Source organism: Passer montanus, unplaced genomic scaffold, assembly GCF_014805655.1.
Source record: "Passer montanus isolate IOZ18808 unplaced genomic scaffold, ASM1480565v1 scaffold16, whole genome shotgun sequence".
NCBI classification, from domain to species: Eukaryota; Metazoa; Chordata; class Aves; order Passeriformes; family Passeridae; genus Passer; species Passer montanus.
Window position 1 is genome coordinate 3172448 of NW_024363160.1, and position 72089 is coordinate 3244536.

Sequence of the window (72089 nt, forward strand, 5' to 3'; positions counted from 1 at the left end):
CGAAGTCACTGTTATGAAAAATGGAGCTCTGCTTTCCTGAATGGTTGTGGAGTCTCCTTCACTGGAGATGTTCAAGAACCATCCTGTGCCATGTGCTCTAGGATGATTGTGCTAGAGCAGGGAGGTCAGACCAGATGACCCAGTGAGGTCCACCTGGCCTATCCTGTGACTCTTGACTTCAAAAGATTGATGTTTGATTCCATAGCTTTACGTCTGTACAGCAGGAAAATGGCATTATTTCAGAGGAGAGTTCCTTACAAGGCATCACAACATGGGCCTCTGTGAAAAAGCTATTAGCATCTATGGATACTAGGACACTAGCTTAGGAGAAGAAGAAGATTAAAAAAATCAGAAAATATGTTCTGCTGCAAGAAGCAGGGAAAAAGTTATGCAATAAAATCAGCAAGGTTCAATAAAATTATCATCCACAGAGCATGAGTAACAAGCTGTAAAGATGACACAAAAGAGATGCTGTTTGAGGGCGAATTGATAACCCAGTCATGAGAGAGGGGAATTATCTGGCTCAAAAGATGTATGGGCCACCATAAACCTCTGGAAAACACCTGAGGAAGAGATAAAGATAAAAGAATGATAAAAGCATAATGATAAAAAAGAAATTAAAATACCTTTTATGGAGGAATAAAAAACTAAGAAGAGCCAACTAAGTGGAAAACTTACGCATGTATCAATTACTGCAGACCAAAAGTGTTAAAACACTTTCTTGTCACAGAAAAGTAATAAATGGATAGAAATAGAAGGAAATGCATGTATCAATTACTGCAGACCACAGTTAAAACACTTTCTTGTCACAGAAAAGTAATAAATGGATAGAAATAGAAGGAAAGATAATTATAAAGATTTAACTTCCTTTTCCCCTGAAACATTCCTCACATTTTTTTTCAGATGCCCTACAAGTATTAGAAGATGAGCGAATATTCAGGTTGAGTTTATTCTCACAAAAGAGTAGAGGATTACATGCCTGGGTGACTAAATGATGGCAATTATAGAAACTTCAATAAAAGCTGAGTAAATAATGTTTTTATTTTTCATTAGAAGTATGTCACCCTGTTGGTTTTATGAAGAAAGTTCATGCTCTAGAAAAAAAAGAACTTAAGCAGGTAAGGAATTTGACACTTTCAAGAGGGGAGGACCTTTCACTGCTGGCATTCTCCAGCCAGGCTGTTCCATCAATAAAAGCTTCCCACCTGACTCCTGAGCTGCCACAGGAATTACATTTAGACCTTTAGCTGGAGCTTTGTCATGCAAACAAAGCTACTTCAGTGTGATGGTTTCATGATATGGCTTATGGAAAAACAGTGAAACAGACTCTGGAGATGGAAATATCACAATGTCATCATGAAGTCCAGCTCTGGGGCCCATGAAAATAAATGTGTTGTAGGGCTTCCAAAGACATCTTCTGTTCCTGAGCCCCCCTTGGCGCATTCCTTGCCCTCAGCTCACTGATCTATACTGTTCCCAGGCATTAGATTTTGGTATATAGCTCCAAGTGACTACATTGGGGTTAGAATAATGGATAAAACAGATACAATCACTTAAAACCAGTGTGCTTATTTTGCTTTTGGACATACCCAAAATAATCAAACAGATATGTAGAAGAGGAATATTTTCCACTACCTGTGAGGACCCTTGGCACATTCCTGATCACTGATCTATACTGTTCCCAGGCATTAGATTTTGGTATATAGCTCCAAGTGACTACATTGGGGTTAGAATAATGGATAAAACAGATACAATCACTTAAAACCAGTGTGCTTATTTTGCTTTTGGACATACCCAAAATAATCAAACAGATATGTAGAAGAGGAATATTTTCCACTACCTGTGAGGGGAAAAATCCTTCAGGAGATGGCTAATGACAAACATTTTTCCATGACTGATATATCAGCAGGATTCTGGCACTGCCCATAGGAAAAAACCCCACATGTCTGTGCACATTCAACACACCCATAGGAAGACACTTTTTCTGCAGATTGCCATTGCAGTTATGTTTGGCACATATGTTTTTCATTGGAAAATAGAAAATGTTGGTGGTATACAGCACACTAAACAGTACATATTCTACTGGGAGGAGAATGAGATGAGAATGCCTACAAGATCATGCAGCTATGGAAAAAGCTGGAGATTTTGGGTAAACTTAAACAAGTAAAAACCACTTCTGTGTAATGAAAATAGCAAATATGGGGAGAAGTTTACATGGCAAGATTTGCAGGTAGATCACAGTAAGTATGAAGAATTTATCAACACATCTGATCCTGTAAACGAGGTAATTCATAGACTCTTTGAGGAATGATGCAGAAAAAATGAGGACAAAATAAACCCACCTTAAAGCCACCAGCCAAGGGTCCTACAGTGCCTAAAGAGATGTAAAGATATTAAAATTTTACAGAACATGGAATGTTACTTAAATAATGAAGATTATTTATTCACCCTCTACATGTATATATGCACATGCCTCTCTGTGTTCTGTTCTATGTTTTAGTACAACAGTATGAGCAAGTATAGACTCAGCTGCCACGGCTGCTAAAGAAAGTGAATTTTAATTACATTCACTTAAAGAGGAGACTTCAGATGTTACCTGGGTGAAAAAAATCTCCTGTCATTATTCAAGGTCTTTGTTGGCTGAAAATACCATCACCTCAGAGTTGCCAATTCTACAAAATGCTGTAAAACAACACTCCAAGGCTGTAGCTGCAGATGTATGGACTGCAAATTGGCCAAAACCTCAGAGAATTTTGGGCTTACAGACACACTTTCAAACTTTTTTGACAAAAAAGTGCAGTGGAGCAAGTCCAGTGCTAGATTTCACAGACAAAATCAAATAAACTTGTCCCACCTCAGATGAAAAGAGGATTCAAAATGATGGAGTTAGAGCTCAGGATGAAATACCACAGAAAATAAAAAAAGCCGTAAGGACTGCCAAGTTGAGAAAACACACTCTCAGTTGCTATTATCTGTTAAGAACTCTTTATGTTGCTTTCCATTACATGTTTTCATTATGTTTCTGTAAAGGCCTGTCATATGTTTAAGGAATGCAACTACTACAACAGTTTCCCAGTGAAACACAAGTCAATATGTTAAAGATATAGGAAAAACTCATCTGGATGAATAAACAATTTTCAGGTTATTGTTACTTATATGAAAAAAACCAAAACAAACAAAAAAAAAAACTGAACAGGAAAAAAAGCACCAAATTAGAATAAATTAATATCTCTGATGTCAAAGGGGATTTGGAGAATTAGAGATGAAGGAAAAACTTGTTTTAACTGGGTTCTCAGGTGCTGCATGTTTGCACGAGAAGGAAGTAATCTGTCTCTTTCCTAGGTTGTAAATGGCTATGACTGCCCATTGACTATCTGTAGATATGTGGTTATTACCCTGTGGACACATACTCTGTTGGCATGAAAGACTCTTTCTGAAAAAAACAAGGAAAACAGAATTTCCTAGTTTACATGAGAGGTTCTCAGCCTGGCCATAACCACTGTGCAATGACATAAAGGTACACCTAACCATGGCACCACAATTAAATGTGGACTTGATGCCTCCTGGCAAGAGTGATGTAATTTTTCCTGCTGTAATCACAGCTTAGAATACCTCATTAAATCTGAACTGTGGATTCCATAACTGCTTTCAAACTCCCACACTCCATCTTCATCTACTTTCCATATTGGTGTGTGAACTACATACACATCAGCTTCTCCATGTTTTGGTTCCTCTTGGAGAAAAATCAAGGTGTGAAGGTGAGCTGGAAACCATGATTAGAAAACTGGAAGACTGAGACATGGCACTAAGTAGAAAACTTCAATTATCAGTTCTGTTTCATTCTCAGATCTAGATAAAAGGACAGCACTGAGAAAATGAAAAATACTCTGGAGGACTGATGTGTCTTAGCACTGTCTTTCCAAAAACTGTAGACAACTCATAGCTCATGAGAAAGAAGGGAGAGAGGCAAGATAGAAAGAGAGAAAAATAAACAATTCTGTTGAGAAATAAGAAATTAGGCAAAATCACATTCTTTTTGTCATGGTCCAAACAATACTGGGCTCAGACAAGGGAAAGACTAGCAAGAACACTGAATATTGTTGCTCAGATACTGACATTTGACATAATCCCATTACAATTGCCCAGAGACTGCCAACAGCTTGTGCTGTATTTATTCAGTTGTTCATAATATTAATCCCAAATTTCTTTAAACTTCTACATCAGAAACAGGTGTGATGACAATAAAAAAATGTCATTACACAAAAAAATAGTATACTAGGGAAAGTGCATGGTGGCATTCTGAAAGAATCTGATCTTCCTTCTATCTGTTCCTATATTCTCTAAGATTGTGTCCTTCTGGATGAATGTCTAAATGATACATAAAATAATTTAGTGTCATGCTGAATTTTAAGAAAAGTAGGTTTTTTGTGTCCAGCTTGTGATGGATCAACCAAAGAGAAGCAAGGATTTACATAAAGAGTTTGAATAGCTTTTGTGATGCTAAGGCTAAGCATTTTAAAAATGCCTTTTCTTCCTCCCTCTGTTCTCCCTTGTCCTCATGACATAGGTTCCTTCTTATTTAAAATTTTCTGGGTTTTGCTTTCAAATGTAGCTATTACATCTTTGGTACAGCATTGGGAGGAAGAATAATCATTCAGAAACAAAGAACTACTCTTTTTCTGACTGTAGCATTGTTCATTCCATGGAAAAAAAAAACTTGGCCAATTGGCTATCATTCCTCTGTGATTTTCTGTGGATATCTCCTTTGGTCACAGTCCAGATTTTTCTTCTTAGCCAGAGGCACATAAGAAAATGTACCCTGCACACTAATTCTGATGAAGAGTTCCACCTCTCAACACCAAAAGACAGACTCCTATCCATATGGGCGGATACATCAAGACAGATTTCATAATGGAGCACCAGTGTAAAGCACATGCACTTATATAAATATATTAAAATTGAATTAAAATTCAATTTAGATCTGTCCTTTACTGTCTCCCTGAAAACTTCTCTTCTTCGGGTACAAATGGGAAAAAGAAACAACAAAAGATGTCTCAAAAAAAGTCAATTGTAAATATTGATAATTTTACTTATTTATTTAAATGCATAAATGTTACAAAATAGATCAAAATGATGTACAGTTTCCTAGCATTAGAAGTTGAAACAGGGATACAAATTTATATCTCCGGTATAGCATATATATATAGTGTCATATGACAACATGAAAGAAATTATACAATGGTAAATTCACTGCAACATGTGTTAGACAACAAGGTTTCCTCTCCAAAAACCAGACACAACCCCACCCACACAGTTATCAAAAAAACCTGAACAAGAAAAATGAAAATACATAATGAGAGGGGGGAAAGAGCATTTTACTCTACAAACACTGAACATTTTTTTTACATGGGTTCAGATTAAAAAGCATAGAAATATACTTAATTTCCAATCCCCAACATCTTTAAGCCTCAGAAAAATCTCTCCTTGTTGCATATGGAAAAAAAAATCTATAGGTGGTTTGCTTCTTAAATGAACCCTGCCTTTAAGCACCATTTTAATCACATTAGAGCATCCTACATGAAACAAAGCTGTTTAACTCCTATGAGCTATTGATTCCAACATTACCATTCACTCTTAAGCAACATTTTTATTACTTTAAACGTCACATCTAAGATACTTCCTGTCTTACAGGATGGTCTATTGAAGCTGTAGTGAGTTAGCAGCATGATGAACAGCCAGTGATCTGAATGACAATTGCTGTTTTGAGCTAAACATATAACCTGAGAGATACTCCCTCTCTTTCCTGCCGGCCAAAATAATCCTAAGTATAATTTACATGCACTTTCAGTATGAAAGTGCATGTAAATTTTAAAGAATTTATTAAAGGATTTTAAAGAATTTACAATCTTATTTTTCAATGATAACATACCAAAATCTTTTTCCACTCTGAATTTTTTCTTTTGGCAGGAGATAATGAATTACAACCATTTCAGTCTGGATTTCTCAAGATCACAATCAAGGGAACTCAACAGAATGTGGATAACAATCAAAGCTTGCTATCTGCTCCACTGACTTGCATGAATTTAAAAATGCATTGCCTTTTAATTATTTTCTAACAGAAGTTAACTCTACCCTGAGGGTGAGTTGGGAAATGAAGACTAAGCAGAAAGAAAGTATTGAAATTACCAATAGCAACCAATTTCATTCATCATTTCTTGAATCAACCAGATAGGCTGTTGTCCATCTGTAATTCAGATGGATAATTGCTATTTTTTCTTATTTTTTCAACTACTTCCTATTGAAAGAAAGCATTGGAGAAGGTTATTGCTATTTCAGGCTTCTATTGATAGAATTTCAACATTCTTCTTGCAAATTTAAACAAGAAGGTTTGTGCATTTTGAGACCACCAGACCAATTACATATGATCTGAGAACTATAGCATACAAATTTTCAATTTTGCAACTTTAAAAAGCACCACAAAAATTTTTTGTGCTTGGATTCCAAGATCATCTCATTCTAGAATAGGAATCAAGAGTTTGGTCTTGAAAACTTAGAAATAATGGGCAGATTGCAACAGTAATTTGGGCCTTTAAAATTTTACTAGAGATCATCACATCATAGTTTAGTATCTGAGTAATGAGGCTTCCCGCACCCTGGTTTTCAAGAACTACTTCTGACTTAACACTTCTAAAAATTCTTCTGACATCTGAATAACTCTGTTTTACCTCATACTTATAAAACTCTGTATGTTAGATAGTCATCAGCTAATAAAACTGTAATTGAATTATGTACTTACAAATCATGTAAAACTAAGAAATGGAGGAGTTGTGCACTGCACCTCTTTTCTCTAAGGAAACAGACAAAATCACGTGTCTAAAATCAAGGCTGGAAACTTTAGATTTGCATTTGTTTTCAAAAAATCCTAAAACTTCTTGGATTCCTACGGAATGAGTAGTGGTATTCTCAACCACACGAGGGCATCCCTGCTTGCAAGCTGATCCTCAGGGAGGATGTGTGAACACATATAACTATCACCTATCACACACCTATCCACCTACCCACAGATATATTTCTTCCATGCAGCCACAGTACTTTTCCTCTGTGAGGTTTCCTCTTTCCAAGCCCCATGGTATCTCCTGGTATTAATAAGGGATGGCATACAAAGTCTAATTTTGCTGTTCACAAAACTCTGATGGAGTCAAATTATTCATTTCTGCATAAGTTATATTAAAATCCCTCTGGTTTTCACTGAGATATGATCAAACTCACCCCAAATTCAGAGGGAAAAAAACTGATCTCAAAGAATAGATCCCAAGAATAAGTGTGCAAGGTCAAGCCCAGATTTTCTGAAGTCATTTATTTTTCAGAGAGATGATCTGGAATCACTAAGACTTGCTCAGCATCAATCTGAAGTCATGACTCTCAGAGGTCTTACTCTCCCCATAATTTGTTCCACAGGCACTTGCCTGTTGTGAGGAGGGGAGGGTACTGTTTGTTTTGGTTTTGAACTGGAATACATTTTCCTCTCTGATGCACATAAAACTCTTATTAGAGCCTGAAACAACCATTAAAAGGAGCTCTGAAAGCAAATCTGACTAGTGGCAAGTTATATGTTTAGCTGAAAAAGATCTCACAAACACTGGAGTGTATATGGCAATACTTCCACAAAAAATAATCTGTAACTTCAGCACCAGAACACAGAGATTAGCACCAAAAGGTTTCAATGGCTACCCATCACCTTAGACGTTTAAATGAGGCAAAAAGTCACAAGAAGATATTAATATAAACAGCTGCACTCAATAATTAATTATATCAATTTTGTTATATCATTTTTTACTCTTATGCCTCTCACAGTATTTTGACAAAAATATTTTTTGCCTTATTTTAGCTTGTGCATACTTTTACAATTTTATATTTAGAACAGAAGTCTGAGCTAATTTCTCTGTCTTTAAAGGCACACCCCTCTGCTGAGAAGAAATTAGTACTTCAAGGCCATCAGAATAGCAACTGCAGGTGGCTTGCCTCAGCATGGCCTTGAACTCATCAAGCTCCACATGCATTAGAGCTGCCAAAGACATCTGAAGTCTTCTGAATATTTCAGTGCTTTTTCTGTAGCAGCACTTGGTGTCAGGTAGTCAGTCAGGAAACACTGGCACCGGCAATCAAAATAGAGCTTTACTGGCATTGTCATTACCTGGCCCAAGAGCAAAAAGATACTAGAAATTGGGGCAATTCAAATAGGCAATACAGAAAGGCCTTCCACTTTAAAGTGGAAATTTCATGCAGTAATCAAATATCTGATGATCTGTAATCCTCTCTGTTAAATGAAAAATATTCAGCTAATGCTTGAGTGCTTGTGGCTGGTTTTATCAGGAGCTGCTCGTATGAAATAGCTTATTTCCAGATCATATTTTGCTGCTGTCAATTACAGTGTGATTACAATAGTTAATCCCTAGCACCATTATGGGATGTTGTGAAAAAACCTGCATACCTGTTTGTCAAAAGCAAAGTTTTCTATATTCACAGAAAACAAAATATTCCACAAAATCAAGGTATTTGTAGCAACTTAAAAAGTAACAGATATGATAACATATATACCCGTGATAATAATTTCAGCTGAATTACAGAATTATAAATTAATTTACAATGTCTAGTCCTGTTTGGAAAGTGTACCATACAACATACAAGTTGCAAGTTTCAAAGTGCATAGTCATTTATTGTTAGACCTACTGTTGTAGGCTTCATGGCTTAACCTGAACCTTTTCTTATTCTCTGCTTTCTATTTGTACTTCAAAAATAAAAATACTGAAAATGGCTAGATGCATTGCTTTAACTGTTCTGTCTTTACCTCTATAAAAGATTTCTTATGCAGAAGAAAAATGCATTTTTCACCTGCATCTTTGTCAAAAAACTGTGCTGGCTGAGGGGCTAGTCACCCACCAAGTAGTTTTGTCTCATTTACTTCAGTGTGTACACAGATCATGCAAAGAGGTTGTCTTTCACTCCCAAAACAGGACTGGCTTCTACTCTGCCAAAGTATTTGACTGATTGAGTACTGTTCAAGTCCAACCTCCTTTGAACACAAAAGGAAAAATGTTTGTATTGTACCTGTTAGGATAAAAGTTGGTAGACTATTAAAGAGAGTTATTCTTTTACAACATGGACACATCTAAAGGCAATATGCCTGTCTAGTTCTTGTCCTGTCGGATACAAAAATGTCACTAACTAGAAATATCTGAAGAGCCATAGATCAGCTGCTGATGTTCTCTGAGAGATCAGAGTACAGACAGAGAGGGGCTGCTACATTTCAAACCCTACACAGCCTGTCTCAGATATCTTACTGGAGAAAAAGAATAACCAATGTGAAGAATTCAAATTCTCATCTTTCTTTTTATATCATCAGCACGTTACTTCATAGTCTGGTGACAGACTATCTCAAATACCCTAAAAACACTGAATTAGTGACTTAAAGATCCATACATATGTAGCTCTAGTGAAAATATCTTCTGTTGTTCCACTTGCTCTATTCAGTACTGCTTTGCAAAGTTCATAAATTTCAGAGGTCTAAATGTAACAGTGCAAGCAGACTAAACACTTATATTTAAAGTGGAGTACATTCTGCCCTGTAACATAAAGCCAAAATTCAAGGCTATTTCAATGACCTAGTAACAGTGGCAGACATTTGATCTCTTCCATTTAATAATCTGCATTTCAAGAAAAGTACCTGTATAAGATTTTGGTTTTAATGTCTGTATTAGGCACCCATAAGGCATTCAGATTTTGGCAGAAAGTTTTTGGCAGAAAGTTTTTGGCAGACATGGTTTTTAATAATGCACACACATATTTTCAGGAAACAGTGCAATATATTTTTAATGGACACTGGCAATTGCTTTAGAAATTTGGAATTTTTGCAACAAATCTATATGAATTTTAAAGATTCCTAAGGTCTTTTATTTAGAAATCTTCCTACCTGTTTTTAGGTCTGATCTCCCCTGATTCTCAACTGAATTTCAGTCAGAGGGATAACATATATACTGGTAAACCTATAGTGTAAAAATCACTATGGATGTCATATATTGATGTATATTGCTTTGTAGCAATATATTTCTTCCTGTAAAAAAATGAATATACTCCTGCAAAGCACCATTATAGAACTATGACTGTGTTCAGAAATACAGGAAGGTAGAGTCAAGCTGTGCTGTTATACCAGTATTTTTACAGTGATGTAGCCTTCTATCTAGCTAAGACTGTAGGCACGTGAGTTAACAGCCACTGCATCTTAGTCAGTGTGGTTCCTCATTCTCTTTAATATTCCTGTCTGCACACAGACACGCGATAGCAGCAGCCATGTGCTGAACTCTTGAAACACCATAAATGAATTGATGCTGTGCATGAGGTAGGTAATATCCTGCAGTTTCTCTTGCACATATGTTTTCCTCTGCTCAGTGTCCCACTGACATTGCAGGTGAAAGCACAGGTGTAAACAGGAGGAACCATTGGGAGTGTGAGGACAATTTGTTCCTTTGCATGTCACACTCCATTTTAAAGCACAGTATTAAGCAATGACCCTTCTCTTTCTAGAGCTATTATTTTTAAAAGGAAGTAATATTCTATCTTTTCTATGTGCTTTTAATATAGTCTAATGTTCAGGAAGCTACACTTGCTAAGATTAAAATGAGTTTGCTGTCCTTTAACAAAATGTTAATATCAAAGGGATAATGTGAGTCTTAAATCCCAAAGTGTTAAAACCAAATTACACTGTACTTTGAAAGCTAATTATACAAAAGCATACAAAAAGAAAATATCAGAGTATTATTACAATATCTCTCTATATATAATATGTGCAAAATTCAATACACAAGATTCTTGTTACTCATCTGTGAGTTTTCTTTAAAATAATGTTAACTTATTTAAACCAGTATAAGTAGTTTGATGTTACTCCTGGGAAACAAAGATTGTCGATACAAGAACCTCCATAGCTTGGAGGACAAGCTGAACATGGGACTCCAACTTTATATGGTGCTTCTCCAATCCAATTCCCCCTGAAAATAAAAAATGAAAAAGAATGCTTAATAATTTCAGAGTGGAAGAAAAAGAAATCATCAACCATATTTGTTTTGAGTGATTAATGTCTCCACTGATATACCATAAGTGCTCTGTTACAAAAAACATGACATTAATTTATTTCTGCATTTTACTGATAAACATGGATCTAGCAATTCCCAACAAAGAGCAGAAAAGTGATCATGTGAATCCAGGCTAGTAATATCCATTCCACATCCTTTAGTCTCAGTGGTGAAGTCCCACTCTTCTTGCTTTTGCTACAGCCAAGTGATTTTTGGTTCTATGATCCCATGACAGAGTATTTTTTACTGGAGGTCTATAATTACGAAAAGTAGCAAAATAAGCAATGCTGCAAGGTTTTCCTTGAGCACATTTTTCTCTGGCAGTTATCTTAAAAGCTTGTGCTTTGAAGATGGAAAAACAAACTGAGTGAAATCTTACTCTCAGGTTGCACCAGCCTAGGTTCACATTGTGAAGCTCTGAGGCTGAATTCATTAGAGAAAAAGGAAGATAAAAAACTATTAAAAGGAGCAGGATTGGGGCATTTCCAGAGGTCTCACAGATGCAAACGAGAGAAGTAGGGTGTTTGGTGAATAGAGGTGTGCGATAGACCCTAGGGATAAAGGGGTACAAAGTCTGGAGAGTGATCACATGAAAAGAGGTAACACTGAAACATCTAGGAACATCTGAAAAACACATCCAGACTTTTAGGGGTTTATGTAAACCACAGACTTTTGGAGAATCATGCAACACTCATGATGTAGGCAGAAAGTTAAAATTAGATTTTTATTTAAATGTTATGTCTTGCAGAGCAAAGAACTTTCCTTTCGTTTGCATGTGACGTGGAATAGCAGTGAGTAATGCAATTATTTATGAAACATTTTGTCATTCCCCACCTCCCAGCCAGTAACACTGGATCAAAAGCCCTGGTCTGGGTTGTGCCTTGGAAGAAAGTAGGAATCTCAAATAATTTGCTCATTCCTACTTCTCTTCCAAATGAGTACAGCAGACTAAGTGCTCAGGAAATATATTTAGTCTGATAACAGATATGGAAATTCAGAGTTTGCTGAAAACTGCTTTCTGCTTCCTTTTCTATGCAACACATGGCAGACTTGAAACCACTAGATAATCTGGGGCCTTTCTAAACTGAAATTATTCTCCTTAACTTTAGAGGGTTTGCACTCATTTCAGAATCATAAATATTTTTCTGTGTTACAGGATGGCATCAGTGAAAATTACTGGAGTTCTAAATCCTAAATCTTTGCCAAATTCCAATATTAATAACTCAGATTGGCGCTGCAATATTCACTCCCTTCCTCTTTAGAGGAGTTTCTGATGTGCTGGTTACTCAGAAGGACACAGACTTCACTGAGTGGCAAAGAGAATTCTGAGTGTGTGCCCAAGGACCCTAAGCCAAATGTTCTTAACTCAATTAAATCTAGAAATACAAAATTAATCCAGGGAAGATGACTCAATATAATTTTTGTGACCCTGCAAGAAGTAGATGTGAAAATCATTATTCCACTTCCTGTGACTGAAAGGGCTGCTCAATATCTTACACAGAGAAAGAGCTTTCAACTTCAAGCTTTGGTTAGCTGTTCAAGAAGCTGTGGGACTTTTAGATTCAGAAAATATAAAATGTCATTAATTCATTGCTAGATGATACACACTAAATTAGTTTCCAAAAATGCCTAATGTATAAATCCATTTTATTCCTATATAGGAAAATGAGACAAGTATTCCAGAAAGTTTATAATTTATTTTTTTTTAATTAGGATACATAAAAAAATTATCTTAGAATCATTGATTTCATGTTATCTGTACTGTGGAACTATAAGTCAGATAGAGTCTTTGCTGTGTAATCTTTGCTCCCTCACATACATTTCTTACCATCTTTTTCCAGTAAATATTAAAGACAAAAGGACAGAAAAATCTCCTTGATTTCCAAAGGTGGTTTTTTCTCCAAGTAAATTTTCTTGCGAAATCCTATCTCTTTTTCAGTTGCAAAACCTTTAAAAATTCTTTTTACTCATGTAACAGTTAGAATAATGACATATTCTTGCATATTCTTTACCACAAATGGACCCGTGCCACCAAGAGTTTATGGAAAACATGCTCAGTTAATTATACTCAGGTTCCTATATAGAACTGTGTCTTTGCCCAATACACAGTCAGAGCAAGCAGCCACTTACACTGTCTGTGCAGCTTTTGCAACAGTGGTGCAAACCAGACCGCAAATTGAAGCTCTTCCAGAGCCACACTTTACTGACTCATTCTGCACCCAAAGGAAAGCTTGGGATGATGTCTAGGAAATGCTGGCAGAAAATTCATTTCTGCATTTCAACCTAACACTGACCTCTGCACGTTATGGGATATAGGACCACCTATAGGTGTCTGTGAGCTGTATTTTAACAGACCCTAATATGGAAGGCAAGATGTGATAGATTTGCACACATGGAACTTAGGCTGATGGACTTTATATGGAAGCAATGCTACGGATTATGTAGCATGGTCATAAGCAAAGGTATCCTGTGGGCAACATGTATCAAAGAATGAATCACAGAGTGGTTTGGGTTGGAACAAACCTGTAAGACAATCTAATTCCACCCCATTGCGACAGGCAGAGAACGTCTCACTAGACCAGGCTACTCAGAACCCCATCCTGTCTGGTCTTGAATACCTCCAGGGATGGAGAGTCCACAACCTCTCTGGGTAAATTGTTCCAGTGCCTCACCACCCTCACAGTAAATGTCCAAATGTCAAATCTAAACCTACCCATCTTAAGCTAAGGCCATTCCCTCTTGTCCTATCACTACATGCCCTTGTGAAAAGTCCCTCTCCAGCTTCCTTGTAAGACCCCCTTTAGGTACTGGTAGGTTGATACAAGATCTCTCTGGAGCCTTCTCCTTTCCAGGCCGAACAGCCCCAACTCTCTCAGCCTGCCTTCATAAATGAGGTATTCTAGCCCTGATCAACTTGGTTTCCCACCTCTGGACCTGCTCTAACAGGTCCACATCTTTCTTGTGCTAAGGACCCCAGGACTGGATGCAGTTCTCCAGATGCAGAGCAAAGTAGAGGAGGAGAATCACCTGCTGGGCACATCTCTTTTGATGTCCAGGATATGTCTGGCTTTCTGGGCTGCAAGCATGCCCTGATAAGTCATAGTGAGCTTTTCATCTACAAACATCCCACAAGTCCTTCTCCTCAGAGCTGTTATCATTTAATTCTCTATCCAGCCTGTACCTGTGCTTGGATTAACCCATTCCAGGGTTAATCCAAGCACAGGTAGCATTTTGCCTTACTGAATTTCATAAAGTTTGCACAGGCCCACCTGTAAGTATATCAAGAGACTGACCTACAGCAGGATTTCTTACCTGAGGAAGTCTAGTCCACCATGCCTATCTATACAAGAGTGAAGAAATAAGGAATTCCAAGTAAAGTGATGTCAGCACAAAGAAGGAAGAAAATAATAATAGCAATAACAGAAAACCAGTTTTTTGTTTTGTTCCACACACATCAAGTTGATTTCTTTCCCTCCTTGTACACTGAAGTCATACATTTCCATATGTTCAGTTTGAAAGCTTGAACAAAGGAGCAGCCCACAGAAAAAGCACAAAGAGAGGTCATGCTGCCGAAAAAGGAGTAAGCAGTCCTATGAGAGGACCAAAACATGCACAAAGTATAAAAATAAACAAAAATAAAAGAGAGCAACTCACTTTGGGGCATAGTTGCATACCAAGTAAACAGCTCGCCGCCAAACAGATCCCCAGACGTTCATATTCTGGCATGTGTGGATTGCGCAGCCTATACGATTGGAAGTGGCCCAAACCATCTGAATAAATATTTATTATTGGTGAAGTCCAAATTGAAAAGGAATATATAAATACATATATTTATAGATATAGACATACATTTATTTGAGAGAGAGGGGTATAAATACATCACAGGAAAGTTTAGCTTTGGACATGAGATTTTGAATAGAGGAAATTTATATAACCTGTGTGTAATGGGTGCACATGGGTCCATAACATCGCATCGGGCACCTAGGGTTGCAGTCTTGAGGATAAGGGAATGCATAATCCTTCACCTCATCATACCATGGCTTTACCAGCTGGAGAATAGACCGATACCTGGAAAGAAATGAAAGAAAAACATGTCATTTTAGATTTCTCTTCACATCACCAGGGTCACAGTATTAAGCAATAATATTCTTGAGCCAAACAAACACTGGCAGATATAGATATATTCTACAGATATAGACACAGAATACTGAATGACACTTTCATTCATCCAAGATATGGATCTTAAAGGCTGTTCAAAGGCTGACTAAATAGTTGCTTTGTAGGGTAACCTCTTACCTTCCTGTTCTTACAGACAGGTTCTGGCCCAAAAATCTCAGAAGATAGGAAGGACCATGGTCCCAAATGCAGGTAGCAGCCCAAGCCTCAGCAGATTTGGCAAGAGTTTCATCCCAAACCTGACAAAATAAAGTATCCTTAGCAGTAGAACAGAAAAAAGCAAATTATCATAACGCTAGAACAAAAGAAACAAGTACCTTAACTCACAAATATATTATTGTGATACATCAGATCGGGAACTAAGAAGAGAACTGTGGAGCAGCATGTATGGAATCTAGAGGGATTTGCCCTATTGCTGGACAGAATTCCTTCCCATATCATTAGAGGAAGCCAAATATTCCGAACTCTCCCTTTTTTTCTGGAAAAGCCCTTCACCAAACAAGCATTCTCCTACCATTTTCCCTTCTGTGCTGATGAGATCCATGTGTGGAGAGGAGTGAAATGTTGGCTGGGACTCAGATAAAAAGTGAAGGAGAGGAACACAGGAAGAACAATTCAGCATAGGTATTACATACCCCACAAAACCCAAACATATTAGAAATAGGACCTCAGGAGTATCTATAGCCAGAGCCAATGTGTGTGGCAGCTCTTCGTATTTGAGGTCACAAGGTCAAGAAAGGGATTTCACAAAGGCAAAGACTATGGATAGTTTCCAGGTACAGTATAGATTTCACTACTTTATTCTGCACAGGAACTGGCATTGCTCACTGCCTGATATAAAAACGATAACAGCTCTGTAAGAACAGACAATTTGACTTCAGTTCTCCAATGTTTGGAACATGACAAGTGAACTTAAACACTGTCTCCTTTATATGCTTTGCCTGCTCAGTTACATGATTGATTTGTAACTCTCCTGTTTTCTCCACAGCAAAACAGGTTTGTCTCAGAAATAATGGAGATATTGGCAACAGAACCTACTGCACCACTGGAACTCCTGATAAAGAATATCTCACTGTTACATTACAAGTGCACACGAATCCTAGTATATCTTAGTGTTTAAGGGATACCCAAGTAGGCTGTAGATTCTGAAATTACGTGTATATTTGGAATACCCTTCTTGGAGTGTTTAAGAGCAGAATAGTTGTAGTGAATTGCAAGTAGAAAGGCAGAACAGAATGTGGTAAAATTGTTTATGCAGACCATCAGTACCTTTTAAACACAAACACAAACTCATATATCTTGAGTGGTTATGAAATAAAGAGTAAGCTCTCTGAGGCATGAAACAAGAGGCAAAGTCAGAAATTAACTTATCAAAGGATAAAGTGGCCCACATCACAAATATTTTCTGTACTATGAGCTAATAATAATTTCTAACACTGAATTAAATTTTAATTTCACCAACCTGAAGAGTGAAAAGACGGGTCATAATGAAAAGACTAGGACAATAATTCATGACCTGACTCTAGTACTTTGTGAAATTTCTCTTAGTGAGAGGACAAAATTTAGTAAATGCTATGAAATTGCTAGACCATTGAACCAAGCTTTTGCAAATATGGAGTGGATAAGGTACCTTCTTGATTAAAGATGAAGCACAATAGAGATCAGTAAGACTCCTTAACACCAATCATTTTCCACTCAAGTGGAACCACCTTAGGGATGGTAAAATGGGTTGTGCTTAAAGAGAAGGTTTATTTTACACCTGTTCAGAAAATTTTCCAGGACAAAGTCAAAGCAAATTGCTAGTACAAGGACAAAAGACAGAAGTCTTAAGAAGAAGCATGCTACAAAGGAATACTCTTCAAGCAAGGGAACACTTAGACTTCAGCCCTGAAAAATTATGGGAGTTTCTTGGAGGAGCTGGAGATAAAAAATCCAAAACCCAGGATATGCTCTAGGGCCCAAGTCAAAGAAAATTGTGCATAGACCTTTCTTTTGCTTTGTGTCTCTGCTATTAAGTTTACTAGCTGCATGTGGCCAGTGTATAAAAACCCCTTTATAATCCCAGCAGTGGTCCCAAAAAGAGGGATTAAAGAGTAGGTACAAACATAAAAGAGTGCCTGGGGAGTGTGCCTGAGAGGCTGGGGCCACAGCCAGTGTTTGGAGCCTGCCCAGGGGAGCAGAGGACCTCACGGATCCAGCGCGTGGGTCCAAACCCAGCTGCCTGGTGTGCATCCATAAGGGCTGCTCTGCCAGGACTGTGACACCCCATAAACACCCTCCTTTGCCGGGATTAATCATGCTTCTGGCACGAGTGCTCCTGCCAGGAGGCTGAACATGAGGTTTGTGTGCTTGCTCCCAAGTGACCTGTCTGCACTCCCGCAGTAATGTAAACGTGCACTGGATTCGCACAAAGAGTGCCAACATCCTGCCTTCCACCCAGCACATTTCTGTGTACTGAACTCGCAAAGTAGCATGTTAGGTGTTTCAAAGAAATGTGAAGAATGGACTAGGTTTTCACTATTAACACTCTCTAAGCAAGGCACAGTGCCTGCCTTGGACAGCAAGGGCATTTCTAGTTCACTTTTTCTTCTCCTCAGCTTCATTTCTGGTTATCAGGAATCAACTGCAGCACTGAATTGGTAAAGTTTTGAGGTGTTGTTTCTAACTCACTTTAAAATGTTGTGAGTTTGTCATGTATAGTGCACTCTGCTTTCCATTATCTACTCACTCTTGATCCCTCTCTGGACAGATAAAATTTTTGGCAAACATAAAAAAAATAGAAACAAATAGAAGGAAAATAGCTACTGACTAAGGGATAAGGGGAAGGGGTGCATATGCATAATCTTTAAATTTCCTGTATTCCTTCATTAGCAGGCTAGTGAAAACCCTCCACAGTCCCCTACTGCTATGTAAATGACTTGTGTTTCATGGGAGAAGTTCATTGCCTCACCTTCCTTATTTACGTCATCTTTTCAGAAAAAAAGGTGCTCACAGTCCTTCTAGGACTATCTCTAGATGATCACCAGAAGAAGAGAATACATGAGAGAGACCTTATAGAGTCTTTCAGCACCTGAAGTGAACCTGTGAAATAGCTGGAAACTTTTTTCACTGGGATCAAGTGATAGGACAAGAGAGAATGGCTTAAAGCTGAAGGTTTTCCTAGCTGGAGGCTAGGTTTAGATTGGATATTAGGAAGAAATTCTTTGTTGTTAGGCTGGTGAGGCAATTAAACAGGTTGCCTAGAGAAGTTGTGGATGCCCCATCCCTGGATGTGTTCAAGACTGGAAGGAGCTGTGAGCAAACTGGTCTAGTTCCTGCCCATGGCAGGAGGGTTGGAACTGGATGATCTTTAAGATTCTGTCCAACCCAAACCATTCTATGCTTCTATAGAAAGGCAAACAATTTATATAGGCTGAAAGTGAAAAATATTATCTCATAATGACCCAAAATATCGTAAGAGACTGTGACATTAGTTCACCCTTTCAAAAAAAGTCTGATTCTGAGTCCACAGTTGTACTAACTGAGTTCAGACCCCTGTTTTGGGTATGTAAGAGAACAGAGCAAAGACATTTGGATTTTAAAGCCATATGGCTTCATTATGCGTACATAGATAAATAGCATACCAAGAAATGCAAATATATCCTAGAAAGAGAAACTGAAGTAACTTGTAAGTTCTGTATAAGGAGAAATTAAAAAGCTCAAGCTAATTAGCAAAGAATTTAAAAGAAACAGAGCAATAAACAAAATTACAAACTGAAATATAGGCAATGCAGTGTTCCTATAAAACACATCCAATAAAGCTGCCTGACATGAACACAAAATTGTAAAAGAGAAAAAGTAAAAAGATTTCCGTACTCAATGGGTTAAGATCTAAGAAGGTGACTCATCCTGAAATGCTGATCATGCAAACTCCCAGTGCCAAAATATGATCATCCACTCCCTGGGGACAGCTAATCTTCATTTGCTAGATTGCAAGTAGTTGAGGAAGAAGTCACCTTCTATCCAGTAGAAAGATACCCCCGAAACTCCGGATCATTGATTTGGTCCAGCATGGAAACCTTCCCACTTCTCAACAGGGTCTAACTGAGCCACAATAGAGTTAAAGCCTGTCACCACACTTCCAGTGACAATTGAAATGAACATCCTTTGGCCAATTTATTTTTCTTTCTTGAGCCAAAGATTATTTTCCTAGAAAGCTCTCTGACTGTGCTTTCTGTACTACTCCCTGCAAAACAACACTTCCAAACTACATCTCACTTGAAAATTGTCAAGAGGTCTGAACACAAGGAACAGGACAGTGTTTCCACATGGAAAGTTTCAACATCTGAGACCACTTCATGAGGCAGCTCTGGGGTGTTCTTTGCACTCACACAGCATGTGCTTGCTGAGAGTTAGCGGTAAAATCTCAGCATTAATAAAGTCAGCAGGAATTTGGCCAGTGAGCCAGAATTTCATCCTAGATTTTGTTTCCCTCTGCAAACAAATAGTAAAATATTTAATCCCCAAAATGTGTAATAAGCAATAGAGTGTAAAACAAAATCTCTTTCATGTTGAGTGAAATTTCTTGAAGCACCAGAAGTGGGCTTCCTTCACCAAGGAAAGCCTTTTAATATTGTGGGTCACAGATCGCACATACATTTCCTTTTTATAGCTGTTTCTATAGCTGTCTGTCAGTTGTTCTTAGATAATTTCCATGTAAAAAGGATGAAGTTGTCATTTTGTGGTGGGTTGGAACAGGAGGTCCTGGTCACAACTATGCTCTTAGGTATTAAAACAATGGTGAAGCTGAGTAAACATACTGATGATGAAAAAGAAAAGAAACAACTACAATATTACAATGATCTGTCCACAACATTTGTTGAAAAATAACTGGCTGTTCCCTTCCTACTTTGATACCTATGTTTAAATTTGATGAATTGCATACATAACAATTTTTAAAAGAACTTAGAAACATGGTTCTGCTCATTGTCATTGCAGGCAGAATTGTAGTCCTCAGTCACTTAAATGGAGCTGCTTTTTCTTGACACTCTGCTCAATAAATGTCTTAGGAGACAAACCAAATCACTCAAATGACAATGACCTCTCCTCTCTGCAAGTGCTCTGAAATTATTATTGATGGCAACAGATAACAAGAATTTGTGATCTAAATGCAAAAGGAACAGAATACACAGCCATACACTGTATTCTTTATTTTCCCATTCTGTGTGGATATCTATGGTAAACCAGATGTTTTTAGAAGCACTTAAATTTACAGCCCTCATTGTCACAAAGAAAATATGAATAAAAATGTAAGTAGGAGTGCTCCTTCCCTGACAACAGATTGTGAGATAGAAGATGTGGACTAATTGTGGAGTTCATAAAGAAATGTTTTTATCTGGTAGCCTAAGGACTGTGCTAATGATCATTGTAAAAACACTCAAGCAATCCAAGCCTGTGTTTTCATTCTTCTTTTGCCATTATGATTTTTACTCCTTCCCAGCTCATTTTTATTGCCAGTAACTAGGAAGCTCTCCTAACTTGCAAAAGAGCACAAGAGAACCCCAGCAGAACATTGCTCTGGATATTAAATACCAGCAGCAGCCCCCAGTGCTTCACTGTTCGTGTTTGGTCTGTTTGTTGTGTTGTTGTTTTTAAATGACATATCAGCTAAAATATTACTGTGCATATTTCCCAATGGTAAAATAAGTACTTTAGGCAAAACATACATACCCTGGCCACTCACTACCTTGCTAGGAATTCCCTGAGTCAGGGCTGCTGCCCATTGTGCCAGGACAGCTGTGGTGTGACCAGACCCTCGGCTGGCTGCCACCAACTATACAGCTAAAGTGACAAACACTGGGTAGAGATGTGAACACAAATTCAGAGCAAACAGGTGAAGTTCAGTAACCACTCCCTTCTGCAACTCCCTTCTTTACAGAAGTGCATATGAAGAGATGGCAAATGCAATACTGGGACACACAATTTGAAGAGAGTTGCATGGCAACACTGCTACCTTTTGAAGCAATAAAGAGTGGAACATTTTTTCCAGTCTTGGCATCTTGTTTTTCATCTATATATGTTTACTTTGGACTCATATTAGTGATATTCTGATTGTTATTTCACACAAACAGATCATTCACACAAACAGTGATTCTTAGGCATCTCAGAAAGATGGCCAGTACAACCTTCTTTTAGCAATGATCAGTTAAAAAATTAGCCTTGCCACCTCAAACATATAATTTTACTCCCCAGTAGCTCCCTGCTTCTCTTTGTTTGCCTAGTTGAAGATGAAAAGCTCTTGCTTCCAGAATGACAAGTGAGAAAGAAGAAAACCTTGACTCAAGCAATTTCTTCCTGTGATAAAACACTGCGAAGCCAAGGGATGAAATCCAACATGTCCAGTCCATCTGTGCAGCTGCATTCCACAGCTGCTCGTGCAAGTCCCAGAGTGGATTAGCAGATGTAGGCTGCTACCCTCCAACACACAGGTCCTGTCCTCACGGGTCACTCAGCCTTGCACCGCTCGCACTTGCGCGTGCGGCGGCTGTCTCAAATCCCACAGCAGCGTGCAGGGCACACAGGAGTCCTTTGCTCCCCTTCTCTTTCATACAGTCAGACATGTAGCACTGTCAAGTTTAGAAAATTTCTGTAGGACCTCCCACCACGTCCACTACCCCAAATCTGGCAGAAAGCTTAATAAAACAACCCAACAGCCCTTCTGCCTGCATGCTTTACGGCAGAATGACTGACAGAGCCAAATCTTTTTGCTCCCACTTTTTTCAATACATACTGTGTGATGAAAACATATGATCTCATTGGAACTTAGAGAGAGATGTGGCAAACTTTATGTATTTATTTAGGCTCTGAGATAATTTGGACTTTAGACTCTCTCTCTCTAAGAATATGTTTTTGGTTTTTTTATCTCAACAGCCACCTGTTAGAAATTCTTGTATGTATATTGTAATTCGTGCCTACCGCACATGCAGGTACTTTCTCACATGCATTAGGTAATAATTAGAAAGTTTACACAGAAAATTTCCAGTCTACCCTCTAGAGAAAAATATCTCGATGGGAATCACAGCTCTGTATGTCATTCTTCTGCAAATAAACGGAGGGTTAATATATCAAGCTGCTTGTCCAACAATCCATTGCAACTCAAAGTAAAACTGTGCAATGTTTTATAGTAAATTTACTCTCATATATCCAAACCTCCAAACATCTGAGTCACACTTCTGAAGGGCTCAGTATGAGAAGGTCTGGCTTAATCCAGGCATCACCAGACATATTCCCAAGAAACCTCACTACCAGAAATACTTTTCTTATGAAAATTCAAGTCTGTGTTTTACATAGAAGCTTATATTCCTGGGTGTCTACATGGTGCAAACACAAAGTGCTATCATTTGAAGCTTTACCGCTGTTAGTAGTCAATTTTTTTCTTCTAAACATTGTCTGAACTTCCTTTCATGTTTGGCATCAGGCTTTCAGACAATAAGAAATAAAGAAAATTGGTATGCTGTCAGATTTAATAACAATAAGCTTCTCTGATATGCTATTATTTGTTTAGCTTTTGGAAAAGTTAAATATCACAGCTATATATCTTAAAATATTCAGTGCTTTTCTAATCTCCTGCAAGCATATTTTAATTGGCAACAGTTTATCTTAGAAGTGGTAACAAAAAGGACCAAATTTTAGCTCCATGTCACCCTGACAATTGGTCAGAAGTCTGAAAAGGAGTGTTTGACCTCTCATTTTAAATATGATCAGAACAAATTGTATTTTCTTAGAAACACAAAATGTGAATGAAAATGTATTTGTTTGTGGTGTTTCATTTTTCTTACATACAGAAAAAAATATACATTCTGCTTTTCTTTGTTATTAACCACTGAAGCTTTCAATCAAAAGGAAAAATGTTCTTAATTTCTTTAAAAGTTCCCAAAGAAAATACTTACTATTTTCTAAATAGCTCTAGCTGAAAGATATGACAGCATGACTTAAAAGAAAACACATAGAAGCTTCCTCTTTCTGCAGAATAAAGAGTAATAGTTCTTTATTCTCAGAAAGAGAAAGCTCAATTTAAGATTCTTTCTCTTGATACAGATTAACAGATATCAGTGACAGATAGATAGATGTGCAAAACCAGTTAATTCTCAGTTTCATTTAAACAGACCTCAAACTCCATCCCAGGGCACCTGCAGATGCATTCATACATGGAGGAGCCTGAGCTGAAGATTCTGTGCACAAAAAGCAAACAAGGGGTATCCTGGGGCTTCCATCTTTTGCTGCCTTTAGGATACACATTTTCACAGACCTGCAATAGACTATTTATCTTTTCAGGTGGAGAAAGAGAACAAAAACGTTGAGGGGTTTAAAGTTACTATCATTTCCATTCATGTATGAAACAAAGTATTGTGTACTTTGGATCAAGATTCTTGTGAAAAATGCCCTGTCTCTGTTTTTAGCCAAGAAGTTCAAGAGGTGCTACATTTAATAATAAAGGAATGTCTAATTCTGAGGCCTCTGGGCAGGCTGCTTTCTATCTGAGACTTTACTAAGGTTTTTTTTTTGTTTGTTTAAACTCCTAGAAGGCATTCTGCTAATACTAAATTTAAATAATGTAAATATTCTTTTCTAAAACACCATCAAGATGGATGTTTTAAAATTGTTATGCATAAAACATTGGAATAGAGCTCTAGTACCAAAGCAAGTTTAACACAGTCATTCTTTTCCACAAAATTTTATCAACAACAGCATTTTTGGGGAAGTCCTTCAGATTTTTCAAGGAGTGCTTTCCAGGAAGGGTCTTTTCCATTCAACTCTTGAACAGGTCTTCTGCCATTCACTCTGAACATAACAGATGGCTTTTGTACTTCTTATCAGTAACATCCACTTGGATTTGACCCTAAATGAACACCAGTTACTGAGACTGAACAGGCTTTCCTAGCTTTCTGTCAATGAAACTGCAGGAAAAATGGGCAACACCCTACATGTCAGTGATAGCCAAGTAGCTCAGTGCTGCGTTATTGACACTAGTGCACTAGGAAATATGTAAGTAGCTAAACTCACCTGTGAGGCAAAAGAGAGCTAGGTAAGTCTATTATGCCAAAATCAGCAGAAAGTAAGCTCCATTTATTCCTGCTTTCTCTCTGTCAGTGTCCATATTGTGCCTCCCCTGCAGAAAAAGGCTGAGTATGCTGTGAAACAACTGCTTCCTTTCCAGGCTGTGATGCAGACAGACACCATTAACTGTAACCATGTGAACCACATCAGTTCCCTCCATATTATTTTAATTTTCTGAGAGGATCACTATTCTAGAATTCATCTGCCCATGATCTTCAGACATTCCTGGTGCTGCATTGTGGTACTAGGCAGAAGGGACATTAATTGGCTAAACAGAAAATCAAGTGGTAGGAGGCAGAAACTGGAACCAGTGAACACATTCCACTATAATGCACCTTCTCATTTGTTCTTACCTCACTTGTGGATTCCCAGCATAGAGCAAGCTAAAAGCCAAGGCAGTTCTCCAGTATGGGACAGGAGGCCCATACTGGAGAACCTCCAAGCGTAAGACTGAGGTGGATTACACTTGCATTTATTTTGTATCTAGCATGATGAAAAGCATATCAAGAAATTTGCACCCTGACTCATCATCTGGTTACTTTATTTCAAACTTCACTATGTATACAGGATTTAAGGGAAAAGGGCTACTGAATGGAAAAAGTAGGCTGCCAGTAACTTCTACAGTAAATTCTTTGTTGCATTATGGCAGTTAGACATGCACAGTTAAAATGATGGGCCTAACCTTCTTTGACATCTAAGGGTCTTGTTCACGAATTTAACTAAGGAACTGTAAATGGAGTGCAACCGTAATTTGATCCAATATGCAGAAGTATTGTAATGACACGCACATGCAAATTGAGGAAAGATAATATGCACCTTAATGCCAAGAAAACTGTCAGTAAATATGTAAAGGGTAATTTTTTGAAATTAAAAACGACAGAAATTGTATTGGCAGTTTAAAAATGCATATAAAGATTAATTATCTGAGCTTTAGAGGGAAATATTTAGGTTAGACATTTGGAAATAATTTATATTCCTAAGGTAAAATATTTGCCAAGAGATGTGACTGAGACAGCATCACTATATGCTGTGTTCAAGAGTAGACAAGATGAAAACCATATGTATGTAATGCAGATGGAAGTCCTGCAACATGCCAGGGATAAAGTACATGAATTAAGAGACTCTATCCAACTCATTAGACATAAATCTTGAAGGAACTAGCCCTGCAATCCTTACTCACAGACATGTATGATTTCAGTGGGACCATGTAAATAAGCCAGGGCAAATGACTCAAGAACAAAATGTCCTTAAAGGTTTAGAATGGTCTGTAAGAAACCACACTGAAAACAGTAAAAAAAAATGGTAAACAGGTTGAAAAGTTTATTTATCAGAAATGCTATTGAATTGGAGAGAAAACCTAACTCACTCTTTCCAGGTCCATACAAAAGGCTTTCAGTATTAAGAAGAACTTTGGAAAACCTGAAGTAGGTTTGCTGGGGTTTTTCTGACTTTGTCTTACCCATCACTTACTGCATATCCCCAGAATATTTTTAAGATCACCTTGACAGCAAAAGAATTTTATCAAGACTTTCAAACTTCAAAGTGAAATAATAAGGAAGCTATTTGCATTTGTGAGCACTAACTGGGTTATACGTTACTTCTCTGACCTGACTTTGGAAGTTACCTGCAAATTTTCTGGGACAGGAAGTATCCACATACACCACCTTGGCAACGAGAGTCATTCTTGGGCCACAAAGAGTGTACATAATTGCAGCATGACACACGTGGACTCCTTCACAGGACTACAGGAACTTCTTTTTGAACACAACTACTTTTCTTTTACAACAATAGGTCGTTTCCTTTGTTTAGTCTATTATGGTCTTTTATGTGGATTTACTAGAAATTAATATGCTGAAATTCTCCATTCTCTTCCAGTTCCTGTGCCATCAGCTCATGAGAAACACAAAATAACTCCTGGGTAGCTAAACTAACTCATTTCAGGCTAGTCTGGAAATTTTTTACTACTTTGAGTTCTACAAAGTGAGTCAAAGTGACAAAATTCAATCAGGGGCAGATTTTCCCAAATATAAAAGTGCAGTTACTGAACAAAAAAGAATTGAAATTGTGTCTAAACATCTATGATATATCAGCAGGCTTGAGTTTATCTAAAGCACTTTTTGCACTTAAAATCTTCAGCTAGTGTTCCACAAACATGTATTTGAGTATGCAATCCTGCCCCCTCTATTATACTTCAGACATGCTACTGCCAGTCAACAATAATTATGTTGATCCATACTAGACTCAGGACACATCCTTGCAGAGCCAGCAGTGAAACTACTCATGGCTTGCCTTTGCTATGGCTCTTCAACAAGTCATTCAGATCACCTTAGAGAACTCTTAAATAAAACAGATATTCCCATTTTGCATAGGAATGCCATGGAGGATGGTGTTCACTGTGCATCAAGGCCCACTTATATCAGCTACTGCTTCTGCATGCAAAGCTTTAAAGAGCATGTCTGCACATAAGCACCTGCTTGACCAGCTTTTGCACAAAGACAGTGATGTGGGATACAACAAAGACCATACAGACTTTGAAGAAACTGGCCTCGAGTGGGGATGACTGTAGGAAAGGTAAAAATAACTTCTGATCCTCATAGGAACAGATATTTCATGAATGAATGTTTTGGAAACCTAAAGATAGTACCAATGCACATTAAAAGATATTTTATGAGACTCAAATTTCAGTTGGCAATATCTTGCAAATATTTATTGGCCTACCAAGTAGCTGAGATGTCCCAGAAAGGCAACACAGGTCTCTATAGTACGGAATTAGCATTCAGAAAAAGGGATTTCTTTGTTCACATGCTTCCACTGGACCTACAGATGCACATAATTTTCACTCTAGTCAGCTGCTGGCAAATCTACACCTCACTTTTTCTGAGTCATGAATTTTATGGAATCTTTCTGCTTTCTCCACAAAAAATATACAAAGGCAAATAGATGATTTTCACCCTTTGTCAGGCCAGAAGTATGGTGTCATCTTTCTTTCTGCAGGTATGCCCTCAGCTTTCAAAGCACAAGCAAAGACTTTTTTAGGATGAGGAAGAAAAAGGTACAAATTTTAAAAAAGACTCACTAATTCTGCATTACAGGCCCGGGAGTTCTTGTTTTCTTTAATTTTCCTTCACATACACACTGACAAGACTTGCATCTGCAGAAAAACTTCCAGGCATCAGTACCTCCAGAACCAGAATCAAAAGGAGGGCTACTTTAAAATCTAACACACTGGGTGCCAACGTCCCAACAGAAAGACTTGCCAAAGTGTAACTGGCACAAGACAAACCAGCTTCTTTCACTGGGGACTGATACAATGCCTCCCACCATGTTTGACTCCCCATCTGCCTGCTTTCATGGGGGGCAAGCATGTTGCATGTTGCATCATGCAACAACAATCTGGGGCAGCACTCAGAGCCACCTCTCCCAAAGAGAATTAGAACACTTCCCAGCTCTGCTTATGTGAACTTTTCTTGCCCAACCCATGTGCATTCAAAGCTGTTCTTCCAGACCTCTCATCCAAAGTCCTACAGTACATAAACCTTCTACACAGTAAGGGCAGAGAAAATAACGCCCAAGGAGTGTGAAGTATCTGTAACTGCATGGAACATGTGAGAAGCAGACTGTACCAGAGAGAGGAACAGAATGTGTCAAGTAGAAATGCCCCAAAACAGGCTGGGTGTGGGGAACTGGAATCACAAGAACCAAACCATACAACCAAACCCTGAAGGGGTTTTATTCCCACCAGGGAGGTGGAAATAAAAGCAAGTGGAACTGCACAGAAGTGAGGATGTGATACAGTAATTAATGAGAAGAACAGCTCCTAAAAGAATTAGGAAAAAAACAACAAAACACAATTTACTATGACAGTGAACATAGAAAAGATGAAAAAATATTTTTTTCTAGTGCTTCAAAACTGCTTAGTTTTTCTCTGTTTCAACACACTTCAAAAGATTTCCACAATCTACTGCATCTGTAAGCAATTCCAGCTCTCTAACATGTGACATCCGTTTTAGTCATTGTTAGGGAAAATGGGATAGGCCATTTTCTTCACTACCCCAGAACTTTTCCATAGTATTCAGGAAAGGAACACACACTCTGTAAGGTTCTTTCAAGCACAAATGCATGCTGTCTGTTGTTGATGACAATGTGTTTGTTGTCTTATTTATGAAAATAAGTAGTGAGAAATGTAAGATCTTTTTTATATAGCAGCAGCAACTTCATGTCCCTGTAGGACACAACAGATGCGGTTGTGCCACACATTGAAATTCAGAGACCAAAGAATGGACAAAGCAAACTCAGTTACTGATAATGGCGTTTCCAGTCTCAGTATGGCTTGCAGCACCATGTCATCTGTCATCTTCCAGGCCTCCCTACCAAAATCCTTCTGTAGTCAGAGAGGTAAGAAGTTCCACAGATGGTGGCACGACCACAAGGCAGATGGCAGAGCACACCACATGTGATGTTGCTCACTGAGCATTTTTGCATCTGTAGTTACATGGGACACACACAGACTTAGACAATTTTAAAAGAGAATTGGTGGCAGAGGGTTGGCTGCCACTTGGGGATTCAAGCTCAAGTTGAACCTCCACTGTAGGTTCATTACCTACATAGCTTGAGGTGCTGATCTGAATTCTGCAGCATGAAGTCACAAAGTACTTTCAGACTGGAAAACCAAGTGTAAAAGAAACCTTTCAGTCCTTGCACTTGAGACTACTGTTGGGGCTGATGCTGCCAGGAACACAGGTACATCCTATGGCTGGTTGCTGCTGGCAAAAGCAACAGTAAGAAAGGCAAGGAAAAGAACAGCATGCCAGCTGTAAAGAGCATGACTTCAATCTTGATTTTGTGTCTATGTTGCAGCAAAGCTGCAGCAGAATACGCACCAATATAGATACAATCTTGGCATTTTATGTATGAGTTCAATAAAACTTGCTTTCTATCTACAACTATTTTGTAGTTGTACATGTAGCTTTCTATTTACAACTATTTATTTCTATTTTACTTTACTGAACAGGCTAAGAACACTGCATTCACAAAACCCTTGGGAATAGGACAGGGTGCTGGCTTCACTTAAGCAAAGTGCAAGAGCACATTTCTGAAACACACAAGCCAAGGAAGGGTATGGTAGGCTGCCATTGCCTCAGACATTACAACAAAGTTTATTTATACAGAATCAAAGGAAACATCAGTGGAGAGCACAGCAATGAAAATGATGACTGAGCTTGACTTCTGACTGCTCTGGCTTTTCTGTCTCTGACCTTTCCACTTAACCAGACTTCAAACTCAGCCTATGGTCTCCATCCTGCCATATTCTGAGAGCACTCAGCATTCTGAGGTGCTGCTGGGATATGCTGAACAGATTATACTATGAAATCCAGATTTAGGTGATAGAAACATGTCCAAATTTTTAGTCATTAGCTCCTACAAAGGAGGAGCTGTTACTACTGATATCCCCTTTTTATGTCAAGCTGATGGTGTCATGTTTCTCAAACCTATTAACTCTCTGCTGTCATAACTGTCTGCTGAGAAACTGTCTTTAAGCATTTATTATGATGCTGACACAACTTGTCTGTACTTTCAAAACAGTGTGAATACCTTAATTACAACGTAAAAAAAATGTTGGACAACCTATGTTTAATATTAGAGGCCCACATTATGCATGTATGCAAAGTTGGAACATAAAGTAGCAAACACTGCTTTAGCCAGTACTATGAGATCACAGTGAATGTGCAACTTCTACCATACCTGCAGGAACAGATACTTCCTATAAGTATTTTCCAACGAGGAGAAAATGTGCCTGCCACATACTCTTTTTGAGCACATTGAAATCCTACATACTAGAGAAACATGGAAAAGCATCATTGCATTTGATGGAAAGATAAAGGTATTAGGTGTACACAAACAACATGCAATAAGAAAAACACACGAACAGGAGACAAACAGTGCATCAGATTAATTACTTTGCAAACAGTTTTACCATACTGCTTCCATAAATAATATGTGTGGAATAAATTAGAAAGGTTCATTGGGTGTCTTTTTGCCCACATCAGGGCAATCCACATCAGTGTACTCCACAAAAACTATGGAGCTGGTGATCAGCACTTTAAACACTTTGGTTTTCATGTGATCACATACTACTCCTCGGGCCAACAAGCAGTTAACTCACCACTTCACTTATTTCATTGGGACTACACATGGAAATGAAAAAGTAAGAGGTTCAGAGTTCAGTATTTAGCTTTTGTTTGCTGAAGTTAATGCAGCTCGGAAAATGTAAGGACAGAACATTTTAGTAAGCAATAATACATAAAAACGTTATTTAGTTAACTAAAACATTACAATTTGTTTAAGAAAATCAATCACTGCTTTACAGTTTGTTTTATTCTGAAATCAACAGTTCACTTACCATATATTCCATGTTGGAAGCAGGTGGGAAGACTTTGCCTCTGACTTGATTATGATAATCAAGAATGGCAATCATGTCATTCTGTGAAATGTAGCGCTTCCGCCTGGCTTTGGGAATTTTTGCAGAGTCCAGATGAGCTGCCAAAGCCGTCTTGATGTCAGTGAAATTATTGTCTGACAGGAATAGGTCAGTGGAGTTGGGTAACACTAATGCACTTGTTTCACAGAGAATGGAAAATAAGAGAGAACAACTGATTGCAGCAATTACTGTCATTTTGGGGCCAAAGGAGATAGATAGGCCACAGAGGTACTCTGCTTTAAGTCAGGGCAGCAGAAAGCAAATCTGTAGAAGAGAAAATACCAAATGTGATTCTGTACATCTGTGTAGCAAGACAAAGTGAAAAAGCAGGCTGTGATCAGAAAAATCATTCTGTCTGTCAGCTCAATCATAAAAACAAACCAGGCAGAACACATGTTGCTGAGCAATTTTCAATATCTGTATTAAGAGATGATGGTCTTACTACAACACACCATTATGAAGTACATGGTCACAGCTGGTAGTATTCCTGAAATAGTGACAGTGCTATCACACCCAATTAGTCAATAAACCACATTACAGATCTTAAATAGGGAGACTGCAAGAAACCTCACAGCATGTTTTCCACTGAAAATTAAAAATACATCCTAGGCTATGCCTACCCCATAGGCATGGAGTGTTTCGACACAATGTGGCAGAGATACATCAGTAGGCAAAAGAAAACATATAGAGCATGAAAGCAGGACATCTTAGAAATAGCATTCAAACCTTAAGTACACCAAATGTGATGAGCATTGATAAAACTGCATGCAAAGCAAACTTATGGAACTGTATGGCTTACCTCTGGATAATACCAAGAAAAAAAGAACAGAGTCTATTATTCTCCCAGTATATATAGCACTCTCCTATGTGATGATATGAACCTTTGTGGAGAAGTGTCTCTTATTACAACCCCCCAAAGAACAAAACGGTGCTGGTTGTGAAGCTTCTGGCCAGAGGAGCTGCTGACAGCCTTTATATGTCAGAGCCGGAGCGAGCCAGCCGGGGCAGTGTCCCGGCGGGTCCCGCTCAGCCGGGCGGGCGGGAGGGGCCGCGCCGCGCACACGGCAGCCATTGGGTGCCACCCCGGAGGGTGGGTGCTGTGGGGACTCGGTCACACCCCCGGCCGGTCCTGCACAAAGAGCCAGCGTGCACCACTCTCGGTTAGGCATTTCCTACCTTTTTTTTTTTCCCTCCGTGACTGTTTTTTTTCCTCATTTCCCGAGCATCGTGCTGGCTCGGGGAGCGCTGTTTCACGCAGCCCCACGAGCCGCCACGGCGCAGCGTGGAGCGCAGAGTTTGCAAACGTGAGTTGGTTGTGCCGGCCACGGGAAGCGGAGCCCGGGCACCGCCGTGCCCCGGCCCGAGCCGTGCCAGCGGCGCGGTGTTCCCGGGCCCCGCCGGGCGAGCGGCTCCGCTCCGTCCATCGCCGGCGCGGCCCGAGGGCCGCTCCCCCTCCGCTCGCCCCCTTCGCCTCGCCCTCTGCCCTCCGGAGCACCGGCAGAGCTCCGGGCGGCCGTGGCTGTCCCGAAGCAGCTACCTGAACGTCTGCCAGTGGGAAGCTACGGGAGCGGCAGGACCGAAAGCTCCGGCGGTGCCAGGGAGACATCTGTTTCCCATTAGCTAGCCTATAGCTGGAATTCTTTAAGCACAGAATGGTCCAGCCACTCACACAGCAGAGCTGAGGGCACAACACTGAGGCCATGACGAAAGCGAGCAGGGAAGCAGCAGCAGCCAGGAATTGTGTGCTGGGGACAGCGTTTGGGAGCTACACAATGTCAGGCTGACCCCCCGCCAGGGCTGGGCGACCTGGGGCAGCCTGTGAGATGAGGCCCTTAAAAGTGCCACTGCACTGTTTCGTGACATCATAAAGCAGCTAGGAGAGAGATACACAACAGGTTTGATATTACACCAAAATTTACGAGTGCTCAGAAGTTTCGGTAGCTCTGTTAGAGAAGCAATATGGGATTTAAGTATTAAGAAGTGCAGTCCAGTAGTTGGAGCGCAGGGCTGGAAGCCAACACTCACGCTCTCCTTTTGGCTCTGCTGCTCACTTGCTGTGTGGCCTAACCCAAACCATTTAATCTCTGTGTGCAATCTCTACAACAGTATAATATCCTTTTACAGACATGTCGTAAGGATCAAATGACTAGTGCTTGATAGTGTACTTTGTGATGAAAGGTGTTAAGTATAAAGTATCATAATTAGTTCTATTACTGTATGCATGCCCAGCCTGTCCAGCACTGCTGCTTAAGCTGCAGGTATTCCTTTGCATGATTATACAAGAAACTTGAAGACATAATTTGTCCTTGCAAGACTAGATGTTGGATGATTCGTTTCATTCCATTTTCTTTCTTCTGAAAAGAAGTTCATATTTGTTCGTGTTAATGTCAGGAAGTGTCTTCCCATTGTTTGAATACAATAAGAATTCTCAGCTCCTTTGAATTGCCGCAGGTCCTTTGATTTCATCTGAGCTGCAATAAGCTATCAAAGGAAAGACACCAACTTAACATGTCAGGAAGTTCAGAGGGTAGATTTTACTAGTTAGTCACATTTTAGAGTGCTATAATTATTTCCTCATACCTCATGGCAGTACTTGGAGGCTCTTATGATACAGGGCACTATATAGAAGATCAAGGATATACAAGCAAATGTGAAATAGTCATGGTTGTTACATCTGTAAAACTGAGCTGTACTTCCCTACAAACAGACCAGTTTATGAGAAAATTCTTTTGTTTCTCTTACTGTCAGATTGTTTCTGTGTCAACAAGCAGTCAGTGCTATTACTCACCTAAATTTAAAACAAAAAGGTCATGAGCAAAGCTAATAAGTAATGCAAAAAGTTATTGTGAATGTGAAAAGCCTTGAGCATGAGAGTATCTCAACTCAAGTGTGTTGTACTGCTCAGTTGTCAAGAAGGAGATGCAAATAGTGAAAGCCTGAGAACAACTCTCAGGCTTGACAAGTAAGATAGTGGAGACAATCACAAGCACACGTGTGTTCAGCTTTCTTCTGGAAGAGTCAATCACCAGATATGCAATGAAGTTTAGCAAGACCAATGAAGCCACACTAAAGTTCTCATGAAGGTCTGTGTCAAGGAGAGGAATGTCTAAAATGAAGAGGAATGAAGGAAAAACACCTCAAAGACGTCTGCAAGGAGAAAAATAAGAAGTGGATGGAACCATTTGCAACATACACAAAAAGAACTGTTTCCTGACTCTTCAGCCATCTTCAAAAAGACAAAGCAAACAATCAGACCTGTGATAAAAGACCATTACGGGGCAGAGACAGAGCATTAATGAGACTTTGAATGAGTCAAAATATCTGTAAACCTAATTAAGAACAGAGTCTGCCAGCCGAGATGGCCACAAAATGGTTACTGAGCAGTCTGGAAAGAAATAAAGGGCAATAATTCTTGTGCTTAATGTCAAACGTTCTAGTGAGAAAAGTTATACAATCAAGAATGAGAAAGAATGTAGAAGAAACTAAGAAAGAAAAATAATTCCGTTTTTCTCCTGAAAGACTAAGTTGTAGGAAATGGACTAGATTTCAAGGTTTCGCTAGAAAATATTTACATTTTCACAGAACCAGTGTTCATGCATAGGAAAAAAAGGAGAAATGGCAATATAATATATTATACTAGATTTTGTCTAGGCCATATGCCTATGACAAAGGCTTGGCTGTACAAAGGCATGTGTCAAAAAGAACAGGATATAATTTTATTATATGTTGCATCTTTACCTTCACTGCACAATAAAAGTGATGACTCACAATAGTCATGGTTCTTCTGCAGTGTATTCCTTTCATTAAGACCATAAATCCTGAATTTCTGAGTAATTGGTGATTACCCATTGCTCAACAAAGTGGGATGAACTTCATCATGTTGAGTGACATTTATTTTAGTAAATTAATTAAAAATTTATAAAAGTTGAATTGTTGTAATTTAAGAATAGCATATTTACAGCAAAATAATTTTATGCCAATTGCTAATATTAGGCAGTTAAGCTTGAAATATTTATTACAATTTATTTTACTTCTGGATAACTTGACAATACCTGCCTAGGATTTGAGATACTTTTGATTTTATATCTGTAGTGGCAGACAATAATTCATACAGCTGAAGTCTAAAATGTGAAAATTTTTTTTCCTGTCCTTTATCTCCAAGCAGGGTAAAGTTTAGAAAACCTCACACATTCATATATCTCAAATCACATCAGGCACATACCCTGAAAGGTTGCTTGAATAACTATAAACATCATTGATTGTGCTGACTATATCTTTATTAATTGCACTGGAGGTTTAAGCACTCAGATTAAATATAGACAGTACTTTTGGTGGCTTCATCTTCAACTGAATCCTATCCAGTATTTCAAACTATGCCAAAGGTAAGAACTTCATGCCAAAGGTAAAAACTTCAAACAAAGGTAAAAACTTCAAGTATGATATGGACAATCATATTCTCAGCATTTTTTTTTCCAAACAAGGTAAAATATAATTTTTACCAAACACAAACACTAATATACTTGATATACTGTGTAGCCAATGGCACAGGATTTGGTGGCCACAGTAACAAAACTGGCATATAGAAGACTCATGAAAATATTTCACAGAATTGTTAGGGCTGGAGGGGACCTCTGGAGATCATCTAGTCCAACCCCCCAGCCAAGGCAGGGTCCCCTGGAGCAGGTGACACAGGAACAGTCCAGATGGGCTTCGAAGTCTCCGGAGAGGGAGGCTCCATGACCTTCCCGGTCGTGTCCCAGTGCCCTGCCACCCTCAGTGTAATGAAATTCTTCCTCATGCTGAGGTGGAGCTTCTTGTGGTTTAGTTTTTGGCCATTACTCCTTGTCCTGTCACTGAGCACCACTGAAAAGATCTGACACCCCCCTGAGAGCGTCAGAGTCTGACCCTCTTGACACCCACCTTTGCCATATTTATATGCATTAATAGGGTCCCCTCTCAGTCTTCTTTTCTGGACTAAACAGGTCCAGCTTCCACAGTCTCTCCTCAAAAGAAAGATGCTCCCAGTTTGCTCAGGTTTGTCTGTTGTTACTGGAAATATATCAGTAGCCTAGAAAAGAATTAGTAGAAAATGAGGAACAATTATTTATAATGAGAGGAAATGCTAATTACATGTATCAAGAACTCTGCTCTGCCAAGAAATTCCTGCCAAGTAGAGTGGATGCTAAGGAGCTGTTGCCAGTCATAATATAACATTTCTCAGAAATGAGGTAATTAGCACACTTTGAGGCACTGATAAAATCAGTATTCTTATCACTGATATGTCAGCAGAAACCACTGGTCACAGAGAAGGGAAGCAGAAGAGTTAAGAATTTACTAGGATAAGTGTATTTGTCATTTCAAGCATATATTTTCCAGAGTTTCCTTTGGTTATTGTGTCACATTTCACTACTCTGGGCATTGCTTAGAATCTTATCATAACCAGCATAATGAAAACAGATAAATGCATCAGTACTTAATTTTTTTTTGATAGATAAATTATAAAACAAAATCTCCCTAAGCATCAGAGTAGTGTCTTCAGTGCTTGTCTTGTGTGATCATCATAATCAAACATAAGATTTTTCTTTTGTTCTCTCATAGCTCTTTGATGATGTAGTGTCTTTATATGGTGTTTTAAGCATCTCTATAATTGAAAATGGAGTTGAAAAATCCAGTTTATACCAATACTAAAAAAAGCAACTTTTCTCACTCCAAGTGCAGAAGTTCATGTTTCATTTCTGCTGGACTGAAGAATGCTTTTTAGAACTTTGAAGAGCACTGAAATGAAAAAGAATAATATTTTAGTGGGTGTTCAACATTTGTCATCTGCCAATCAGGTTCTTACTCTAGCATTATGTCACTTTCAACACTTCTAATATTTCTTTTTCTATATAAAGCAAAGATACGTAGCAACTTGGCACCCATTTTGGATAATGGGTGTGTATATTCTGCAGTATTTCTCCTGACCTTTAGAGTATTCATTTTAGGAGCATAGGATCATAGAATCATCTTGATTGGAAAAGACCTCTAAGATCATCAAATCCAACTGTTAAACCAGCACTGGCAAGTCCACCACTAAGCCAGGTCTGTAAGTGCCACATCTACACAGCTTTTAAATATCTCCAGCAGCCTATTCCAAAGGTTGACAAACATGTAAGTGCCACATCTACATGGCTTTTAAATATCTCCAGCAGCCTATTCCAAAGGTTGACAAACCTTTCAGTGAAAAAAAAATTGTCTTATTATCCAATCGAAATTGGATAAGATATTAGACAGCCATCAATAAAGATATTAGACAGCAGCCTGTTCCAAAGCTTGACAAACCTTTCAGTAAAAAAAAATTGTCTTACTATCCAATCGAAATTGGATAAGATATTAGACAGTCATCAATAAAGATATTAGACAGAACTGGCCCCAGGACTGAACCATGGGAATACCAGTTGTGACCAGACACCAACTGGATCTAGATATAACTTCATTCACCAGTACTCTCTAGGCCCTGGCATTCAGCCAGTTTTTTTACCCATCCAAGCCACGAGCCACCAATTTCTCTAGGAGAATGCTGAAAATTGGTGGGAAATGGCATCAAAACCTCTACTGATATCTAAATAGACAACAAAAGCATCTTGTCCCATTTTTCAACTTCCAGTTAGCTGGGACCTCCCCAGTTAGAGAGGACTGCTGGTAAATGATGGAAAATGGCTCAGAGAGCACTTTCCCTAACTCCCTCAGCAGCTTTGGGTGGATCCCATCTGGCCCCATAGACTTGTGTCTGTCTAAGTGGTATAGCAGTTCACTGACCATTTTCCCTTGATTTATGGGGGCTTCATTCTGCTCCTCATCTCTGTCTCCCAGCTCAGGGGACTCAGTACCCAGAAAACAACTGAAATGCTATTAAAGAGTGAGGCAAAGAAGGCTTTATAGGCTTTCCTGAGCCCACCTTTTGTTGCTTTGTATTTATGTAAACATTTTTTATTGCCTTTTATGACACTAGCCAGATTAAGTCCTAGTTGAGCTTTGGCTCTTCTAATTTTCTGTCTGCTTAATCTCACAATAAGTAGTCCCTTGTAGTCCTCCTGAGTTGCCAGCCCCTTCTTTCAAAGGTCACAACCTCTCCTTATTTTCCTGACTTCCAGCCAAAGCTCTCTGTCCAGTCAGGCCAGACATTTTCCCCACTATCTCATCACTTCTCACATGAGGATGGCTTGTTTCAGTATTTTACTGAAGAATGTCCAGTTTTCCTGGACTCCTTAGCCCTTCAAGCCTTACAAGGGACTCCATCAACAGGTCTCCTAAACAGGCCAAACTGTGCCCTGTGGAAGTCCTAGGTGGCAGGGCTGCTGATCTCCCTCTTTATTTCTCTGATATCTGAAAACTCTCATTGCATGGTTGCTGTGCCCAAGACGGCCTCTGACCACAACATGACCCACCAATCCTTCTCTGTTCAAAAACAACAGGTCCAGCGGGGACCCTTCCCTGCTTGACCCCCTCACCAGCTGTGTCAGGAACATATGTTACACACACTTCAGGAATCTGGAAAGCTGTTCACCTTCTTCCTTCATACTCAAATCCAGTGAGCAAAATCTGCTAGACCTTAATATGTGCAAATGAACTTTGCTTAAAGAAACTAAATTTAAAATGGAAAAAGTTTCTAAATATTCATAGAATATAGGGTTTAGTGACCAGTTCATTTTATTCAAAGCAGAAAATGTGACATCAGCTTCTGAATCAGTTGCTGGCCTTCTTTGTGACTCTGGGCCATGTAGTTTATTGCTTACAACCTCAGGCAACAGTCTAAATCTGTGTCTTTAAATGCCCTTCTGTGTATTTTTCTATATCATCTATTTGCACTAAACAGCTAACTTTTTTAGGCCTGGAGTAGAATAAAGTACTGCCTGAGTATTGCAATTTATTTTGTTTCTTGTGAGAGGTCTGCTTAGATATTATGTTGTCACACAATCTGACACAAGTCTTCCACAGACCACTGTCTAAAGAAATGGAGGAACAGTTTCTTAAAACATGAAAGTTGAAGTGGTGAGTTATTAAATGCCTAGTAGCTAATAAGCTAAATAATTAAATGCAGTAAAAAAATTTGCAGAAATACAGCAGAAAAGTTGAGCATGAATTTTATATCTTCATACCGATGAATAAATCAATTTTAAAAAATATATAACCAGAAGATATTTTCCTTTTTATGCATGTACTCCTGGGCCAGAGGTATGAGAAGCATTTATTATTCCAGAAAAGTGAAATGGCATAAAGCAGTTATCAGCCTGTACTACAGATATTTTAGGAAAACAGAACTCCTAGAGAGAAGAGTCTTTTTAAATGTATCAGTTTCTTATGAAAACTTAAAGAGAGAATGAAACTTTTCAAGCATTTACAACAGATTTAAGACACTCAAGTTAAAATATGTAGTTTTGAGGCTTTATGGAATCCCTAATTTGAGACTGAATTGTAGTAAGAATCAGAGACCCAAAATGGAGAATGAAATTCTAGGAGAATGCGAGTTTAACATAAACAAGAACTGTTAAAATATGCAAAACTGAAGTTGAGAGACAAGATAGTTTGCAGAGTAGTTTCCAATCTCTTCTGTACCTTCTAACACCTTCTTCTAACCTGTTTGGGAAACTCTAGACAGTCTTCTACAAACTTCAGAGCGACTGTTGCTGGGAAAGGGTGGCTATTCCACAATATTTCTTCTACTAAATCTATCAGCTGCTAAATACTCATTTGGCTGTTTACAACAAAACGTGTATACATCTTTTATCTTGGCTGCTGACTGATTTGGGAATGTCAAGCAGCTGCATCTGGGGAAGAGGAGGCCTTGTCTCTGGCAGGGCTCTGGAGGGAGCCTAAGGGCTGACCTTGTAGGAGACCACATCCCCACTTGCAGCAGTCGCACATTTGTCGAGGAGCCATGATGCCGTGTTCAGGAGATTAGGAACAAAGATCAGGAATACAGTGTCTGGGAAGATGAGAGAGACTCAGCAGAGAGGCTGAAACCCCAACTGCACAGAAGTTGGGGAAGCCCTATGGTGTTTGATTGGAAGTGAAGAAGCTGGAAAAAGTTGGGGAAAATTGTAGACAGGTGAAGAAATGCACCAGTGGGATTTCAGCAATGAGAGACGCCAAATCCTTCAACTGGGAAGAAACCTTTGTTGCAAGCTGGGCCTACTAGGATACTGGCAAGGAGCAGCTCTGTAGAGGATCTGGGGCCTTGGTAGACCAAATGAATATAAGCTAGCAGCATGGCTTCACATCAAAGGCTGACAGCTTCCTGGGTTGTATTAGCAGAAGCAATTATTCACTTGTACTTGACAGTTTTTAGGCCACATCTAGAACACTGTAGTGCATCCAGTTTCCTCAGACACACCCTACCCCAATAAAAGAAAGACACCAGTAAGATGGAGTGACTTCAGTAGAGGCCCATCAAGATGATCAGGGGCTGGAGCATTTGTCCTCAGAAGAGGATAAGAATAGGCCTTATTCAGCCTGAAGCAGAGATGGATTTGAGGAAAACCTCAGACCAGTCTGACAGAAGCTATGTGAAGGTAACTGAGCAGATGGAGCCACTATCTTCAGCAGTGCTCAGCAGAAGAACAAAAGAAAATGGATATAAATTGAAACAAGAAATTCATAATAAACTTTTCCCTTTATGTGGGCAGAACAGCAACAAAACAGGTTTCCAAGGAAGTTTGGATGATCTGTGTTCTTGGAAGCTTATAAGACCCAACTGGCCAAATCCCCAAGCAGCCTGGTCTGAGCTTAGAGCTGACCATGCTTTGAGACTTTCAGCCTCAATGATTCTATGATAGCAGCGCAAAGCCAGATCAATTTCTTGAAAGAAAAGCAAAACAATACCACTACAGTAGTGAACTTAGAAAGCATAGCCTCCCAAATATAAGCAACATGAAGTCAAAAAGGTGACAGTTTCAAAGAGACTGTAAGACAAAAGAAAAATGAAGCAGGAAAGAAACAAAGGTTCCATGTAGTGTGAAAGCCAGTACAGCCCTAAACTGCGTCCTGCTGTTGAACAGATGTTGAACATTTTGTTTTAGAAAGGTCTAGACTGCAGTTGTAAAGAAATAAGATTATAACTACTCTAAACATGAAGACAGCATTTGTTCTACCAGACAGTACTGAAAGCAGCAGCAACCAGTATCATTTGGTCTGCATTTGTTGAGAAGTACTGCAGAGATAATTGTCTCCCGAGATTAAAACAACCATTTGATCAAGCCGTTTTATATCATAAGTGAGATGCACAGGCATAGGTCATGGCTATAGATGAACTAAAAAAAAAAAAAGCTTAAAAATATCCCAAAATCCCATAGTGCAGTTAAAATTTAGTTAGAAAGATGATTCCTCCTTACTGAATGTAAAGGTAAATCAAAATCGTAGAAAGGCATGACTTAAAATTGTTTCAGAAGATCTACATGAAAGTTTATAATAAAAATCAAGGAGATAGGGACAAAAACTGTGATTAAGGGCAAGTAAAAATAATTAAAGGTAGCAAGTGAAAAGAAAAAATTACAGATGGTATAGAAGAAATTCTACAAAAATGTCAGTGTCAAACCTTTGTACCAACTCAGAAAAATTCACCATGAAGAAATACTTGTTTAAGCAAATGATAAGGAAAAAGTAGGTAGGGAATCAATATGGAAAGATAACTTCTCAAAAGATTTTCCTCTTTCATGATATACAGACATAAGGCAAAAACTTGGCTTTTGTATTCAGTAGCTTCAAGACTGAGAAGATCCAAATCCTTCCTTCTTCATTTTCCATGTCCATAGAGCTACTCTTGCCACACTGATACATTGGCATCATTCAGTTTCTGAGCTGACTTACAGTGCAGTCTTCCAGCAGTGGAAGAAGCTTACCCTCAGAAAGGGAGAGCAAAGTCCCTGACTCTACCCTGTCCTTTAAGAAAAACATTCATTGCTATTGAACTGTTACTGACACTCACCATTAGTGTTTGTTTTGCTAAGAGAAGGTCAAAGATATTGACTTTGTCTGACTTTGAACTTCATCTCAACCCTATCACACTAGAACCCAGGGGAAAGATCCTGCTATCTACAGAAGGCTTCTTCCCATTTTAGGAAGAACTCGTTAACTCTCTTTGTACTTAGGTCAAGTTACTCTGATTTCTGATATGATTTCATGTTTTGGTTCCCAAAACCTTTGAAGAGCCTGCTATGCTGTGCTATCAGGGCTATGCTTCAGATGGTGAAATTATTTGCTCACAATGTGTTTTAGTTTAGTTTATTCCATACACAAAGGAGTTAAATGACATTAAAAGACATTGATTTGAACTACTCTACATTTAAAGCACCACTCCCCCTTACTAGTTTTCTGTGAGAAAATAGAGTACTTATAATTATATTTTGTAGAGTTGCTATCTAAGGGACTTTTTATAGAGGAGAAGGCAACTCTGCATGTTTGTTTGACTCCTGCAACTCTAATTTAACCTGATGTGCTTGAAAAAAAGATGATGAGAAATATGAGCACTTACCTTTTGCAGAATACTCTGTGTCCTGAGATAAAGAGCAGATAAATGTAAATTGGGTATTTTTTCTTCACTCTCTCTCATTCCAAGGAGAGATTAGAAATAAAAAAATTTTTGATGTTTTGTCCAGTTCTGAGGTGGTGTTGTCCATGCTTTAGTCATTCTCACATAAGGATATGGTAAGCAGTCACAGGCGTTTCAGATGAGGAACCTCCCTGTGTAGATGTGTGAAGGATAGCTGTCCACAGCTTGTGCTATGTGTTCTTTTCCCCTTTCTTTTCATCTGCTTCCCATGGTTCAACAGCCACTGTGATGTGAAAAATGGTTTTATCAAGCTTGACCCTTAGTTAAAACCTTGGACTTGGACAAAAATATTTTATTGTTAATTTGTTTCAACTCATTTTGTGGCACTTATTCCTTGAGGCTAAAAGAGTTTAAGATAAATTTATTTCAATTATTTATATCACCTGGATTAAAATTATTGTCACTGGAAGGGCTACTCTTGTATGTCTTCATTTTGAGATCATTCCTGTCATCAGTAGTTTTCCCCTAAATACATCTGCATTCAATTTGAAAAGAACTGGCAAAGACTGAAGAAAACACCTTCAACTCATGTCAATCTTCTGTGTCCTGTTAGATTATTTACCCTTTTATGAATACAGGCAATGCAATGGCCTCTGACCCCAAGCAAAGATCTCTGACAAAGATCTCTGGTAATACAGCTAGACAAAATATCTTAAAAGACGAATGGTGGTGTTGAGTTTGTTTTTACAGCAGGTTTTTCAAGTGATGCAAATGCAAATGCAAATTGGAATTCCACATTCTGTATTAAAAAAAGACAGAGCACAATATTATTCTGAATGGTTTTTTCCAGCTGTATACAACAATTCTGATATTTTGGTAAGAAAACTACATTCCTTTCTTCATCAAAGTCCAAGTTCATAAAATAGAATCAATTCCGATATTAAAATCCTTTTAATTTAATAGAATAAAGTAATTTTTAATCAAACATTTTGATACAGTGCTAATCAGAGTGATTTCACAAAATTATTGTAAGTGCTCACATAAATCTCTAAGTGGAGATCGAAACAGCTCCTATGAAATCAATTAAAGTCCACTGATTACCCTGGGGTTTCATCTGGATTCTGTTCTTCCATTGTTGCTGTATGTATTCTTTCCATTAATTTGCTAATAACTATTTTATACTGCATAATGACCCTAAACTAGGAAGATTATCTAGTGTTTTATGAGCCATATACAAAAATAGTATCTCTCCACACCGAGATCTTGTTTAGTCTTTTAAGAGTCATCTCAAAGGGTGTGATCCAAACATTTTTACCCTTCAGGCAAATTATGTCACCTGCAATTTTGTTTGCTTGTAGTTTCAGTTAACTGAACACCACAGATGTTCACAACACCTGAGCCACACTAAAAATTAGGGAAACTAAAATTCCTAAGTCACATACCAGGAGTTAATGACAGCAACCAGATCTGCCAGAAAGTCAACTGTTGGCCATCCAATTTTCACATCTACTAACTCAAATATAAACCGAACACTCCAACATCATTATCTTGAACAGATTTTTCATCAGTCCAGCTGTACCAGCAGTACAAACTACTTCTTGCAGATCACAGCAGGGAAAAAAATAAAGCAGCACCACAAAAAACCCTAAACCAAACCAAGCCAAAACAGAAAAATCCTAAACCAATAGATTAAAATCTAGAGCATTTCCTGTCAATTATCAGTGGAAATGTAAGAAAGCTGAGTACAACCATCCAAGTTAGGATACAGCTAAAACATTCAGGAAAATAACTCCACTCCCCTCCAGAGTCCAGTGTGATCTTTCCTGACTATACTTAGTCAAGTACTCAGTTTGAAATTTTACAGGGAAATCTGATCTTCTGGGTCATCAGTACTTACTGACTTGCAAGCACAAATGCAACTGATTAAACAACCATGTTCGTGTTCCATTTAATCTTACTTTGAACTGTTTTTCAGGCCTATATACTTTCTCTAGCAGAGAAAAGCATTATACTGGGAGTTATATGGTGACCATGTAGCTTCTTTTAGTTATTTTAAATTTCAGGTTGCAAGTTACTGCGCAGCCCGATTTAGAGTCAAGGATCTCATTTCTCAAATAGCCATAATACTGGTAGATTGTGCTGTGTCAGCTTGGAGATGGTACATTTAAGGACATCTGAGGATGAGTGAAATCACTGCTGATGGGAATGATTAAACTCTGACTGTAGTGTTTATAATCACTGTACGGTGCCATCAGTGAATGGTGGTGTCATAAATATAATGATATACAAAGTCAGATTTTACGAGTATTTTTCTTACAAGATTTTCCATTCCAAAATTATGTACAGATTCAGAAAAGCATTCCTAGATTTTCAGCATGTTTCTTTAGAGCTGCAAAAATAGAAATGCTGTAATAGAGGTGCAGAGAAAGGTAGCAAGTTTTTGCATTTTTTTGCTTTTATGTGGTAACATTTTACTTTCCAAGACATGAGAAAGGTCCAATTTTCTCAGAATAATCTTCAATCGACACAAAGATTAAAAAGACAGTATAAAAACAAAGTACACCAACCCACAGACAGATAGTCTCTTCCTAATACAGGCTTCAGTCTTCATCAGTCAGGATGTGATTTTGCATCCAACTCCATCTTGTAGGGCTATTTATGAGCCAGAGTAAATTAGTGATTCTAAAAGATTTTCCACAAAAAAATACTATTGTTGTCACCCACCCATATTCACAAGATATTAACCTGAAAGTTAATAGCTATTAACTTAATCAGTGAGTTAATAGCCAGTGCTAGCAGAATTTTCCCCTAACAACAGAGAAGACCACGTGGTAATGTCTGTTCTTTAAATGTGACCATAATTTCATTCCAGGTGATTACATTAAGTTTAGATATGGCACAGGGTAAAGGAGATGGAGGACATTTATCCCTTTTTCATGGTCAATTTAGCTGGATTTGTCTCTCAGAATTTTTAAAGAAACTTATCAACCCTTACAAAACAGAAGCCCCAATCACTGTAAGTCTTATATCCTCTCAGCAAAAGATTTGTTAGTTAAAACTCTCAGAAGGTCATATTATGTTCACAAGACTGTTAAATGCAATGCAGTGAGTGCTGGTACACAGAACCAGTGTACTTGTTCATAAAGTAAATGTACTCAGCTGTCCAGAAATCCTTGCCAGTTTTATATCTTGCCAAGAGAGATCACTTCAACAGATCATCATTTATTTTAGCAGTTGAACAAATTAATGCAGTGTGATGCATGAATTGTCTTAAGAAGAAACACCAACCTTTTACTAAGATTAACTGGAAATACCCCATTTCATTCTAAAATGTTTCAAAATAAGTAATTTAAAATAATAAAAGGGTATAATAAATAAATAAATGTAATTTGTGTCACACCAAGTTTCATACTCAAAATTATTTGCTCTGTTCTTTCATGTTTTCATCTCTCTTTGAACTGGAGGAAACCCGAGTCTTTCAGCAAACTCATCAGTTTACCATTTTGAAGGACAGTGCTATTGCTCACACGCCTGTGGAAGCATTTAGTAAGAAAGAGATCTTTTTGCTCTTGGTTTTATACTTAATTACAACTTTGCAGCTTCAAAAGCTGAAAATTACTTGACAAGATAAACACACTCTATAATGAACTTAGCACATGTGTGTTAAGAGCTGGAAAAAACCCCAATTATCCCAAACTAATACCAAGGACCATATTGAGAAGTAAACAAAACCAGCATTAAGAAGAGTAATTTGAAAATGGCTGTGCTACACTAACTTTGTAAAATTTGCCAAGTAAAAACTGGAAGGAGATTTGATATGTTTAAACTCCATCCCCATGGCGAAACTGACTGGCAAAAGAAGTCTTGAAGTTCTTTATTTAAAATTAGCTACTGAATTCTGGGGAATTGTAGTAGAACATCTCTTACCCATACCTGAGTGTATCGGTCTGGTCCATCATTTTTGGTTTTATTTACTATCATGAATTCATCCCAAAATTTCCACATCCTAACATAATGTTAGCTCCATATGGGAGAAACTACTGGATAGCACTGTTGCTGTTAAAGTCTGCACCTCAGGTAAATTTTTTTGCAATTTTAGGAAAGCAGTGGAAATTCTTATATTTTATTATCTTTAAATAATACCAAAACTGCTGCTTATTATAATGACACAAAATAGGTTCCTCACATTCTCAAATTTGGAAAGGAAAAGATAGAACTGAATATGCAGTTGATCTTTCATATTTTCCTGAGAAAATAAAATGCAGTAAAATGTTGTTGTTGTCAATAAACCAAGTAAAAATGATTCAGAATTCAAACACAGGATTCAGACCTATGACTAAGTCACCATTTTTAAATTCAAAGAAAGATATTATTACAATTGAAACCTCATTGCTATTTTTCATCTGCACTGGATGCAACATTTTCCTGCAGAAGAAAAAAAACATAGGAGTGAAAACCCCTGAGAACTGACTAAATAACTAACTAACCTTATCATCACTGTCTTTTATTTGCCCCACTAAATTCTGCCTGGAGAACAAGACATATCTCTTTGACCTTGAAAACATAGAGGTCTAGATGCAGTTCTACTATGAGAATGGGATGAATGAAAAATGATATCATATATCAACATGTCAGTATGTCCACGTGGGGTAGTTATATGACCCAGTTTCTGTGTTTATTTTATAAAGGAGCATGGGAGAAGATTCACATAAGGTGTCAGTCTGGTGAGGCTCTTTGTGTTCCCTTCCCTTCCTAGTCAATGAAGGGACAGCAGCCTTGTAGCCTTTCAGAAAGGAAAAGGGAACCTGTGAGAAATGAGAGGGAACCTGTGCAAAATTCAGCTTCTTCTTGGGGTCCTGAGTCTCCTAGGATATTCAGTAGAGAAACCTAGATTTTTCAAACTTCATATCATGGGTTTTTCACCCAGTGATAATACAGATGACCCAACAGTCCTATTCTTCTGTTTTTCTGTTGATCCCTGGGGGTGATGAGACTCAGAAGCCCACCAGCCTCTCCAGCCCTATCCTTTGCTTTTCTGTTTCCACAGGATCACCAGGCAAGTGACTTGGAGGTCCAAGTCCCCCCTGGGGATGACTCAGGGACTGGACCACAGGGTAAATTGTGTCATATACTCACACTTTGTCTGGTCACAGCACCAACTGAAAACAGTCAGAATATTAGCAGACATTTCTGCCAAGACCTCTTTCATTGTAACATTTCTTCTACATTTTTTTGTTATATATTAATCCAAAAGAGTCTTTTTCAATAATGGTTCTTACTGCATTCTCACTATTTTAGCCAGCACAAAAAGATATTTGCATATGCAAAAACCATCTCATTTCAAACACTTTCATATTTCATAGCTGTAGCTAAAGGACCTTACATTTTTGTTAGAGAATGTAGGCTGAAGTATTTTCATATTGAAGTATTGCTGTTATTTAATATATCTTTGGTACATAACATGTTAAATAACATAAAATTAATTGACATGATATGACAATTAACAAAGTTAGGCCAGAGAAAGAATTGTGAACAAGTGTAAGAATTAGGTAGCATTTTTTTGTCCTCTGGATAATGTGGAAAAATTATGTACATATGAAACACATACAGTTCTTAATTAATATTTTTACCCTCACTTGTTCATGGATGGAATAATTATTTAAATCCAGATTGCTAGAAGTATGAAAAACCTTCTGTATTGTACCCTAGGTTATGAGAAAGCCAATGACACAGAGAACAAATGGCAAATTCTACCTTCTCTTTTTCTTGAGTGGGCTTTGGGCTTTGGAGAACTGTCTGGAGAGCACTTGCATGTGCCATCTGGTGGCAGTCTTATGGAATTATATGTTTTGGAGGGAAAAGCAGGAAGCAAAATGGGCTCAAATGTTTTGCCATTTAAACCACCAATGTTACTGAAAATTCCCTGCTTTGAAAAGAAAAAGGAAGCAGAAAAGAGAGATTTTGTTGCAAACTTCAGACTAGAGCAGCCTGGAATAATGTTATCCAAGGTTGTCATCTCTTGCCAAACAAGAAAGGAAACTGAAAATATTTGGAATATACTTCTCTGTCTTCAAAGGTAGAGTTTGAGTTTTGATTTGTAGTTATATGAACTAGACTTGTGGATAAAAAAGATAAAGGAATAAGACCTCCAGTCCAGGATTGTCTCAGGGGCTGACTGAGTTCCAGACATCTAGGTAAGGGATCATGCAACATTTTGTCTCCAGTTATAATTTTCCCCTCACTTTTCTAAGTTCTGTTGAGTTTTTTTTTTTAAGTGAGTGAAAAGGAAGTTGTTATATTTTGAGTTTTATTTGGAAATTTGGTCATAAAATCAACTCTAGGCTATCCCAGGCTTATGTATGTTTGGTTTGGCTCCATACTGGCATGGGCACAGGCATTTTCATCACACTCTGCACTAGCCACTCCAGAGACAGTATCAAAAGTCTTCATTAAAGTCCAGAGTAGCCATCACTGCACGACATGACCCTCTGAGGTATTTGGCAGCAGCTGGGACCTACAACCAGACCTAATTTCTAAGTCAACCTCTACAAAAGCTCCTTGAAGAGCTCTAAGAAATGTCTGAGTTCATGAAATAAATCTGAAAATTCTTTTTCAAAGCAGGCCATTTCTAGACTTTTTAATTTTTTTTTCTAGGCTCTTCTAGTACTACCCATGACATCAAACTATGAGTGCATATGTGAAGAGAATGTATAGCACATAGCATGAGTTTTTTAAAGTGAAATAAGATTACAGATATGCTTAAACCTTTATTTACTGGTACTCTGATGATGAACTGTGAAATAGGATTTTATGAATCGCCCCTTACTGAAACACTCTTTGTGGGAACTTAGCTCTTCTCTACTACTCCACTGAACTGTGGACCAATCTAAATAACCTATCCTAAATCTAAGCATCACACTTGACGCCAGGAATAAGGTTTTCTGCATGCTGACTGACAGCCTCACATCCTTACGAACTGGGGACAGCGGGGGACTAGTGTGTCCCTCCATTTAGCATGGCCCTGGCACATTTATTCCTCCAGTTTAGCAGGAGATCCACAGGAACAGCTCTCCTAATTTCCCTCTAAAATTCCATACACATCCTGCACTAACCAGTTCTTCTATCCTCTGTAAGACAAGCTTTTCTCATGCTCATGGTGTTCCCTATCAGAAATTCACCACTCTGTGGGATATCCCCCACAATGATTTTCCATCTGGAAGATTCTCATTCTCCTCTTTATGCACTCACAGAGTGCTTTCAATAGATGGGTGATCTATCATTGGAGTGCAGATTTAGCAGTTAGTATGGGAGACATTTTGAAGCTGATGTAAAATTTGATACAGCATTGTGCTCTGTGCTGTGAGCTCCCAGAGGCCCTATTGCATCAGGTTATTTGAATGGTAGCTCAGGAGTCAAACTCAAAAGAAATGTAATATTTATCTCTCCTAGACAGCCGTGAAATACTTAGTCTTAAAGCTAAGCTAGTTGCTAAAAATATATATGGTTTTTAAAAAGCTTGAGAGTAGCTGTATTCAAGCCCATTACATACAACTTGTTGAACTGCATCTTAAAACTAACTCTGGAAGACTTGCTGCACCCTTCATACATTTCTCTCTACATATCTTCTGTGCTGCTTCAAAATGAGAACAGGCACTGGATGTTTTCTCTGTAACATTTGGCTGTCTGTCAGAGTGAGAACAACATTAGGTGTAAATCACAAGAGCACTTGTTCCAATTTAAATATTATTTTTGTAATGGGTCTTAGACTATTCCCTCATATATCAGCTGTTCCCATGCAGACCAGCACAAGAACATCTGTTTAAAAACAATCTGTTTATTTTGTTACATCTCCCAAAGTTCTGCTTGTGAAAGCATACAACAATACTGGGAAAGGGAGAAACCACCTTCTTTCTTTGAGTTCACATGTATGACTTAGTTTGATGAAACAAAGCCTGGCTGAATCAGTTCACACTGCCATTTTGTTCATGTGCTTTTTGAAAGCAAAGCAAATGAAAGAGAATCCAATATGCCATTTCTCAAAATTAAAAAGCCCAGGAAAAATGTATGGCCAAATAAACACTCTAATGAGCTACTTTTATGTTTTGCAATTACTTTTATATGATGAAGCAGGCTGGTTGTGTGTGCCAAAGTGATACATAGAATATACGTTAACAAACATTGGATTCCATGTTCTGTTTATTGCTGATATGTCTACAGTTTAAAGAATGATAAATTGTAGGAGTAATCAGTGCTGAAATGTTGCTGGTACAATTCTGTAACTAATTATAGCCGTTCTGTAAAAAAAATAAAATGAGCATCTGCATGAATCTTCTTATGTGACAATTTTGAAATACTTGCTTTATAAAGCCATACAGCAGTCCCAAGCATTAATCCAGTAAATCCCTTTTTACCTTGCAGGAAGAGAGACTGAACTATGTGTAAGTTCATACTTACGTGCCAAATATGTAATGTCCTCCACATAAGAGACTGTTCATGTCTCAGTTACAGAGAAAACAACCTAACCTGTTGTTCAGCAACAAGTATCACCCATTGCATGTGTCTATAAAGTGATTCCAAAAGGCTCAGGCTAAAGCAGTAGAGCAGGGAATGTTAAACAGTTTTATTATTTCCCCAGTGTCTGCAGCGATAAAAATAGGTTATAGAAATATGCTGGTTGCAACAGAGCCTAATTTTATTTTCAGGAAATGCTTTGGAAGAAAATAAATTCCATTACAATACAACATTAAACAATCATGTTTTCTGTATGTATTTATTTGCTATTCCAATCAAATTATTATACTTCCTTACAAGTGTAATTGGTATTCTTGTGTCCAGAGCATGTAGTGTAGCTGAGGTTCCAGACCAGAGGTTTTCTAGTTATGGTACACTTGCCTCAAGGGAGCCACACATCTCCAGTCCCTGGGTGTGCATTGGAGCAGCAGCTGCAAAAGTCTTTGCTGCTGGGTAAATTCTCGAATGTGCTACACTGCTGATAGAGCACAGGAAGGACATAGACCTGCTCGAGCAGATCCAGAGCAGGGCAGTGGAGATTATTAGAGGCATGGAACACCTCTCTTATGAGGAAAGGCTCAGAGAACTGGGGATATTCAGTCTGGAGAAGAAAAGGCTCTGGGAGGACTTTACAGCAGCCTTTCAGGTACTTGAAGAGGGCTGTGAGAAAAATAGGGACAAACATTTTAGCAGAACCTTTTCCAACAGGACTAAGGGTAATTGAAGGAGGATTAATGTGGATTAGGTATAAGAAAGATGTTTTTTAAATTAGGATGGTAAACAGGTTTCCCAAGTCTGTGGTAGATGCCCCATCCCTGGAAACTTTCGTAGCCGGGTTGGATGGGATTCTGAGCAACTTGATCTAATTGAAGGTGGCCCTAATCATTGCAGGGGGTTTGCGCTACATGATCTTTAAAGGTTCCTCCCAACCCAAACCATTCTATGAATCTATACTTGGTGCAATATGTGGAAGTAACTGTTCCTTTTCTCCAGGTCCTGAAGGAAGATGGCCATTGCCACACCTAGACTTTTGGCTTAGGACCTGAAGAGGACCTTTGAGGGTTGAGTAAGGAAACAAGATGCAAAGGACAAGTGGATTGGCCATCACATGGAGTCCAAGTCCTGTCTCCTTTGGACAGGAGAAGGAAATAGGAGTTGGGAGTGAAAGTAAGGGCATGGAGCTGAATTCTTCTCACATTCAGGTCACTTAAATGACTTTTTAGTGGTCTTGACTATGTTCTCTGCAATGGAAAAAACATAACAACAGATGGATGCTCAAGGACTCAGAAATACTAGATCATTTTGTTAATGTGCTAAAAAACATGACTGCTGTATCAGTCCAAAATAAACTATTTTTATTGAAAATGTGTTTTCAGAACATATCTTTTGGTTAAAGTTTAGAAAAATACACATCACCCCCCTTTGTGGAATAAATATTTTTTGAGAAGGAATCCTCCCTAAACAAACAAGGATTATTTGAGACAGTTTCTGCAACTCAGGGCATATTTTACATGCCAATTTTTGTGATGGGGAATTAAATGGTTTCTTTAGAAAAGCACCTGGAAAGTCAAGCCAAAGGCACAAAACGTGACTTGAGAGTTTTTACTGGTACTGCACAGACTGCTGGTGTGGCTACTAAGTGCTTTTAATTTTTAATCCTTGTTTAGTTGAAGGTGGACGGTGTCTATAAATACCATATATGCACACTTTACTTACCTCATCACTTTTCATCTTTTGTTAAAACATTGTGGTGAGGGAGCACAGGGACCCAGTACTTTCTGACTCATCAGCATATGTCTTCTGGTAGATCATGATTGCTCAAGAGGTTTGAACATCTTGACTACCTCAGAAGAAGTGGCTCCTGAGACCCCACCTGGAGCACTGCATCCAGCTCTGGAATCTTCAGCACCGGGAAGACATGGAGCTATTGGAGCAAGTCCAGAGGAGGCCAAAGATGATCAGGGGGCATGAGCACCTCTCCTAGCTCTCCTCTATTATTCTATGATTATTCAGTCATTGCCTTGGAAGGAAAAAGTCATTAGGAAAAAGCTGTTCATCCAGCCTTTTAGCCCTGGAAAGCCAAATGAGTAGCTAAGTGTACTCTATTTGGCCTATGAGTTTTACATTACATCTGCCTGCTTAAACACCTTGGAGGATGTCCTAAGCCCAGATCGGTGTTACTGATGCCAGGACCTACAACAAGGACATTAGCATGAGAAAAGTCAGGGTTTCTGCCAAAAGACATTAGCTACTACACTTGGGCCAAAGAGCCAGAGTTTTATTCAGAGACGGTAAAGAAAGCTTGGGAGTTTTAGGTGGGTGAACTTGGAATGAGTCTACGGCAAAACATAATCATTCCCATATGTCTGAGAAAGGGAGTGAAGGATTTGCAGGATAAAAAATATGGGTCAGAAAAGCAGTAAGTAGGGATATAGTAGACAGGAAAAGGACTTTTTTGAGGTTGTATGGATAGAGCTTTTTTCAAAATGAAGTTGGTGAAACCAAAAGATCTCTTATGAAGAGATATGTATTGAGAAATTTATGAAACCTATATATTGAGTTTTATTAGAGAGATAAAAATATCAATTTTTAAGAGATACAGCAAAGGAGAATGGAATTTCACTGTTCTAAGATAGACAAACCAAAGAAAGAAAATATTAACATTGACAGTATTTGAAATGTTTTAATTTGTAAAAGAAATGACTGTGTGTTGTCTGTGTAGGAAACTTGATCTTGTTAGTGGTATGGAGGAGCAAAAAGAAATGAACATTTCACATACATGTTCAAGAAATTTGGGAAAAAAATTAAGGGAGCAGAATTATGGAACGGGATTGGAAAAACACTAGAAGAAACACAGAGTCACACATGGAGTATAGCTAAGTCATCCAGAAAAAATAAGAATAAAAATAAAAGAGGGGAAAGAGAGAAAGAGAGAAAGAAAGAGAGAAAGAGAGAGAGAGAGAAAGAGAGAGAGAAAGAAAAAGAAAGAAAGAAAGAAAGAAAGAAAGAAAGAAAGAAAGAAAGAAAGAAAGAAAGAAAGAAAGAAAGAAAGAAAGAAAGAAAGAAAATAAGAGGAATTTTTGCTGATCTCAAGCTCACAGAATTTTAGAAGCCAGCATTGAGGTAGGCTGTGAAGAGGAATCACGCCAGTATTATTTCAGTCCAATGGCTCTATAAGCTCTAACAGTGTGAGAGACTTTGCTTTCATAATTATAGATCTATTTCCAATAGATAATTATTGGAAAACAAATGCTATTACTCATAAAGAGGCCTTAAAAATGTGAAAGTTTGCACAGAATTACTGAAACAACTAAGAATCATATTACATACCTGTCATGAAGACATTTTAGATACAACAAAATAGGAAAATATTACCAAAGTGTGTTCATTGACAGGTTCAGTTTAAAACAGAAAAAAAACCAAAAACCAATTCCTCTATTACAAAAAGGGAAATTCTAGTTAATTAAGTCATCTGAACTAAACACAAGACTTTTATATAGAGGAAAGCCTTAGGCAAAGTTTCATAAACTATCTAGATCATGCTTGCATTTGAGAAGAAAAACGTGCAAGGAAGAGCATCAGACCTAGCTAAATGAATAAACAAAAAGGATATTAGAAGTAAGCAAAGACCTATAAGGAATGGAAGAAAAGCACTGAACAGCCAAGAAATCATCTTTTGAGGTCAAGAAGTGTCGGGATAAAATGAGAATAGCAAAAAGTCAAGCTGAGTTAGACCTTAAAAGGATATCAAAATAAATATGAAATAAAGGCACTTTGAGAATATAAAGAAAAACAGAATAAATAATAAATAAAAAACAAACAAGAAGACTGAGGTTGAGATTTAAGATAATCTAGATATGGCCCCCATACTAAATGAATAGTTTGCCTCAGCTTTCAATAAGACTAATTATTTCAGCATGAAATGGCAGAGGCAAACTGAGCAACAGAAATCAAAATAAAACAAAGTGTCAGAATGGACCGTGACTTAGAAATCAGACATCTCAACATAGTCATGATTAGATAATTGGGTGATCACCTATTTCAAAATTTTCAGATAGTTAGCAGGTAGTGTAGGAATTTCTTTGCTGGTGTAAATTGTGTTCTTAATGAAAAACATATTGTAGTCCATGCATAACTATGCTTGCACAAAGAATATGATATAATATCTTATGGGAAATTATGAGCTGAAATTAATCTGCTGAATAACTAGAGAAGGCAAGAATTTTGACTAAAAGGAAGATCAAGCATAGAAAATGAATACTGTAAATATCTAAAAAGTACTGAAAACATGTATAATAGGCAATTCAGAATGAGTATAGACTTTCCCAAAATTTGCTGTTGCTACAAGACTGATTCATTTATGCTCTTGATGGGAAATAAGAAGTATGTGCTAATACTGTGTTGTTGGTGATGAAAAATTGGTTGAATGAGAATATGAGAAATTGAAAAGGTAAAAAAAAAATTAAGTAGGCCAAGGAAAATTGCTGAATGTCCAGTAACAATTACTGAAAACAATGACAAAGAGAAACTGCTTTCAGACATGGCCATGAAAAGGGTGTAAAAAGCAAAGTGGTCAATAGACAGTGGGGAAATAATGTTGCATATCTTCCTTTTCTATGCAATGCTGAAAAAAAAATCTAGTTATCTGCATCCATAAAAATTAAAATCAGAAGACATGCAGAAGCTGATGGATGAGAAAACCTATACTGGGCAAAGGTAATCAAATAATTTGACCTCCTTACATTCAGCACAATCAGTGGCAGAAACTTCACATAGAGAAGGTCAGGGTTATGGAAGCATAGAATATCTTGAAGTGTATTTCAAGTGGTCATCTGATTCTCATGCACATTTATTAGTGAAAATACAGGATTTTTTTCTTTCACCTCTCCCACTCTTTGGGAGAGTGTTTGAACACATTGAAAAAGCACTTTTTTTCTAAAGTATCATCACTTTTTGCGTTAGAGTAGGATTTTCTAAATGAGAGTGTAACTGAGCCATCAGACATAGCTCTTAAATGATGCTTCTGGAAATCTGATCATTGCTATTATAAGGTCTAATTTCACTATTGTGTTTGAAAGTTCATTCCTGTTGAGGGTGGCTGTTGTCATGGAAAGTCAAAAACAGGCAGAAATAGAATTCCCTGCATTGGCTGAGGACTGCTCATTTCATCATCAAGCTTTCTACTGAGTGGTGTATTTTGTAGCAGTAGAAGTACAGTGCAGAGAAGATTCACTCTTTCCAAAAGTAGATGGAATTAGTGTGGATTGCTTGTATAACCATATTGCACAGGGGATTATTTTAGAAGCTGTGTTCTTGTAAGAAATGTCTATAACAAAGGAAAAAAAAAAGAGAGAGAGATAATTATGAAACAGATCTGGTTTTTTCTTAATCAATACATTTACATTAACTTTACATTAAGGCTTTCATTGGTCTTGGTCATGTTTGTATTAATAGACATTCTAAGTACTTGCAGAATCCTATTTAGATGTGTTCAACGTGCAGGTTACTTTTGTAACTCTTCCTATTTATTCACAGGAGTTTCTGGATAAACCATTTGCTGCAAACACAATTTACAGGTTCCAAAATTCTATAACCCTGTCTGTTTTGTTTTGTGGATGTTTTTGTTCATTTTCTTTTAATAAATAAGCAAGTTTTAAAAACAATTTTCAAGGCATCATACACAAAATCTGCAAACTTCTAACCCTAAAGTATTGAGCTGTTGAGTGAAAATTACTGTCATTAAACTACATATAGCTTCTCTTCTAGCCAAATAAAGCAGGGGAAAAAAAACCTTTTCAGTAGTGTTTGTAGCTTTTCTGAAGACTTCTACCAAGAATTTTATAGAAATTTATGCTTATGCCTTAGTAATTTTGATCGTGTGTTGAAAAAAAAAAAAGCTTAAAAGAAGTTGAAATGAAGCAATAGTGTCAGAAAATTACTGATAATCATCTGATAGCTAAAGCAGCTTTCTATAAATAAGCGTGGTGTTAAAGATGTGTACAACCTGTCCTCTGAGTAGCAAGAAACACAAAACATATAACCATAAGGCAGAAATAATGAAGAATGTGCAGATTAGAGGATGAGAATTCCCTTCCAATATGTCCTTTCTGACACAACATATCCAGACTTTTGTTGGTTTTTTTCTGGTAATTATTCTAGTGAGAAGAAGAAAAAATGTGTAAAGGCATCAGGCCAGATCTAATTATTCCTGTAATACTTGTAGCCACCTCTCAAAGGATCAAACTATAAATCTGTATTTCAGTGGGTCTTAAACCTAATTCCCAAGTTCTGTTACTTCTTAATGACTACTTTCTACAAAATTCTGAAAGAGTACAGGGGTGCAAGATGAGATTTCTGTTGTGTTATCAAGCCTTAAATTCATGCTAACAACCAGTAGAATTAGGAGTTTTTCATGGCTAAATGGGTGCTGCTAAGAGAAACTCAACGTAACTGCAATAGAAACTCCCTGAAGCTTCATCTTCATTCCCTTTAATCTCCCATTCCTGCATAAGAGCAGGGGAAAATGCATTTGTGCAAGGATGTTACCAGTAACTATTACAAAGCACTGTTATTGATACGTGCTATGCTATTCAAATTATTTGTGCAGTTTACCAATAAAAAGGGTGCTCTCTTTGAATAAAGTTTTCTGTGATTATCCTTTGCATGGAGAACAGCAGTACTGAGTTGGGAACCTTGCTTTGACTTAATTATTTTTCCATTTCCCCAACATTTCTGGCTGACCTCAAATTAAAAGATTCCTGCTACAATATAGATGGTTGCTTTTCTTAGGATCTATTTTATATCATTTATGATGCTTGTTCTTCACAAAATTCTTCCACACTTGTTTTATAGATTTTTTCTTTCTTGCTTCCTTCTCTGTGCAGAATTTGCTGACAGCTTCTGTGGTAGCTAACTAGAGACAGACAGTCATACTCAGATAGCATAACAAATGTCTTGGACTTCTACCCCAAGGCTGCAGTAGAGGGAATCTGAAGCTGAATCTTTTCTAGGGTAGAAGGAGACAAAACAAAGTTTTCTGTCAATATTTTTAAAACACTTAAATTGTAGGAAAAAGTAAAGTGAGTTGTAATGTGGCGGTAGTTCTTAGCCACCTTTTTCCTGACAATCTGACAGGATAGCTCTATCAGCATAAGGTAATGAAAGCACTTTTGTGAGAGATATTCAACCAACAAAAAAGCCCTTTCTTAAATAATTACAATGAACAAGCAAAGAAAATGGAGAATTGTGCAGCCTTTGATGTATTCAAATACTGGTTTAAAAGACAAGTTTTGCAGAAATGCAGATTACAGGAAAATACAGGATGACTATAGTTGACTGTGATTTGCAATCTACAGGAGGTCACATTATGTAATCAAAGGGTCCATTTTGGAATTACTCTTTATGTTTCCATGAAAGACAGAGGCAAGTTAAAATGCACATTTCTCTTCCATCTTTCTTCCTTTTCCATCATCTATTTCCTCCTGCCCATATCCACACTTACAATAATTCCCCTCCAGTCTCTCTCAGGGGAGCAAGTAAGTTTACCTCCCACAGTTACAAATTTTAAGATATAAGGTTGATAATAACTGCTTCACTTTTTGCTGTTATTCTACTTTGGACTTCCATCCACTGACTGCAGTTAACAAGGTTTTCCAGCACACGGTGGTAAATTCTGTGTATTATTGATCGTAAACTCTCAATGATCCATCAACAATGAATTTTTAGGGATTAAGCATCCTGCTGTTCTGTGCAGGGAAGTGTTTTTAAAAACCTGCAACCCATCTCTGAAAGTACTTCAGTGAGATCTTTAAATGTCTTACATTTTATTGTTAATCTTTCTAGCAATCCCATGTGGAAGTTCAGTAGAATTGGAAAGAGAGTGCTGATTATACTCAGCTTTTTTAAATAAAACACCTTCTAAATATGTGGTTGTGTTTTTTGTGGGGGGAGAGGGGTTATGTTTTGCTGGGTTGATTACATAGTGCTTGATTTAAATAAGATAGAAATCACAGTAAACTGACTGGAACAATGCGCCATAAGATATGATGATGTACAACTTAATTTAATCACAGTGAGGTTCTGTTCTTGACTGTTGCAGGGAACAGCTACAACCCAAACATTTGCATTTTTGCATTTTTTATCACCCGAAAGCTAAAATCTTGTTTGTTTATGTGGTTTGGTGCTTTTTTTAATGTTCATGTTTTGAGTTGGGTTTAGTTTGAGGTCTTTTGTTGTTGGGTCAGAAAATAGATCTTAGCTCAATTTATTGTTAGCTTTAGAGTTGCCTCTTGAGCACTTACTCCACATGGACTACACAGAAAGTCTAAACTATCATTTTCCCAGATCCTTTTTACTAACTCCAGAAGATTACACAAATATAACTTAATGCTATAAAAGCATTATCAGAAGGGAAAAGGACTCAGAGTAACTCTGAATGCAGGATTTTATCCTCTAATTCAATCTGTAGTATTAAAACTTCTGCTTTTCAAGACTATGAGAGAAATGGTAAGATCAATAATTTATCAAAGGAACTAGGAAACAACAAGGAATTTATAAAAATTGTCACTATGTCTATGTCCACATATGATCTAAATGGTGGAGCTATTGGTAATGAAAAACCCAGATAATAGGATTTCACTGTTACAACACATGAATGACATAAAGGAGTGGCACAGATAACCTTTTTTTTTCCCAGACAAGAAAGTTTTGGCAAATAAATGGGCTATGTGCCAATATAATTCTACATTAAGCTGGGCGCTTTGTTATTTTTCAGTTTTCAGAGTGTTGAAGTGCTGCTCAATTGTTTGTCTTTTTAACTGTGATTAATTTGAAAGCTTCTATTCAGCATTGAAAAGATAATATTATTTCATGATCATTACCAGATACTGGCATAGGGATTTCTCTGATAAAACATGCATAAAGCTAAAGGAGGTGTCAATGTGAAAGAAAAGGGCTGCAGGAATGAAAGCAGATAGTATAAAGATTTTCAGGATACTCATTGTCATCACCACTTAAGGAACAAAGTAAAAATTTTTTTGGTTCCTCAAGAGAAAATGCACCTTTGACTTTTACTTGTTCTTCTGATAGGAAAATCAGTAGATTATTAATCAGCTGGAGAGGTTAGGTAGTAACAAATTTGCCTTTAGTAAGACTTTAGACATTATTTGTCATCATGTCCAGAAGCCAAGGATGTGTGGCCTGAAGGAGCACATTTTTACAGGTATAGAAAAATTACGAGGTGGATGATGCCTCAACATCCAACTGGCAGCAGGCACTTTTCCCCAACAATTGATACATGGACCCATATCACTGGGGTGTTCATTGGCAAAATGGAGCACAGGACACAGGAGGAATGACTCCTTAGAAGCTGACCTTGTTCAGACTACAGGGTGATACAACTCTTTACAGCTATGTAAAGTGGTGTGACAGAGATGAAGAAACAAAACTTCCTTCTAAGTGCAGCCTGAGGTGTTCAGATTAGACATCAAGTGAAAAACCTTCATGGGTCAAATGCAGCACTGGAACAGGTTGCCCAGAAAGGTTATGGACTTGGAGAATTTCAAAACCAGAATGCCTTGGTAGCTCTGCTCTGATGTTGGTAATAGCCCTGTTTCAAGCAGAGCATTGGACTAGGTCACTTTTAACCAACATCTCTGCAACTCTATGAGTCTATAATTTGACTTTGCTCAAGGGAGGCATTTGATGTTAAACAGATTGCCAGCACATGGAGATCTCAGTCCCTCTTGCAGGCTTAGTCTTGTGTGTCCAGAATCCATATATATGCCAAATTTGCATTGATCAAAAGCAAGACTTTAATCTTGTTCTTTAATTTAATATGAATTCTTTGAGTGACATTAAACTCACATAATCAATCAACAAAATATGCTTTGATCTGACCAGCCAGAGAACAGAATCCTAGGAAATTAAAGTAAAATAAAAACAACAAAAACCCATGATTTACCTAACATGACTGTTCCCAGATATAGATGGTAAGATCAGGATAGGGGAAAAAAGAGCTCAGGGTTTAACAGAAGTAACTGAGTGACTTTTATATAGGACTACCTGAGTCCTGTTACTTTTGAGCAATAGGTATTCCTTTTATGCTTAATTGTTAAAAAACTGACAGAAACGGGCGTGTGTAGAAGGGGGTTCCTCTCCAAAACAGATTTCTTCACAGAATTAACTCAGTATAGAGGTTTGGAGTTTTTCTTACCCAGAAATTATTATGTTCCTTCCAGGAATATTTTTGCATACTCATATTTCATGGTGGTGTCTGAAAGGATAGGAGTTCCACCATGGATCTCCTATCAGGTATTCCATGAGAAACTTAAGAGCACACTAGAAAAACAGAGACAACAAAAGTTCTATTGTGATCTTTAATAGCAATGAATTCTAAATCAGATACAAGATGTTAAGTCAGTATTCAGCTCTCAAGTCCTGGCAGTTGTTCTAGTAATCAGTAAGAGGAACATAATGTAAGAACAAAAAAGCTGATCTTCAAGTATACTTAGAATGTTATGAGCTTTTTAACAGCACATAAAGAGAAAACATTTTCTAATAAAACTTGCTAGTACCTTTTGGTTTGGCTACCCTCTGTATGACTTGAAAAGGTACAGGAATGGCACTGTTAGAAGCAAAGAAATGTGCAGAATTCACAAATAGTTTTGGTATCCAGATGTAACCACTTACCTCATGCTCCCTGTCCATTTTCATGGTTGTAAATTACAAAAATGTATGAACTCTCAAACTGAAAATTTTTATTTCTCTCAGATTTAACTCCAAAGTTTCTCATTCAGGAAATGTGGAGGGTTTCTTAAGTTTTTAATTAACCCAGAAACATGCTGATAGTTCATCTACATATTTTGGGTATTTTGTCCTAAAAAAGTTGGTTGTGTCTTACTTTTGGCTACCTTAAATAGAACCAAGTTCAGGTAGACTTGGAAGTCAATTCATCAGTCTGGTGGTCAACTACATGTTGCAACAATTGTGAAGATGTTTTTCATAATTACAGTCATTTTAGAACGAGCAATTAAAATATTATCAAGCAAAGAATTTAAATACTTTACACCAATATCTTGAGTTGTTTGCAATCCAGAATGATCCATATCTCTAGACAGATTTTAAAAATCCAATGAAGCTATGTGTAGAAGTGGAAAGAAAAGCATCACTAAAGAAAAGAACAGATGGTTATGTACTGAAGGTACCATTTTCAAAGCATCTGTGTGGAAATCAAAAGTGTTATAAGGAATAATTTAAGTTTCTTTTAGTTCATAGAAATATGAAAATACAGAACAGAGATGCTTTTGAAAGCAATTACAAGATTCTGCTTCTAGCTTTGTTTAACAATTTGGATAAACTGCAAGAGATAATGGTTTTCAAGTGGCTTTCCTTCCCTCTGCTTTATGTGTTTGTTCTAATTAAATAAAGTTTAGTCTGTTCCTTGACAGAAAAGCCAGTCTAAAATCTGGGTGAACACACCATTCACTGGAACAGTCAAGGTTTTGGATAGGATCCAGATCCAATAACTTTTTGCCACCCGATGCACTGTATCTGTATAGAATATGGGCACCAATGTCAATGACAACAATCTAAAAAGTCACTGCTATGGCAACCTTCTGTGAACATATCTTACTTATCAACTCCTATTCAAATCTCAGCTGCTAAGACTTCCAAGGCTGCTGTGTGTACACGAAATTGCTTTACTGAAGGAACTAGGTGCTGGCATCCCTCCCTGTGCTTGTTTCATGTAAAGATGCGTTGGTGAAAAGTTGGGTAGGATACATTTTATCTAGCTTTAGTGTGTGTCTCACATGCCGGTGGTAGACAGCTAGAGTCAGATGTCCAGAGACCTGTCCTAACCTCTACACAAGGCTTCCAGGTAGGACAGTCACTTCATTAACTATGCTGTAAGCACTTCTGATATCCAGAGGCAGTACCACAGTGTCAACATCTTCTATTCAAGAACACAGCCAAAAGTACTACCTTTGCTGCAGACTGTGCGCTGGAAATGGAGACCTGGTTTCAACAGCTTTGCAGTCTGACCAGATTCAAATTCAAATTTACATTTGCTGCATTCAAAAAACATGCCATTTGATTGAAATGAGGAAGTATATCAGGCCAACAAGGTCTCAGGGATAAGGTGTCTGGTGGCTAGGTAGTTTAGAAACAAGAGCTGGTACGAAGCTGTTTCCATCTGAGCTACTTCTAGAGTTTTAACCAGAAGTGTAAATGCATGAATACTCCTAATGTAAGGACCTGGAGTAGGTACAATAAAGTAAATGTAATTATACTTACTCAAAGTCAGGCAGTTCATTGTCTCAAAGTTCAAGTTCTACTATCATAGAGATGCATTTTTATCCCATAGGAGGTAAGTTTTTAAGATAAGTGGAATTAACTGTTTTATAAGTCACCTGCTTTCTGTCTCCTTTCTTTTATTTTTCCTCTTCCTGGAATGTAAAGGAAATAAGATTCTTTTGCTAGACTAGACACAACTTCTAAATTGCCATCCTTCTTTAAAATCAAGGTTCTACTTTTCATTTTGTGATTGTGAAACGTCTAGCAGCAACTAGAATATTCAAGATACTATAATTTCAACGTTGTGGGGAAGAGACTTCTTTAGCTGGTTGCTCCAAATCTCTTGGCTCTTTTTTGTTACACTGGAGACTCGCACAGTATCTCACTGATCATCCTCTCTCACTTCAGAAATATACTTCAACATAATTGCTTTCCAGATTTAGCCTTCTTATGGAGTGGCTATTTTGAATTAATTTTCTGCAGATGTATTTTCAGTTTTCCAAGCTGACTCTCATTCTGTTATTCTCGGCCCATGTTTCAATTTTTTCTAAGACCCTCTATTATTTGCTTGACTTGACTGCTGCTGGAACAACGTCTAATTTAATGTCTTCTGTGAATTGCATTATCACGCTCATGTTTCAATTCCAGATTATTTATGAATTTTAAAGAGGACAGCACCTTAAACAGAGCCTTGTGGCACCCCTGTAGTCATGCAGCTTAATATGTTGTTGTTTATGATCATATTTTGTTTATGCTCTATGTGCCAGTTTTCAGTCCATGTGATGCAGCTCAGATCCAAGCCAATTGTAGCTCATTTGAAAAGTAAGATTTCATCAGATGTTGTATTGAATGCTATACCAAAACCCAGATGATATCCTCTTTCCTTTCTCAATTGCTTTTGTAACTGTTCCACAAAAAATAATCAACATTTGTACTGCACAGTTTTCACTTCATAAATCCAGACTGCTAATAGGTCATGGATCCATAATCTTTTTGTCTGCTTTATGCTAGTTCAGGATTAAGCCTTGTATAAAACTATATATAGCTTGGGATCTAGCTGCAGGTGAGTGGCAAGGTCTCACTGGAACTTGATGAAGTGCCTGGACTGATTGCAGTGATCTTCATGGGGGAGCAGTGTTTTGTTACAAGAGCTCTCTCTAGTGGTCCTGGCTACTCCACTCATTGTGTGGCTCCAGTGCTGCAATCTAGTGTGCCTGACTGATGCATTTTCCTTCTGTGAACCTTTGGAGACATAAACCTGGTTAGTTCCAGCATTAAATTACAGTTAAATCATATTGAGAAGAAAAACAATAATAATAGTAAAAAATTAGTAAATGCCTGACAAAGGATAATGCCTGGTAAGGTTACTGAGGAAGCCTGATTCCTTAAGGAGGAAAATTCCTTAAGCACCTGGATGGTAACTTCATGTTACAGGTGCTAAGAGAGCCTACTAAGATAGATGCCCTCCTTGATTTGTTACTTGTTAGCAAAGAGGGTCTTGTGAGTGGAGATTAGTGGCCATCTTGTCCAGAGTGACCAAGCAGTCAAGTTTAAAATCTCTGTTGACTGCAGAAAAGGTGCTAGCAAAATTTCAACCTTGGATGGGAAGCGAGCAAGCTTCAAAATCCTCAGGGAAGTAGCTGGTAAGGTCCCCTTGGGAAATGCTTTTCTTGCAGGTGCTGGGCTCCATCAATCATGGCCACTTTTGAAGGACCACCTACTTTGAGCACATAATATCCAAAAGTCAAGCAGTTGACAGGCAGAACAGTTTGGCAAAACAGGAACCTTCTGAAACTAAGGAAGACGGGGAAAAAAAAAAAAAAGAACGTGTATGCCCAGTGGAAGCAAGGTCAGGGGAAATGGGAGGAGTGCAGAAATGCTCTTTGCCACTGCAGGGAGAAAACTTGTGTGGCCAAAACTCAATTGGAGTTGAAGCTGACCAGTACTCTGAGGGGCAATAAAAAGAGCTATTAAATATGTTAATAGCAAAAGGAAATCCAGAAAAAACATTGGTCCATTACTTGAAGAACACAGTTGCCTCACAAACAGGGACATGGACAAACCAGAGATTAATGCTTTTTCACTTCAGTCCTCAAAACTGATGCTGGGCTCTGGAATCCCAGAGCTCAGACCTATGAGAATAATAAAATCCCAGTCAACCCTGAGTATGTGCATGATCTGCTGCTCCAGCTGGATCTTTGTAAGTCTAGGGGGCCTGATGGGATTTATCTGAGAATACTCAAAGGGCTGGTTGATATTGTCATAGGGTCTCTCAATGATTTTTGAATGGTTTTGGAAATATGACTGTTCCAATTCACGTGGAAGCTTGTGAACATTTTCCAGTTTTCAAAAAGGATAATAAGGATGACCCTGGGAACTATAGGCTTTTCAGTCTCACTTCCATGCCTGGTAAAATTAGAGAAGATTAAATGGAGAAGATTTAAATGGAGAAGATTAGTCTGGGAGTTATTGAAAAACACCTGAAGGACAACGTACTCATCAATCACAGTCAGCATGGCTTCATGAGCAGAAAGTCCTGCTTATCAAACCTGATTTCCTTTTATGCCAAGGTAATCCATTTAGCTGATCATGAGAAGCCAGTTGATGCAATATTTTCAGATTTCAGTAAGCTTTTGATACCATCTGTCACGGGATCCTTCTGGATAAATATCCAGCCCTCACTGGATAAACACATCATGGGATGGGTGAGCAGCTGGCTCATGAGTCAGGCATAAATATGGGATGACATCAGTCTGACCTGCCACTGGTGGGTGTCTTCAGGGCTCCATCCTCAGCCCTGTGCTCTTCAACATCTTCATAAATTACCTGGATGTAGGACTGGAAGGTATATTAAGTTTGCTGAGAATACTGAACTTGGAGGAGCTGTTGACTCCCTTGAAGCCAGGGAGGCTCTGCAGAGAGACCTTGACAAATCAGAGGGCTGGGCAATCACCAACTGTATTAAATTCAACAAGGGAGAGGGCTGGATTCTGCACATGGGATGGGGCAACCCTGGATGGATGTGCAGACTGGGGAATGAGAGGCTGGAGAGCAGTGCTGTGGAAGGAGAATCTGGTGGTCCTGGTTGTTGGCAAGTTGAATCTGAATCAGCAGTGCCCTGGCAGCCAGGAGGGCCAAGCCTGTCCTGGGGGACATCAGGGACAGCATTGCCAGTGGGGCAAGGGACGGGATTGTTCTACTCTGCTTTGCACTGGGGCAGTTTTGGGCACTGCAAAGCATAGGTTTTTTACAAGTTTTACAAGTGCTGGAAGAAACATATGTATATTAGATTACTTAACATGTAATGAAATAGCAGAACACACATCCAAGTTATGCTGCCAATATAATATCAACAACAGGTACTTCCTAGGATTGATAAGTCGCTATAGATGTGGCATTTTAAGATGCTCTTAATAAAACACAAATTTTAAATGTAGCTCATAAATATATTACATTTAAAACAAGAACAGCTTACAAAATCATATTTTAAATGTGAATATTTATTGCTTTCCATTTTTATACTCCTGTATTTGTGAGAACAGAGCCAGAGCTCAGACCAGCATGCTCGTAACTTCAAAAGAAGGGTCCATGAATTATAGTGCTCACTGGCAATAACCACTGGTAAGTCAATGTGCATAAGTCAATGTTCCAGATGATAGCATGTATAATAAAGTTTATAAGTGTTTTACAATAAGTAAGTGCATATTATTGTATTACATAGTAACTCCTAGGGAAGACAAGCAACCTAACAAATTTAAAAAGAGTTCAGCATTCTAATTTCCTGAACCTAAACTGAAAAGGGAAAAAAAATTGGTGTACTGCTATTTGCTTCATTACTAATTTCTTTATTAGTAGTGAAACTAAGACTTTATAATACATTTTTCTTTAGCTGAAAACATTAATATTTTCTTGAACATATATATTTTTAAAATATTACTCCAGTTATATTTGTCTTATTTTTAAAAGTAAGTTTTCTTGGTATCTCTTCAGTAAATGAAGGTTTATTAGATACCTGATTTAAAAAATACTTTACTGAAAACACTCTGTTTGCAAATAAAATATGGTACACTTCTAAGAAGGTGTTCTCTTCAGAAGAAACCCTGTAAGACAACATGTAGGCATTGATCAAAATCCCCTAGAAGTATTTTGAGCATGTTTGAATCAAGCACTTGAAGTGAGGGGAAACTAAACATCAGTTTAAAAGTCCCCTTGAATGGCTACTGAAATCACAGAATGGAATGTCCCTGAAGCTGTGAAGTTTAACAAAATGCATGCTAAGGCTCTATGACAGAAATGAGACATAAGAAACTGCTTTAAGAAGATCAGTTCTTTTCATCCTAATTAAATTCTTGTAAATGCATTTTTTACAGAGTTCCAGGACTCTGGTATCTTTAGGAAAGTAAAGTCTGATTCAGGTCATTTTGGAGTCAAAGAAAACCTTGCATTAACTTCAGTAGAAATGAGACTCCTTAGGAAGCAAATGTGCTTACATTCCACTGTCAAAAATAGGAGCTAAGCATCTGCTCAAAGTTAATCACACACTTAAACACTGTCCAGGACTAAGGTCATGGTTGCCAGGACCTGATCTTGCAGCACATACAAATCCAAATGATTAATGGTTTGGCTTGCCTGCTGGGTAAAACAAATGTAATATGAAATACAGGGTTTGGGGTATGGTGATTCATTTTTGTGTCACTTAATAAAATTTAAAAAAAAAAATTGATCCCAAATAGAGTTCTGTTGAGTTAGTGGAAATAATAATACAAATTACTTTATATTCTCATTTACTTCAGGTTGAAAACCAAAGAGTAGTACTAACACAAACAAGGCATAACACAAAAGCATTGTGTGGCAAATAGACATACAGACAAAGAGCAAGTACAGTCTGTCAAGGAAATTGAGGTTACTTCTGAAAAGTACACATTGTGTCCTATAAACATACTACAGTGGAGATAAAACTTAGCTCAGGGCAAATAAATGTTCTCCAAATACAGAGAAGACTTCACAAAACAAAATTAAATAAAAATCAAGGCTGAGAGAATGTTTGGTAGTATCTGATCAACTGGTCACTTAAATGACTGGAACTAAGATTATCCTCCTCTTCTGAGGAAGGATCATCCCTTTCCTATAAATTATAGGAAAGAGGGAATTATGGGAAGGAAAGGGAGAGTGGATGTAGTGAAGATTGGGGAAGGACAATGCAGAAGTGGACCTGGAAGCAGGATGGAGAAGCTATCTCAGCTGTAGAACTGTGTCCTGAAGGTGTACCAGGCAAAATTGACACTTATGACACCAAACAAAAGAATTATTGTCAACGTCTAGAAGTACAAGGGCTCAGCATTTGCTTGTCTTAGGAAGACTGGGGAAGCTCCTTCTGCATCTATTTGCTGTGTTCATATATAGTCCTGTGAAAAATTATCAAATCACCAATATGATAAACTGGCAGCTGCTCACAATGTTTTACTTTAACCCAACAGCAAAGACCCAACAATTCTACAGATTCAGATAAAAAAATCACCACTAAAAAATCCTACCAATTTATTGTCTTTGATAGTAATCTAGTGGGCTTTCAAGTAAATTAACCCACAAATAACTTCAGAAAATGGATGCATTCATATACATTAAGTCTCAAGCAAGACACTTTCCAGGATTTGCAAACAGATTTTTTTTCTTTTGCAAAACCCTGTGTTTATGTACATATTAATCCACAAGAATTTGAAGTTTCGATTTCTTTTAAATGTAGCTTACCCACCTCAAGGTTATAGGACATATTATAAAACAGGCTATGACAGCTTAAATGTTCAGATTGCTAGTGAAATTAACAAAAATATTTTTATTATAATTTCATTCTTTTAAGTCAGTTTGATGATGACTGGATCATAGTATGTTCCAAAAGTTAAAGCCATCATGTCTGATGTATCAGCTCCTTGTGTAAGCAATTTCCAGTTGCTTAGTTGGGAAAAAAATCCTATACTTCACCTAAGGTGCTCTTGCTGGTGAACTGAAAGACTGCCCAAAGCTTTGGGGTTGAAACAATGTGCTTTCAGGGTCTACATCATGTGTTTCTATGAGAATATCCTCGTTGCAAATGAATCTGACTAAAGCCAAGCCTTCAAGTATTGGAACCCAATCCAGTAGCATCCCTTTCTGTGGGCATCTTCTTCATTCTCTCACTGAAGGTGTCTGATGTGTGGCAACAGTGCTCAGTGCAAAATCATTTTTCTCTACTTTCTGCACCGTTGGGCAGTTCTACATACGTTATTTGTGCTTCTATCTTGCTCTTCCTTTTTGGGATAGTTTATTTTGCCCAAGTTTTATTTGAGCTGGTTTCTCTGGGCATTGGGCCCAGTTCTTGTTTAACTTTGTTCTTAAAATCTGTACAACTGCCCAGATGTTCTTTCAAAAAAAAAAAAAGGGGGCGCAGGGGGGGAGTTTTGTGCATCCATTTTAAAAAATCATCGTGTTGTAAACCAACAGAACAGATAATTTGTAAACCCACTGAATGCATTTGTATGGTTTATAGCAAAATTAAACTCCATTACTGTTTGGGACTTGAGTTTACAAGGCAAACAAAAATGCTGACTAGGTGGAATAAAAAACACAAGGGCATAAAAGAAATGTTTTTATATTGGAACATTAATTTAAAGTTATTACAAAGGAGAAGGTATGAAAACCTTTAGTAAAAGTGGACCTAGCTGAACTATGTCAGAGTCATAAATTTATTTTTCCTCTCGAAAGTAAGGTCTATGGAACAATAAAAATCAACAATAGGCTCAGAAGTTTTTACTGGACCAAAAGTAAAAGTTTCAACTAGAAGTACAAATTTGAGAATCGGAACAGTTCAACTCTGTATAGCAATGAGTAAGCAGCTGTCAAAAGAGTGTTTCAAAAAAAGATGACAGGAAAGATGGAATAAGAAAGCAGGAACTGTACTCAGAAGGAAGGGACAAAGCAAAAAAAGTTAAAGAAACAGCTGACCCCAGTAAATTATTATCAAAGAGTTACTCATGTATTTTTCTTGTGCCACAAGTGACATCATGAGCTGACATTACCAATAGGTTACCACTTTCCCAGTCAACAGTAGAAGAAAAAAATTTGAAAACCCCTTTTATCAAAGGCTAGCTATAGCACATACCTTTTTTTTGAAGTAATATCCACGGTTCTGAGGAAGAAGGCAAGGCTTGCTCGTAATACAGGGGAAATGCCGGGTGCTGTAGAGACCAGAAGGAAAGGAATAAGAAATGCTAAGAAAGAAGGTAGAAGAATAAAAGGTGTACAGCTTTTCTTAGGTTTCTAATAAGGCTCCCTGTGCTCTTCTTAACTTCCCTTGAAAATTATCTCTGCACAGAATCTCAATCAGCAATACAAGATGAAAAAAAAATAATGCTTTTCTAAGTAAATTATAGTATCAGAAAAGCTATTGGATACTATAAATTCTTTAAACCTTCAAGGGAATACACTAGCCTATTTTACAGATGGTTTGGCTATTCCAAATGTTGAACTCATGCAGTATTATCTATCTTATAAAAAGTTACTACCAGTGGGTAAAAAATGCTGGGATTCCTTGTGGTTCTTTGGGAACATTGTCATTTACACATAAAATTTAGCTCCTCAGTTAATGAACACAGTAGAGCCACACTTTCTGTGTTTGTCTGTAAATGACTGATTTCAAGACCCCACCACACTGAATTAAACACAAGTCCTTATAGCACCAATCATGACTGAAAAATCACTTCTTCTGCAAAACTGAAAAACATTTAAGTATTCAAAAGTACATATGTACACTAGAAAGGTAATTTTCAATTTAAAATATCTCTCTTTCAGAGACAGATTAAAAATACTCTCCTTTCTTGGAGAAAACATTGGAATCCTTCCCTTCCCACAAAGAGACCCAGAAATCCCTGCCAAACTCTTCCCCTCTTATGGGAATCACAACATTTTCTCATTGCTTTCCCTCAGAAGAAACCTGGGATCTTCTGAAATAATCTCTATTCTGCCAGTTTCCACATACAGCTTTAAAATAGAAGTCTTTCCTAAGAACTCAGGAAAGTGATTATGAATCAAGAGAAAATGAAGGCAGACAGCAAAATCAGAGACTAGTGCAATAATGATATGTAGAACAAGATAGATCAAAGACTTCTAAAAAGGCTTTATTTTTTTGTAAATAAGATAAGCAACCCCCATTGAGTCTCAGTCTAGTCAGGAACAAGTTAATATTTTCACTTTTCCAAAGCCAATGTTAACAGTGACTGCTGTTAAGATCAGTGACAAAAAATTTAGCTGAATCTCTGTAGTTGGAGTTAACATTTTCATCTTTGGAGGAGTCTATAGTAGTTGGTTTTATTTTTTTTTTTCTTTCTTAATAAAACCATCCAATAAATATAAAAGCCGTGGTTATAAAGACAATATTCTATTAGACTAGTTCTTGAAAACCAAACTCCAGATGGGAACAAAGGTTTCCTCTGCTGAGTTCCTGGTTGTGTTCTACTGAAATTTTCCTGTTTTGACCTGGTTCACCAGGAAAACAGCCCTAGCCCATTTTTCCCATACTGATTTGCCTCTAATTTAACATGAGCTGACAAATCCTCCTTATTCACCACCACTGATAATACAGATAGTATTTTAATTTTCATTCTCTTTGGCTTTAATTCCTAAACCAGAATAAAATCTTGTTATTCACTAAATTCTTAAAACTGAGGCAGCCATACTTGTGGCTCAGAAGTAGTATTGTAGAAATTGGATAGTCGTATAATCAGTTTTCCATTTTATTACAGCCTCTAGATTAATAAAATTTGAGTTTTCCATCAGGAAGAAGGTCTCAAACACAAATAAGCAAGATCTATCTCTCTTCCTGAACATGTTCTTCCCAAGACACCTGCAA

The 72089-nt window shown here is 37.9% G+C and overlaps 1 protein-coding gene across 1 annotated transcript; it reads right to left on the minus strand.

Annotated features, from left to right (window-relative positions):
- Positions 1-10611: 10611 nt before the first annotated feature.
- On the minus strand, positions 10612-31846 carry PI15 (peptidase inhibitor 15). The gene is made up of 6 exons (XM_039702971.1): positions 31676-31846; positions 30799-31140; positions 15423-15541; positions 15062-15194; positions 14781-14896; positions 10612-11042 (listed from the first exon to the last, which is right to left on the minus strand). The coding sequence occupies exons 2-6, from the start codon at positions 31069-31071 to the stop codon at positions 10907-10909; spliced, it is 777 nt and encodes a 258-aa protein (XP_039558905.1). The 5' UTR covers positions 31072-31140; positions 31676-31846; the 3' UTR covers positions 10612-10906.
- Positions 31847-72089: the final 40243 nt, after the last annotated feature.

Bases quoted from the DNA above. Each gene is read 5' to 3' on its own strand.
- PI15 (XM_039702971.1), bottom strand. From the start codon at position 31,071: ATGACAGTAATTGCTGCAATCAGTTGTTCTCTCTTATTTTCCATTCTC. The intron at 15,195-15,422 runs GTAAGAGGTTAC...ATTTCTTTCCAG, and splicing joins CTGTCTGTAAGAACAGGAAG to GTATCGGTCTATTCTCCAGC. The intron at 14,897-15,061 runs GTTATATAAATT...ATATTTATTCAG, and splicing joins TGTGCACCCATTACACACAG to ATGGTTTGGGCCACTTCCAA.